The 72,089-nt window shown below is 43.2% G+C and overlaps 3 protein-coding genes, 5 non-coding genes and 1 pseudogene across 8 annotated transcripts; 6 read left to right on the top strand and 3 right to left on the bottom strand.

The window, feature by feature from the left end:
- Nucleotides 1–34,070: 34,070 nt before the first annotated feature.
- On the bottom strand, nt 34,071–35,384 carry LOC139830812 (uncharacterized). The gene has a single exon (XM_071819628.1). It carries the CDS (start codon nt 35,269–35,271, stop codon nt 34,429–34,431), a length of 843 nt encoding a protein of 280 aa, XP_071675729.1. The 5' UTR covers nt 35,272–35,384; the 3' UTR covers nt 34,071–34,428.
- Nucleotides 35,385–36,702: 1,318 nt separating this feature from the next.
- Nucleotides 36,703–47,791, bottom strand: LOC127291842 (PTI1-like tyrosine-protein kinase 1). The gene is made up of 8 exons (XM_051321163.2): nt 47,606–47,791; nt 46,673–46,778; nt 41,361–41,605; nt 41,084–41,210; nt 40,706–40,979; nt 37,979–38,111; nt 37,299–37,385; nt 36,703–37,183 (listed from the first exon to the last, which is right to left on the bottom strand). Exons 2-8 carry the CDS (start codon nt 46,761–46,763, stop codon nt 37,034–37,036), a joined length of 1,107 nt encoding a protein of 368 aa, XP_051177123.1. The 5' UTR covers nt 46,764–46,778; nt 47,606–47,791; the 3' UTR covers nt 36,703–37,033.
- TRNAC-GCA (transfer RNA cysteine (anticodon GCA)) lies at nt 41,859–41,930 on the top strand. The gene has a single exon. It is a non-coding gene; the product is annotated as a tRNA-Cys (tRNA).
- Nucleotides 43,601–43,672, top strand: TRNAC-GCA (transfer RNA cysteine (anticodon GCA)). The gene has a single exon. It is a non-coding gene; the product is annotated as a tRNA-Cys (tRNA).
- Nucleotides 44,408–44,479, top strand: TRNAC-GCA (transfer RNA cysteine (anticodon GCA)). Its single transcript has one exon. It is a non-coding gene; the product is annotated as a tRNA-Cys (tRNA).
- On the top strand, nt 45,262–45,333 carry TRNAC-GCA (transfer RNA cysteine (anticodon GCA)). The gene has a single exon. It is a non-coding gene; the product is annotated as a tRNA-Cys (tRNA).
- On the top strand, nt 46,096–46,167 carry TRNAC-GCA (transfer RNA cysteine (anticodon GCA)). Its single transcript has one exon. It is a non-coding gene; the product is annotated as a tRNA-Cys (tRNA).
- A 9,346-nt stretch (nt 47,792–57,137) lies between the features above and the next one.
- On the top strand, nt 57,138–61,096 carry LOC127291840 (serine/threonine protein phosphatase 2A 57 kDa regulatory subunit B' theta isoform). The gene is made up of 4 exons (XM_051321162.2): nt 57,138–57,302; nt 57,743–59,151; nt 60,222–60,596; nt 60,686–61,096. The coding sequence occupies exons 2-3, from the start codon at nt 57,961–57,963 to the stop codon at nt 60,579–60,581; spliced, it is 1,551 nt and encodes a 516-aa protein (XP_051177122.1). The 5' UTR covers nt 57,138–57,302; nt 57,743–57,960; the 3' UTR covers nt 60,582–60,596; nt 60,686–61,096.
- Nucleotides 61,097–61,374: 278 nt separating this feature from the next.
- Nucleotides 61,375–64,933, bottom strand: LOC127291841 (GDSL esterase/lipase At3g48460-like; annotated as a pseudogene).
- Between the last annotated feature and the right edge of the window lie 7,156 nt (nt 64,934–72,089).

Below are 72,089 nucleotides of genomic sequence, written 5' to 3'. Positions count from 1 at the left end.
CACCCCTAACCCTAAACTCTGTCTTATGAAGTCAAGCATGCATGAAGAGAAGTGGTTTTTTTTGTTTCAAACATGGAAATTTCAAAAACCCTCCCAAGAGCTACATTTTGGGGTGACTAATAAGAAGGATAGATGCTTATTTTTTCATATTCATGATTTAAACTTGTTTAAACCATGGTCAAACCTAGGATTTGACCAAGATTCAAATGGGCATCAAAATTGAAAAAAAAATCAGCAAAAAGAAAAACCAAAGCAAATAGTTTTCTTATGTTATATAGTAAGCATTAAAGTTGATAAACAAGGTCTAGACATATTCAAACCAGACAAATCATGTATCTATACCCCCTAACCCCTAAACTCCGTCTTATGAAGTCAAGCATGAAGAGAAGTGGTTTTGGGTTTCAAACATGGAAATTTCAAAACCTCCCAAAAGCCCCTTTTCAAATATTTCAAACTTATTCAAATTTGGTTCAAATTTGAAAGACATACAAGTTATAGCACACATATTGCATACATTTTCACACAAACTGCACTAGATGCTAACCCTATAATTTGAGGCCATTTGGATGAGGTCGAAAAAATTCTTGGATTAGAATCGTGTTGTTCGAACCCCGTAGTTGGATTTTTTTTGAACCCTTGATCTGTAGAACTGGGCAAAACCCGAGTTTAACCTATTTAATTATAGATTCGTATATCGATTTTTCTACTACCTTTTTATTATTACTATGCAGCACATGGGTGTTTGCCCGTCGAGTGAAACTCGGAGGAAGAGGGATCACTCGGAAGGAGAGAAGAAGGGAGAGCATTATGGTGTCTCCCCTTTTTCAGGTGATGATGTTGACTTTTGTGCAGGGTTTGTCAGTGAGCAGGAGGTGCGAGCGAGCGAGCGAGCGAGGCCGAGAATGAGGGAGATTGTTTTTTTTGTGTGAGGGACAACCGAAGGATCCAGAAGGACCCACAGACTTCCAATACGCATCCTGATGCGTCTTCTCTTGACAAAGAAGATGGCTAGGAGTTTGCGTACCTATTGCACGTGACTTGTGCTCACTGAAGTGTGGGACCTCAAGCGTGGGCACCACACGTAAGTGACAGACCTGTTGGTGTAAAAACTCGATTGATTATTATAGTGCATTAGAACAAAGTTTCCTATGGATTCAAGGGTAGGAAATCCAAGTTAACTCATTTACGTGTTAAACTTGTCTAAATCTTGGTCAAACCTAGGATTTGACAAAGATTCAAATGGGCAGAAAAATAAAAACACAGAAAAATGAAAAACCAAATCACATAGTCTTCTTATGTCATATAGTAAGCATTAAAGTTGATAAACAAGGTCTAGACATATCAAACCATACAAATCATGTATCTACCCCCTAACCCCTAAACTCCGTCTTATGAAGTCAAGCATGAAGATAAGTGGCTTTGGGTTTCAAACATGGAAATTTCAAAATCCTCCCAAAAGCCCCTTTTCAAATATTTCAAACTTATTCAAATTTGGTTCAAATTTGAAAGACATACAAGTTATAGCACACATAGTGCATACATTTTCACACAAACTGCACTACATGCTAACCCTATAGCTTGAGGCCATTTGGATGAGGTCGAAAAAATTCTTGGATTAGAATCGTGTTGTTCGAACCCCGTAGTTGGATTTTTTTGAACCCTTGATCTGTAGAACTGGGCAAAACCCGAGTTTAGAGTGACTAAGAAGGATACATGCTTCCCTTTTCATTTTCATGTTTTAAACTTGTTTAAATTATCTTGGTCAAACCTAGGATTAGACAAGATTCAAATGGGCATCAAAATTGAAAAAAAAATCAGCAAAAAGAAAAACCAAAGCAAATAGTTTTCTTATGTCATATAGTAAGCATTAAAGTTGATAAACAAGGTCTAGACATATTCAAACCAGACAAATCATGTAGCTATACCCCCTAACCCCTAAACTCTGTCTTATGAAGTCAAGCATGTGAAGAGAAGTGGTTTTGGGTTTCAAACATGGAAATTTCAAAAACCTCCCAAAAGCTTCATTTTAGAGTGACTAAGAAGGATCCATGCTTCCCTTTTCATTTTCATGTTTTAAACTTGTTTAAATTATCTTGGTCGTCAAACCTAGGATTTGACAAGATTCAAATGGGCATCACAATTGAAAAAAAATCAGAAAAAATAAAAACCAAAGCAAATAGTTTTCGTATGTCATATAGTAAGCATTGAAGTTGATAAACAAGGTCCATACATATTCAAACCACACAAATCATGTATCTATACCCCCTAACCCCTAAATTAATTAACTATGTCTTATGAAGTCAAGCATGTGAAGAGAAGTGGTTTTGGGTTTCAAACATGGAAATTTCAAAAACCTCCCAAAAGCTTCATTTTAGAGTGACTAAGAAGGATCCATGCTTACATTTGCATTTTCATATTTTAAACTTGTTTAAATCATTATCAAACCTAGGATTTGACCAAGATACAAATGGGTGGGCACAAAATTCAAAAAAATCAGAAAAATGAAAAACAAAAGCACATAGTCTTCTTATATATGTCATATCGTAAGCATTCAAGTTGATAAACGAGGTCTAGGTATATCCAAACCCAGACAAATCATGTATCTACCCCCTGTCGATCTTATGAAGTCTAGCATGAAGAGATCGAAGTCGTTTTGGGTTTCAAACATGGAAATTTCAAGAACATCCCAAAAGCTCCATTTTAGAGTGACTAAGAAGGATCCATGCTTCCCTTTTCATTTTCATGGTTTAAACTTGTTTAAATTATCTTGGTCGTCAAACCTAGGATTTGACAAGATTCAAATGGGCATCAAAATTGAAAAAAAACAGAAAAAATAAAAACCAAAGCAAATAGTTTTCGTATGTCATATAGTAAGCATTGAAGTTGATAAACAAGGTCCATACATATTCAAACCACACAAATCATGTATCTATACCCCCTAACCCCTAAATTAATGAACTATGTCTTATGAAGTCAAGCATGTGAAGAGAAGTGGTTTTGGGTTTCAAACATGGAAATTTCAAAAACCTCCCAAAAGCTTCATTTTAGGGTGACTAAGAAGGGTCCATGCTTACATTTGCATTTTCATATTTTAAACTTGTTTAAATCATTATCAAACCTAGGATTTGACCAAGAAACAAATGGGTGGGCACAAAATTCAAAAAAATCAGAAAAATGAAAAACAAAATCACATAGTCTTCTTATATATGTCATATCGTAAGCATTCGAGTTGATAAACGAGGTCTAGGTATATCCAAACCAGACAAATCATGTATCTACCCCCCGTCGATCTTATGAAGTCTAGCATGAAGAGAAGTCGTTTTGGGTTTCAAACATGGAAATTTCAAGAACATCCCAAAAGCTTCATTTTAGAGTGACTAAGAAGGATACATGCTTAACTTTTAATTTCCATGTTTTAAACTTGTTTAAATCTTGGTTGAACCTAGGATTTGACCAAGATTCAAATATATGGGCATAAAATTCAAAAAAAACAGAAAAATGAAAAACCAAAGCACATAGTCTTCTTATGTCTATAGTTAGCATTAAAGTTGATAAACAGGTCCAGACATATTCAAACTAGAAAATCATGTATATATCTACACCCCTAACCCTAAACTCTGTCTTATGAAGTCAAGCATGCATGAAGAGAAGTGGTTTTTTTTGTTTCAAACATGGAAATTTCAAAAACCCTCCCAAGAGCTACATTTTGGGGTGACTAATAAGAAGGATAGATGCTTATTTTTTCATATTCATGATTTAAACTTGTTTAAACCATGGTCAAACCTAGGATTTGACCAAGATTCAAATGGGCATCAAAATTGAAAAAAAATCAGCAAAAAGAAAAACCAAAGCAAATAGTTTTCTTATGTTATATAGTAAGCATTAAAGTTGATAAACAAGGTCTAGACATATTCAAACCAGACAAATCATGTATATATCTACACCCCTAACCCCTAAACTCCGTCTTATGAAGTCAAGCATGAAGAGAAGTGGTTTTGGGTTTCAAACATGGAAATTTCAAAAACCTCCCAAAAGCCCCTTTTCAAATATTTCAAACTTATTCAAATTTGGTTCAAATTTGAAAGACATACAAGTTATAGCACACATATTGCATACATTTTCACACAAACTGCACTAGATGCTAACCCTATAATTTGAGGCCATTTGGATGAGGTCGAAAAAATTCTTGGATTAGAATCGTGTTGTTCGAACCCCGTAGTTGGATTTTTTTGAACCCTTGATCTGTAGAACTGGGCAAAACCCGAGTTTAACCTATTTAATTATAGATTCGTATATCGATTTTTCTACTACCTTTTTATTATTACTATGCAGCACATGGGTGTTTGCCCGTCGAGTGAAACTCGGAGGAAGAGGGATCACTCGGAAGGAGAGAAGAAGGGAGAGCATTATGGTGTCTCCCCTTTTTCGGGTGATGATGTTGACTTCTGTGCAGGGTTTGTCAGTGAGCAGGAGGTGCGAGCGAGCGAGCGAGCGAGGCCGAGAATGAGGGAGATTTGTTTTTTTTGTGAGAGGGACAACCGAAGGATCCAGAAGGACCCACAGACTTCCAATACGCATCCTGATGCGTCTTCTCTTGACAAAGAAGATGGCTGGGAGTTTGCGTACCTATTGCATCGTGACTTGTGCTCAACGAAGTGTGGGACCTCAAGCGTGGGCACCACACGTAAGTGACAGACTGTTGGTGTAAAAACTCGATTGATTATTATAGTGCATTAGAACAAAGTTTCCTATGGATTCAAGGGTAGGAAATCCAAGTTAACTCATTTACGTGTTAAACTTGTCTAAATCTTGGTCAAACCTAGGATTTGACAAAGATTCAAATGGGCAGAAAAATAAAAACACAGAAAAATGAAAAACCAAATCACATAGTCTTCTTATGTCATATAGTAAGCATTAAAGTTGATAAACAAGGTCTAGACATATCAAACCATACAAATCATGTATCTACCCCCTAACCCCTAAACTCCGTCTTATGAAGTCAAGCATGAAGATAAGTGGCTTTGGGTTTCAAACATGGAAATTTCAAAATCCTCCCAAAAGCCCCTTTTCAAATATTTCAAACTTATTCAAATTTGGTTCAAATTTGAAAGACATACAAGTTATAGCACACATAGTGCATACATTTTCACACAAACTGCACTACATGCTAACCCTATAGCTTGAGGCCATTTGGATGAGGTCGAAAAAATTCTTGGATTAGAATCGTGTTGTTCGAACCCCGTAGTTGGATTTTTTTGAACCCTTGATCCATAGAACCTGGGCAAAACCCGAGTTTAGAGTGACTAAGAAGGATACATGCTTCCCTTTTCATTTTCATGTTTTAAACTTGTTTAAATTATCTTGGTCAAACCTAGGATTAGACAAGATTCAAATGGGCATCAAAATTGAAAAAAAAATCAGCAAAAAGAAAAACCAAAGCAAATAGTTTTCTTATGTCATATAGTAAGCATTAAAGTTGATAAACAAGGTCTAGACATATTCAAACCAGACAAATCATGTATCTATACCCCTAACCCCTAAACTCTGTCTTATGAAGTCAAGCATGTGAAGAGAAGTGGTTTTGGGTTTCAAACATGGAAATTTCAAAAACCTCCCAAAAGCTTCATTTTAGAGTGACTAAGAAGGATCCATGCTTCCCTTTTCATTTTCATGTTTTAAACTTGTTTAAATTATCTTGGTCGTCAAACCTAGGATTTGACAAGATTCAAATGGGCATCAAAATTGAAAAAAAAAAGAAAAAATAAAAACCAAAGCAAATAGTTTTCGTATGTCATATAGTAAGCATTGAAGTTGATAAACAAGGTCCATACATATTCAAACCACACAAATCATGTATCTATACCCCCTAACCCCTAAATTAATTAACTATGTCTTATGAAGTCAAGCATGTGAAGAGAAGTGGTTTTGGGTTTCAAACATGGAAATTTCAAAAACCTCCCAAAAGCTTCATTTTAGAGTGACTAAGAAGGATCCATGCTTACATTTGCATTTTCATATTTTAAACTTGTTTAAATCATTATCAAACCTAGGATTTGACCAAGATACAAATGGGTGGGCACAAAATTCAAAAAAATCAGAAAAATGAAAAACAAAAGCACATAGTCTTCTTATATATGTCATATCGTAAGCATTCGAGTTGATAAACGAGGTCTAGGTATATCCAAACCAGACAAATCATGTATCTACCCCCCGTCGATCTTATGAAGTCTAGCATGAAGAGAAGTCGTTTTGGGTTTCAAACATGGAAATTTCAAGAACATCCCAAAAGCTTCATTTTAGAGTGACTAAGAAGGATACATGCTTAACTTTTAATTTCCATGTTTTAAACTTGTTTAAATCTTGGTTGAACCTAGGATTTGACCAAGATTCAAATATATGGGCATAAAATTCAAAAAAAAATAGAAAAATGAAAAACCAAAGCACATAGTCTTCTTATGTCTATAGTTAGCATTAAAGTTGATAAACAGGTCTAGACATATTCAAACTAGAAAATCATGTATATATCTACACCTCTAACCCTAAACTCTGTCTTATGAAGTCAAGCATGCATGAAGAGAAGTGGTTTTTTTGTTTCAAACATGGAAATTTCAAAAACCCTCCCAAGAGCTACATTTTGGGGTGACTAAGAAGGATAGATGCTTATATTTTCATATTCATGATTTAAACTTGTTTAAACCATGGTCAAACCTAGGATTTGACCAAGATTCAAATGGGCATCAAAATTGAAAAAAAAATCAGCAAAAAGAAAAACCAAAGCAAATAGTTTTCTTATGTCATATCGTAAGCATGCATTCGAGTTGATAAATGAGGTCTAGGTATATCCAAACCAGAAAAATCTTGTATCTACCCCCTGTCGATCTTATGAAGTCTAGCATGAAGAGATCGAAGTCGTTTTGGGTTTCAAACATGGAAATTTCAAGAACATCCCAAAAGCTTCATTTTAGAGTGACTAAGAAGGATACATGCTTACCTTTTAATTTTCATGTTTTAAACTTGTTTAAATCTTGGTTAAACCTAGGATTTGACCAAGATTCAAATATATGGGCATAAAATTCAAAAAAAAAAACAGAAAAATGAAAACCAAAGCACATAGTCTTCTTATGTCTATAGTTAGCATTAAAGTTGATAAACAGGGTCTAGACATATTCAAACTAGAAAATCATGTATATATCTACACCCCTAACCCTAAACTCTGTCTTATGAAGTCAAGCATGCATGAAGAGAAGTGATTTTTTTTGTTTCAAACATGGAAATTTCAAAAACCCTCCCAAGAGCTACATTTCGGGGTGACTAAGAAGGATAGATGCTTATTTTTTCATATCCATGATTTAAACTTGTTTAAACCATGGTCAAACCTAGGATTTTACCAAGATTCAAATGGGCATAATTTTTTAAAAAAATCAGAAAATGAAAAACCAAGGCACATAGTCTTCTTATGTCATATAGTAAGCATTCAATTAAGTTGATAAACAAGGTCTAGACATATATTCAAACCAGGAAAATCATGTATCTACCCCCGAACCCTAGCTAAACTCTGTCTTATGAAGTCAAGCATGCATGAAGAGAAGTGGTTTTGGTTTCAAACGTTTAAGCCAAAAGCCCCTTTTCAAATATTTCAAACTTAATCAAATTTGGTTCAAATTTGAAAGACATACAATTTATAGCATACATAGTGCATACATTTTCACACATACTGCACTAGATACTAACCCTATAGTTTGAGGCCATTTGGATGAGGTCGAAAAAATTCTTGGATTAGAATCATGTTGTTCGAACCCCGTAGTTGGATTTTTTTGAACCCTTGATCTGTAGAACTGGGCAAAACCCGAGTTTAACCTATTTAATTATAGATTCGTATATCGATTTTTCTACTACCTTTTTATTATTACTATGCAGCACATGGGTGTTTGCCCGTCGAGTGAAACTCGGAGGAAGAGGGATCACTCGGAAGGAGAGAAGAAGGGAGAGCATTATGGTGTCTCCCCTTTTTCAGGTGATGATGTTGACTTTTGTGCAGGGTTTGTCAGTGAGCAGGAGGTGCGAGCGAGCGAGCGAGCGAGTCGAGCGAGGCCGAGAATGAGGGAGATTTGTTTTTTGTGAGAGGGACAACCGAAGGATCCAGAAGGACCCACAGACTTCCAATACGCATCCTGATGCGTCTTCTCTTGACAAAGAAGATGGCTGGGAGTCTGCGTACCTATTGCACGTGACTTGTGCTCACTGAAGTGTGGGACCTCAAGTGTGGGCACCACACGTAAGTGACAGACCTGTTGGTGTAAAAACTCGATTGATTATTATAGTGCATTAGAACAAAGTTTCCTATGGATTCAAGGGTAGGAAATCCAAGTTAACTCATTTACGTGTTAAACTTGTCTAAATCTTGGTGAAACCTAGGATTTGACCAAGATTCAACTGCGAAAAATAAAAACACGAGAAAAATGAAAAACCAAATCACATAGTCTTCTTATGTCATATAGTAAGCATTAAAGTTGATAAACAAGGTCTAGACATATCAAACCATACAAATCATGTATCTACCCCCTAACCCCTAAACTCCGTCTTATGAAGTCAAGCATGAAGAGAATTGGTTTTGGGTTTCAAACATGAAAATTTCAAAATCCTCCCAAAAGCCCCTTTTCAAATATTTCAAACTTATTCAAATTTGGTTCAAATTTGAAAGACATACAAGTTATAGCACACACATAGTGCATACATTTTCACACAAACTGCACTACATGCTAACCCTATAGCTTGAGGCCATTTGGATGAGGTCGAAAAAATTCTTGGATTAGAATCGTGTTGTTCGAACCCCGTAGTTGGATTTTTTTGAACCCTTGATCTGTAGAACTGGGCAAAACCCGAGTTTAGAGTGACTAAGAAGGATACATGCTTCCCTTTTCATTTTCATGTTTTAAACTTGTTTAAATTATCTTGGTCAAACCTAGGATTAGACAAGATTCAAATGGGCATCAAAATTGAAAAAAAAATCAGCAAAAAGAAAAACCAAAGCAAATAGTTTTCTTATGTCATATAGTAAGGATTAAAGTTGATAAACAAGGTCTAGACATATTCAAACCAGACAAATCATGTAGCTATACCCCCTAACCCCTAAACTCCGTCTTATGAAGTCAAGAATGTGAAGAGAAGTGGTTTTGGGTTTCAAACATGGAAATTTCAAAAACCTCCCAAAAGCTTCATTTTAGAGTGACTAAGAAGGATCCATGCTTCCCTTTTCATTTTCATGTTTTAAACTTGTTTAAATTATCTTGGTCAAACCTTGGATTTGACAAGATTCAAATGGGCATCAAAATTGAAAAAAAAATCATAAAAAAGAAAAACCAAAGCAAATAGTTTTCTTATGTCATATAGTAAGCATTGAAGTTGATAAACAAGGTCCATACATATTCAAACCACACAAATCATGTATCTATACCCCCTAACCCCTAAATTAATTAACTATGTCTTAATTATGAAGTCAAGCACGTGAAGAGAAGTGGTTTTGGGTTTCAAACATGGAAATTTCAAAAACCTCCCAAAAGCTTCATTTTAGAGTGACTAAGAAGGATCCATGCTTACATTTGCATTTTCATATTTTAAACTTGTTTAAATCATTATCAAACCTAGGATTTGACCAAGATACAAATGGGTGGGCACAAAATTCAAAAAAATCAGAAAAATGAAAAACAAAAGCACATAGTCTTCTTATATATGTCATATCGTAAGCATTCAAGTTGATAAATGAGGTCTAGGTATATCCAAACCAGACAAATCATGTATCTACCCCCCGTCGATCTTATGAAGTCTAGCATGAAGAGAAGTCGTTTTGGGTTTCAAACATGGAAATTTCAAGAACATCCCAAAAGCTTCATTTTAGAGTGACTAAGAAGGATACATGCTTAACTTTTAATTTCCATGTTTTAAACTTGTTTAAATCTGGGTTGAACCTAGGATTTGACCAAGATTCAAATATATGGGCATAAAATTCAAAAAAAACAGAAAAATGAAAAACCAAAGCACATAGTCTTCTTATGTCTATAGTTAGCATTAAAGTTGATAAACAGGTCTAGACATATTCAAACTAGAAAATCATGTATATATCTACACCCCTAACCCTAAACTTTGTCTTATGAAGTCAAGCATGCATGAAGAGAAGTGGTTTTTTTGTTTCAAACATGGAAATTTCAAAAACCCTCCAAAGGGCTACATTTTGGGGTGACTAAGAAGGATAGATGCTTATTTTTTCATATTCATGATTTAAACTTGTTTAAACCATGGTCAAACCTAGGATTTGACGAAGATTCAAATGGGCATCAAAATTGAAAAAAAAATCAGCAAAAAGAAAAACCAAAGCAAATAGTTTTCTTATGTCATATCGTAAGCATTCGAGTTGATAAACGAGGTCTAGGTATATCCAAACCAGACAAATCATGTATCTACCCCCTGTCGATCTTATGAAGTCTAGCATGAAGAGATCGAAGTCGTTTTGGGTTTCAAACATGGAAATTTCAAGAACATCCCAAAAGCTTCATTTTAGAGTGACTAAGAAGGATACAGGCTTACCTTTTAATTTTCATGTTTTAAACTTGTTTAAATCTTGGTTAAACCTAGGATTTGACCAAGATTCAAATATATGGGCATAAAATAAAAAAAAACAGAAAAATGAAAACCAAAGCACATGGTCTTCTTATGTCTATAGTTAGCATTAAGTTGATAAACAGGATCTAGACATATTCAAACTAGAAAATCATGTATATATCTACACCCCTAACCCTAAACTCTGTCTTATGAAGTCAAGCATGCATGAAGAGAAGTGATTTTTTTTGTTTCAAACATGGAAATTTCAAAAACTCTCCCAAGAGCTACATTTCGGGGTGACTAAGAAGGATAGATGCTTATTTTTTCATATCCATGATTTAAACTTGTTTAAACCATGGTCAAACCTAGGATTTTACCAAGATTCAAATGGGCATAATTTTTTAAAAAAATATCAGAAAATGAAAAACCAAGGCACATAGTCTTCTTATGTCATATAGTAAGCATTCAATTAAGTTGATAAACAAGGTCTAGACATATATTCAAACCAGGAAAATCATGTATCTACCCCCGAACCCTAGCTAAACTCCGTCTTATGAAGTCAAGCATGCATGAAGAGAAGTGGTTTTGGTTTCAAACGTTTAAGCCAAAAGCCCCTTTTCAAATATTTCAAACTTATTCAAATTTGGTTCAAATTTGAAAGACATACAATTTATAGCACACATAGTGCATACATTTTCACACATACTGCACTAGATACTAACCCTATAGTTTGAGGCCATTTGGATGAGGTCGAAAAAATTCTTGGATTAGAATCGTGTTGTTCGAACCCCGTAGTTGGATTTTTTTTGAACCCTTGATCTGTAGAACTGGGCAAAACCCGAGTTTAACCTATTTAATTATAGATTCGTATATCGATTTTTCTACTACCTTTTTATTATTAATATGCAGCACATGGGTGTTTGCCCGTCGAGTGAAACTCGGAGGAAGAGGGATCACTCGGAAGGAGAGAAGAAGGGAGAGCATTATGGTGTCTCCCCTTTTTCGGGTGATGATGTTGACTTTTGTGCAGGGTTTGTCAGTGAGCAGGAGGTGCGAGCGAGCGAGCGAGCGAGTCGAGCGAGGCCGAGAATGAGGGAGATTTGTTTTTTTTGTGAGAGGGACAACCGAAGGATCCAGAAGGACCCACAAACTTCCAATACGCATCCTGATGCGTCTTCTCTTGACAAAGAAGATGGCTGGGAGTTTGCGTACCTATTGCACGTGACTTGTGCTCACTGAAGTGTGGGACCTCAAGCGTGGGCACCACACGTAAGTGACAGACCTGTTGGTGTAAAAACTCGATTGATTATTATAGTGCATTAGAACAAAGTTTCCTATGGATTCAAGGGTAGGAAATCCAAGTTAACTCATTTACGTGTTAAACTTGTCTAAATCTTGGTGAAACCTAGGATTTGACCAAGATTCAAATGGGCAGAAAAATAAAAACACAGAAAAATGAAAAACCAAATCACATAGTCTTCTTATGTCATATAGTAACCATTAAAGTTGATAAACAAGGTCTAGACATATCAAACCATACAAATCATGTATCTACCCCCTAACCCCTAAACTCCGTCTTATGAAGTCAAGCATGAAGATAAGTGTCTTCATGTTTCAAACATGGAAATTTCAAAATCCTCCCAAAAGCCCCTTTTCAAATATTTCAAACTTATTCAAATTTGGTTCAAATTTGAAAGACATACAAGTTATAGCACACATACTGCATACATTTTCACACAAACTGCACTACATGCTAACCCTATAGCTTGAGGCCATTTGGATGAGGTCGAAAAAATTCTTGGATTAGAATCGTGTTGTTCGAACCCTTGATCTGTAGAACTGGGCAAAACCCGAGTTTAGAGTGACTAAGAAGGATACATGCTTCCCTTTTCATTTTCATGTTTTAAACTTGTTTAAATTATCTTGGTCAAACCTAGGATTAGACAAGATTCAAATGGGCATCAAAATTGAAAAAAAAATCTGAAAAAAAAACCAAAGCAAATAGTTTTCTTATGTCATATAGTAAGCATTAAAGTTGATAAACATGGTCCATACATATTCAAACCACAAAAATCATGTATCTATACCCCCTAACCCCTAAAATAATTAACTCTCTCTTATGAAGTTAAGCATGTGAAGAGAAGTGGTTTTGGGTTTCAAACATGGAAATTTCAAAAACCTCCCGGCCAAAAGCTTCATTTTAGAGTGACTAAGAAGGATCCATGCTTACATTTGCATTTTCATATTTTAAACATGTTTAAATCATTATCAAACCTAGGATTTCACCAAGATACAAATGGGTGGGCACAAAATTCAAAAAAATCAGAAAAATGAAAAACAAAAGCACATAGTCTTCTTATATATGTCATATCGTAAGCATTCAAGTTGATAAACGAGGTCTAGGTATATCCAAACCAGACAAATCATGTATCTACCCCCTGTCGATCTTATGAAGTCTACATGAAGAGAAGTCGTTTTGGGTTTCAAACATGGAAATTTCAAGAACATCCCAAAAGCATCATTTTAGAGTGACTAAGAAGGATACATGCTTACCTTTTAATTTTCATGTTTTAAACTTGTTTAAATCTTGGTTAAACCTAGGATTTGAGCAAGATTCAAATATATGGGCATAAAATTCAAAAAAAAAACAGAAAAATGAAAACCAAAACACATGGTCTTCTTATGTCTATATTTAGCATTAAAGTTGATAAACAGGGTCTAGACATATTCAAACTAGAAAATCATGTATATATCTACACTCCTAACCCTAAACTCTGTCTTATGAAGTCAAGCATGCATGAAGAGAAGTGATTTTTTTGTTTCAAACATGGAAATTTCAAAAACCCTCCCAAGAGCTACATTTCGGGGTGACTAAGAAGGATAGATGCTTATTTTTTCATATCCATGATTTAAACCTGTTTAAACCATGGTCAAACCTAGGATTTTACCAAGATTCAAATGGGCATAATTTTTTAAAAAAATCAGAAAATGAAAAACCAAGGCACATAGCTAGTCTTCTTATGTCATATAGTAAGCATTCAATTAAGTTGATAAACAAGGTCTAGACATATATTCAAACCAGGAAAATCATGTATCTACCCCCGAACCCTAGCTAAACTCTGTCTTATGAAGTCAAGCATGCATGAAGAGAAGTGGTTTTGGTTTCAAACGTTTAAGCCAAAAGCGCCTTTTTAAATATTTCAAACTTATTCAAATTTGGTTCAAATTTGAAAGACATACAATTTATAGCACACATAGTGCATACATCTTCACACATACTGCACTAGATACTAACCCTATAGTTTGAGGCCATTTGGATGAGGTCGAAAAAATTCTTGTATTAGAATCGTGTTGTTCGAACCCCGTAGTTGGATTTTTTTGAACCCTTGATTTGTAGAACTGGGCAAAACCCTAGTTTAACATATTTAATTATGGATTCGTATATCAATTTTTCTACTACCTGTTTATTATTACTATGCAAAGACATGGGTGTTTGCCCGTCGAGTGAAACTCGGAGGAAGAGGGATCACTCGGAAGGAGAGAAGAAGGGAGAGCATTATGGTGTCTCCACTTTTTCGGGTAATGATGATGACTTTTGTGCAGGGTTTGTCAGTGAGCAGGAGGTGCGAGCGAGCGAGTCGAGCGAGGCCGAGAATGAGAGAGATTTGTTTTTTTTTGTGAGAGGGACAACCGAAGGATCCAGAAGGACCCACATACTTCCAATACGCATCCTGATGCGTCTACTATTGACAAAGAAGATGGCTGGGAGTTTGCTTACCTATTGCACGTGACTTGTAATCACTGAAGTGTGGGACCTCAAGCGTGGGCACCACACGTAAGTGACAGACATGTTGGTGTAAAAACTCGATTGATTATTATAGTGCATACAGAAAAATGAAAAACAAAATCACATAGTCTTCTTATGTCATATAGTAAGCATTAAAATTGATAAACAAGGTCTAGACATATCAAACCATACAAATCATGTATCTACCCCCTAACCCCTAAACTCCGTCTTATGAAGTCAAGCATGAAGAGAAGTGGTTTTGGGTTTCAAACATGGAAATTTCAAAAACCTCCCACAAACTTCATTTTAGAGTGACTAAGAAGGATACATGCTTCCCTTTTCATTTTCATGTTTTAAACTTGTTTAAATTATCTTGGTCAAACCTAGGATTTGACAAGATTCAAAGATACATGCTTCCCTTTTCATTTGACATGAATCCTTGTGGCACGACCATGTTGGGGTCACTCCTGGCTGTCTACCCAGCCGAGCATGCGTGCTCTTTTTCCTTGTACGAATCCTCGTTTTAAACCAAGAAGAAGTGAACAAACTCTCTCCCCCCCCGCCACGGACACACACACTCTCTCTCTCTCTCTCTCTCTCTCTCTCTCTCTCTCTCTCTCTCTCTCTAACCGGCTTTAGATATCGCATCATTTGTCTGTCAGACTCCATTGATTTGCCCCAAGTTCAACAAGGTTGCCCCCTTTTCCTCTGAGAGTCCATTGATTTTTATTTGCTGGTGTCACTTGTGCTAAACTGTCATTCCTTGTACTCCCTCCGATTCATATTATTTGATGGTAATATAGATGCATCTACACACATTATAGTTGTAGATACATCCATTTTACCATCAATTAATATTGATCGGAGTTGCAGCGTGGTATGAGGCCTGCCGCCTGCCACCTTCGGCGAGGTTCCAAGTAAACGGCGCTAGAAGAAGAGTAGCGCGGCTCCGGATTCAACCAACTGGGGCGATGGACGGCACTATGGAAATAAACGCTACGAATTTGGAGGCCATCGCGTACAACATCGCTGGAACGGCGCAGGTCATGTGCTCCCACGACGGCTGCGGGGTCATCGTCAGCTACCACGAGTCCCTAAGCCACCAGATCGCGTGCCCGCACGGACGGTGCAACTGCACGGAGCAGGGCTGCGACTTCGCCGCCCCACCGTCAGCGCTCCTCGTTCACCTCGCAGAGGCCCACTCGATTCAGGTGCACAGGTTAGAGTATGGCAAGTCCATAGAGTTCCGGGTGACCATGACGCACCCGTGCTCGCCGTGCAGGCTGCTCGTCGTCGAAGGGGATGACGGCTCTGTGTTCGTCCTGTACATCGACGCGCTCGGCCCGGCCATTGTCTTGTCTTTGGTATGCGTCAGTTCGGCCACATCCGTGTGGCCGCTCTACAGGGTGAAGATCTGGGCGCACGGCCCGCCGCCGTCCTCGAAATCGGACTGCAGGCGGGATGTCGTGAAGATGTCTGCCGATGCTTCTGGCAGCGCGTCGCCGGGCGCTGTCGTGTTTGAGGAGCTCACGTCATTCCTCGTTGTGCCGGGGCCATACCTCGTTGGTGCTGGATCGTCCAAGGAGCTGCGTTTCTACATTCGCATATGCAAGCAGATGTAGCTACTGCTACTTTGCGTAGTTGAAAAAACTGTCAATTTGTCATGAGGAATGATAAATTTCGCTGAAAAGTACTTGATTGTTCGTACGGCTGCTATTTTTTTATGGATTCCTCGTTTCATATTTGTGCTGAACTGTTTGTAGTAGTACTTATACTTAATAATAATGCAGCGTGGAAGTGAATACTCTTTTTTTTGTGAATCGGAAGTGAATACTCCAACTATATGTAATTGTAACCCCTCCATCTGATTTATATAAAACTATGTGCACTTCCAGATCATTTCTCCTGTTTTTTAGATGTCCTTTCACTTACTATAAAAAACAAAGAAGCACTGCTGCTTTGATTCAAAGGAATGTGGAGAGTGTAGAAATAGGAAAGGTGTAGGATTGAAATTTTCCCATAGGAATCAAATCCAACATAATTCCTATGTCAATCCTATGAATCAAAGAAGCCCTAAGTGGTTACCGGTGCTTAATGCACAGTTCCAAAAAGTTCATCCCGCAGTCCAAATAACTAATAATCAGATGATGTCAATTTTTGTGTATGTAGTTGTGCCTATTACCATCACAAATATAGTCTCAAATAGTATGATGGTGGAGATACACATTTTTTAACTACCATGATTTTCGGTAAATGCTTAGTCAATTTTGACATAATTTGACTTTCTAAAAATAATATAAGCCTTAAGCTTTGAGATGGAGGTACTATATTGGGTTTTCCTCGTCTTAAGCAAAATCCCTTCCCATCCCCTTAAATAGAGTACTCCAGCCTCGAGGCTAGGAGATAAGAGAGGCCATCGATAGGCCATACTCCTCGCGCGCTCGCAATGTTGGAAACTGTCACCGTTACCCTGAAGATGGACCCCACCGTGCTTCACTGCATTTTCTGCTCCCAGCCCCTCCAGCCCCCCGTCTTCAAGGTCGATCCCTTTCCCTCCCACACTCCATTGATGTTTCTTTTGTGGGTTCACTACTGCAAAAATGGGAATCCACGAACTTTGATTTGTGCAGTGCAAGGGTAATCATTTGGCCTGCGGCCGCTGCCTCAGCGAGCATCCCGGGAACATGTGCCATAGGTGCGTGGAACCCCGCGGCGGATTCGAGCAGGACCCGGCAATGGACGCCGTCGTATCAGCGGCGACGGTTGAGTGCCCCCACAGCAGCTGCGAGAGCTTGGTGGCCTACCACCAGGTCCACGACCACAAGATTGCATGCCCGCACGCCCCTTGCGCTTGCACGGAGCCCGGCTGCGACTTCGCCGCCCCGCCAACAGCGCTCGTCGCCCACTTCGCAGCGGCCCACTCGATCCAAGTGCACAAGCTCCCGCCGTACAACACGACCAAAGTGTTCCAGGTGCCGGTGCCGGTGCCGGGTTCACCGTGCCTGCGGATCATCGCCGAAGGGGAGGACGGCGCCGTGTTCGTCCTGATCATCGGCGTGCTCGGTTCGACTTCGACCACCATCGTGTCTACCGTGTGCGTTAGGGCGGCCGCGTGCGTGTGGCCTCTGTACACGGCAAAGATGTGGGCGAATGGGCCGGCGTCGTGCTCGTTGGCGCACGCGAGGAGCAGGGCGGACACCGTGAGTGTGTCTTTGGAGGCGTCGAGCTGCGCCTTGCCAGGCCACGTCACGTTTGATGAACTCACGTCGTTCCTCTCGGTGCCGCCGCTGTACCTGGTGCTTGGTGGACCTTCCAAGCTGCTGCGTTTCTACATTCGCATCGAGAAGGAGAACAATTAATCCTCAAAATAAGTACTCCTACTCCATATGATGATACGTACTAGTATAGTGCTAATGCGGATGTAACCTCTAGTAAAGTACTAGTACTAACACTGTCTGAGTTGTACTATTATTTCAGTTTCGCTTCTATTGTTGGGTAACATCATCAGGAACATAACTTGAACTTATTGGTTTCAAATATGTGACAACAAAAGAAAAAGAACAAGAAAGGGAGTAACTGTTTTTCGTCCTGCTAATGCAACCTTGAGGTGACCGGGACAAATTTGTTCAAAGCATCGTGCTCATATAAATATACGTACTCTACAAAATCATCAGCAGTGGAGTACCTCGATAGGTGCCATGTCCATGGATCGACAAGACAAGACACACACATAGACTGGGTCACTGGGAGATGGATATTACTCTTTGGATAGCTGTCCTGACGTGATAGGATGCCTACATACACCCTACTCGGCAGGTGACGATACCTTCCCAACAAAGGTATCCAGTCCCATCCATTGATTATTTTATTATGGACGGAGAGCATTCTACTAGAAGAGATGTCATGTCTTGGGGCAGAGGTTCGGCTTAATCATGGTTTAGATATGGCCATGACTTTTGTCACTTAAGGCACCACCTATGGGAATCACAAGATTACTGAAACAGCAACTACATTACTTGACTCTAATGTAGATGTATCTAGACATATTGTAGCTATAGATACTTCCATTTTAGCATCAAGTAATGTGGATCGGAGGGAGTAATACTATACAATATACTCAGTATAAGGTTAAGTTTGGCACACGCTGGGACGCACATATTTGTTAGAAGTACACACATGCAAGACAGAGCACAGAGTAAAATAATTACTATTTACTTATGGGCAACCAAAAGCTTGTACGTGTCCACTATATATATGGGCATGGACTACACTTATTGCTTGTGGACGAGGATAGCTGTTGTGGACAACACAGTGGATGCTGTTAGAGTGAAACGGCACACTTATTATGGATCGTAGGGAGTATGCAAGATAAAAAAAAGATCTACCATACATATTAGTATTATTATCATCAGTTATGTACTCATGACACTGGGAGCATACACACGATCGTACATACTACAGTAGTACTGTACTACTTTTAAAACTACTTGCAAGATAAAATATAGCTGGATGTACAGAACTACTTATCACTGGGTGCATACACACATGATCGTATACATACTAGTACTGTACTACTTTTAACACTACGATAAAATATAGCTGGATGTACAGAACTACTTATCAGTGGTCTTCCTCTTAAGCTTCCACAGCCTGTACCATGTTGCTCTTCTTCTTCTTCTTCTTCTTCTTCTTCTTACTCCCGCTGTCCTGGAATTCCGCCAATTTTTGTTGACCCTTCTCAAAGTTTACTATTCGCCTGTATACCTCATATGTCGCGTATGCGTCGATACTTGCATACAGGATATGCTTCATGGACAAGGGCACCTGCTTCCACAGCTTGTGTTCCTCTTTCGTAAGTTTTTTCATGATAGATTTGTACTGGCTGTCTATAATGGCCGCAACATAGTCAGCCAACGAATCCTTATTGTTACTAGTGGAATCGGCAGGCTTCCAACTTTTCTGGATGTCCACGAAGTTCGCCACTGAGAGGTTGCAACGCCCAAGCCTGGTAATGTCGTTGCCGATGTCAACACCTGCAAATGTTATGTCAGGCATGCCAAGAAAGTCAGCGAGTTTGGGGCAGGGCTGGTCGGCCGAGGAAATCTGCAGTGAGGCAGTCTGTGCCCATGCACAACTGTATGAGGGCAGCCTTCTGTTCAGGCCCATAGGTGTACTCTACGTCTAGGCCAACAATTTTGTACGAGTCTTCTTTCTCCAGTATCAACTCGATTTTGTTGATGTGTTCCTCCACCTTAGACGCCATATTGGTATAGTTCGCCGTAATGGTGGTTGTTCCATGAGCGAGGAAAGTGTGTCCTTGGTAGAACGCTTCCATGGAGGGTAGCGAGAGAGGGGCACAGGCGAGAGTGTCAGGGAGAAGACGAAATGAGGAAGACGAATGTTAACCGCCACGCCAGGGCCTGCAAACCGCCCGTCGCTAGATGCATGCATTTGGACGGTTTTGAAGATGACGGGCCATAGGGCACGAATGCAGTTTCCCTGTTAAAATAATAATAACCGCCCACGTACTTAATTAATTGTATGCTTATTTGTTTCTCGAGAGGAGCCTAGTTTTTTTCTACGAAACTCTGAAGATCTATTAAAAATCATCAACATTAGTACAAAGAGATTCAAAATTAATATTACCTTCGTCTAAAAGGAGGTGTCTTAGTTTTGTCTAATACGGATGTATATAGACATATCTTAGTTGTAGAAATTACAAATATGTCTTCTTTGCACCACTTAGCTACCACTACAAAGTACAAACACTAACGCAAGGTAGATCAGCATCATGCAATGTAGACATTACAGTATTTTTGTACTCTTTGTACTTGTCTTCCCTGGTCTATGATTCAATATCTAGTATCTTGTCTTGCTTATACACCAGGGAGATTCAAAATACGAGTTGAGCGCCAAAACTCCCGCCTCCATACACATATTTCGAATTCCCTTTCGACCCCTATTACCAATGACGCAAAGGCAGACAAGTGAAGCCGGCGTTGGTTGGGGTCTCGTTCGTAATTTACACATCCCCTCTGATATATATATAGTCTACCGCCTTCCATTCGTCTTCCCCATTTCCGCAAAAAATCTGTCGCAATACTCCAGGCCCATCATCTCTCACCTGCCGGACCACCGCACCGGAATATCCCAGCCGTACTTAGCCGGCATACCACCTCACCTACTCCGAGGCCACCGACTCCCTCGTCCGCAGCACCAGATCCGCCTCACCAACGCCGCCGTGTACCGCATCGGATATGCTTCACCGATCGCTTCATCCGCAGCACTCGCATCCGCTTCACCAACGCCGCCGTGCACTGCACTATCTGAGTTCACCGACTCCCTCATCTGCCGTACCTGATCCGCTTCACCAACGACACCGTGCACTGCACCGGATCTGCTTCACCGACTCCCTCGTTTCAGATCTGCTTCCCCGAACCCATCATCGACCGCCCCAGATCTGCTTCCTCGACGCCGACGCCCACCGCAACCGCAGCACCCCCGCCGTCGTCGACGTGACCCGCAAGGATGCCGAGTATGACTACACGAAGCCGCCGTCGAGGTAACCAGACCCCCTCCCCCCTACATGTTTTGGTCTGTTACCATAGAAGGTTCAAGCATGTCTTGGTCAACTAGAATGTGTCTATATACTGATTCGTCCATCTAAAAAAGCATCGACAGAGAAGTCCCATAGATCCAGCTCCGCCCCGCTCTCAATGCGCGTGGCAGATGGCAGGATCCTGCGCATTTGCCCATGCCACTCCTTGAGCTCTTTGTCTTGATGTGCTTCACACACAGGGCTCATAATACTAGGAAGCTTGTGCCTCACATACACTTACACACAGGGCTACTACTACTAGGAAGCTTTATTGGATATCTCAGTGGTACAAAGCTTACTTACATGGGACGGGTGATACTCTATTTAAACTTTTGTACATGACCCTTTAGATTGTTGCCATGTGCCAGAATCCAAACCCTATACCATACTTCTAGAATACTCTACAAACTCTAGATATTTCATACTACTCGTAAATATCTTACTCTATAACATTCCCCATTCTACAATTCTCTCTACATACCTTGGATACTTCATGACTAAGCTAGCTCCTTTACTAGCCAACCACATTGATAAGATTACTACTAACAATCCCCCCCCATAATCTTGTCATATAAACTATCTTTACTATTAAATTTAAAATAGGCCACGGTGGTTGGTGATGGTACGTCAAACGTGTATACAACTCACCCCGAACATAAAAAGTAAGGTCAGCGTGACCGGCTCCATGAGGAGTTCTTATCAGGATTAGTTAGGTCACGACCAAAATCCAATCCGTAGCACTAGGTAGCAAAATCAGCATCCCTTTCCTAATTCTAATCGGTAAGACAAGCATAGATCGGTTCAGCCACACATCTTTTTCGTTCGCTCCCCTTTTTATTCTCTAAGGAACCCTCTCCTTAACGAGCGTAGATTGATGGAGATGGTTTTTGTACCGGTCAATCTTTATATCCTTTCTGGCATAGTTCTGTAAAAGATCGGCAGGTGATCCGTCCTTTCTCCTCTGCCGTAGTTCATCAACGCGTGTCCGGCAATCCTGGTTAGATCGACACAATCGGCAAAAAAGAAAAAGGCCAAAAGAGACCCATTGATTAGGCTCCTCTTGCCGTGCTACTTTAAATTTTCTAACTTTTCTTTCATTCGCAAACATACAGTGACAACCTATATGACTCTAGGTTTCTTTTCCTAATTTTTGCACGTGCATGCATTTTCCCTTTAAAATTCGTAGGACATACAAATCTCAACACTTATGCAACTAAAAATCCTTAAAAAAAACAAAGCTTTCATACCCTGCAGCTTTTAAGAGGTTAGTGACAAGAATCAACCACATGTTTTGGAGCGCAGTGACATTCTCCCTAAAAAAACCATGTTTCATGCGTGGGTGTTTCATTAATAAAGAGAAATATATGTTCAGTTGGGGCCACGTTTCGACGTGTGTTCTCGACAAATCAGTTTCTCAGACAAAGTATCTCGAAGGTGTTCATAGAGATTGCATGTGCATTTGTGCGTTCGTAGGAGCGAGTATGCATTTAGTGAGCATTTATATTGTACCGTGTTTTGTTAAAAAAGATGGTGTAAAACGGGCACCTTTTACGATATACTCCCTCCGTCCCAAAATGTAAGGCGTCTAAGGATTGGTCAAAAGTCAAACCTTACAAACTTTGACCAAATATTTTAAAACATATTTACATCTACAATATCAAATTGACATATTAAGAAATTATACTTTAGGGTGACTCTATGATAATGATTTAGTATTGTAAATATTTATATTTTTGTGTGTAAACTTGGTCAAACTTTAAAAACATTGACTTTTAACTAATCCTTAGATGCCTTAATTTTGGCACGGAGGGAGTATCATTCAATAAATACTATGAATTATTCGATCGTTTGTTCAAACATGTTAATTAGATCGGTCGATTGATCAACTCGGATCGGTCGATCGAGCATCAGAGTTGTCTCAGTGATGACAAAAAATAGTGCACATTGTATGATACTGACGTACCACAGATTCTAAAGAAAATGAGGACCATGTGGCCACACATCCTGGACATAGACATTGCGATTATATTCCATTTATTCTATATTTGGAGGGAGCCATCTTTCGTTATTAACCCGTTGCAACACACGGGTATTATGCTAGTATCCCCTAATCCAGATCACATGGACCATGCACTTCATCTTGTGATGGCATCACACCGACTCACGTCAAGCAACGACGCCGCACCCTGCTTGTTAGCCTGACACCGACTTCATTTTAGATATCATGTAGTACATGTCAAGTACCAAATCACTGAGAACCAACTTTGTGTTTGGATGGTTAGGAGGGCAGTTGGCACCCCCAGATTTAACGCTTTGGTGTCTCAAAAATGGAGGAATATTCTTCTGTGGGATGCGGCGTTCCCGATGACATTGTGGTGCTAGTGGTGACTTCGTCAATCTCAATACCCGTCGGAACAGTTTCTTGGATGCAGTTTCCTGAAGGTGCTCGAAGGGGTAGTGTGTGTGCTTGAGTGATGAGTGTATGTATGTACGTGTGAGCGTCTATGATTGTACTGTGTGTTGCAAAAATAGTATTAATTTTGTCTTGTTCATACTAAGACTAGCAAAGCATTCCCTGCTCTATAAACTCTCAAGAAACACCCCTATAATATCTATCTAGTTCGTCCTAATGTTAGAACAGTAATTGCATGCTATGTAATTCATCTATTTTTGTTAGGAAACCTACATGTTTGTTTGCTTTTCTTATTCTCAGGTGACAGGTTGTGTCTTTGGGACCATAGCCGCCGTCTGTTTTGTTCGTTGCAAAATGTTGTTTTATATTCCGCCATTCTGTGCTCTTCTGTGTTCACAAGGTTTTACATTATAATTTCCATCTGTTTTGTTGTAAACAATGACGGTAAATGCCAATTACTATTTCCTTTCTGCTATCCTTTTGCCATCCTGTAGTACATGTGTGAACTCATTGCTCTGGTACATTTAAATTCTTCATTGTTTTTGTTCTTCAAGAGCTGCAACCCTAACTCTTTGCTGTAATTTCATGTTGCACTATCACATGGAACACAGCAAATCGTGGAGTGAATCACCCCTATAATCCAGTAAGTACCTTTCATTTTTGTATTGATATGCTTATCGATCTGGAACCAGTTTGTGTTTAACACATTTACTCTCCATATAGATAGGATAAGCTGGTTTGAAATAAATCATGCTATTTGTATGACTGCACGTCTTCGTTCATTTTCTGCTAGCTTCTCAAACTTGTTCTATTGCTGTCTAATCTTTTTTGTTTGATCGTGATTAAACCAATTTAATTGTTCCTTAACTTAAATGATCTGGCATTTTATTCCAGCCACATAATGTTTGATTGCTCATGCACTTCCTCATACCGTTATGTCTTACGGATTTCTTCCATAATGATAAGAATGTTTTGCTTGGTGAATATGAGTCAGATGATGATTCAATTGGTTATTAGTCCTTGATTCATTGAGTTGGTGATGATTAAAACATATAAACCTTGTGACTATACGGCATGCTTGTTGTGGGATATAATGAGCATATTTGTTTTTTGTAAGACTTTTTCGGATTTCACTTGTTGATTAATCCAATGCCACCTTCTGTAGTAGGAAATCCACCTTCAGTAGGTATCATAAATAAGATTTGTTGTTACTTTTTGGCTGACTCATCTTTTATTTTTAGGCACAAAATGGTTCATGTGTTTGTTTCTCCTTCCCTTATATTGCGCTCATGGGTTAAACATTGAAATAATATGTCAGTTTATATGAATCCCAGAATGGTTCTTTGTCTAATCTGTCTTAATTGGTCCTGCTTTCGTTTATATTTGGCACCAAATGGATATATTTCTCTTTTATACGAGGCATTCCCATGGCTGGCCGATGATTAAAATAATGAAATTTAGGGGTTGGAGATTCTCCAAGCGCACAATGTCTGGCTAGTTTTGTCCACATGACCACTTTTGTGGAACTTAAGGGATCTGAAGCACCCCTTCCAAGTGTCAATTTTAATAGACAGTGTTATGCGGTTTCTGGCTTATTTTATTAGGCGGTTGTCTAGTTACTTGATTTATTTTGTTCATATTTGCCATCCGGTTGCTCTGCTGTTGCATTGGGGTTGATAGCTTGCTTTGTTATATTATGCCTTGTGCTTTGTGAAAATCTGCCATCTGTTTTGATGCTTTGCAAAAATCTGTGACAACTAATAATATGGTTGTTTTCTCAAATTGTATGGTTACTGTAACACCTTTGTCTTGTTTTCAGCCCCGAATAGAGCAAGGAAGGCGGATGGCAGGGCATGTACATCAAGTGTCCAGGTCTTTCCACCACGGCCGTGACAATGCCAATTCATCGATTGTCGGATGATAGCTCTTTGTCCCAGCCATTCCAGCGCAAACAATCGCTGCCTTTGCACATGAATCAATTGATATAATTCAGCGACAAAGAGATGAAAGAGATTCAAATATCATCATAACGATCAATGAGATACATGAATTGAAAAATAGGCAAGCTTGGATTGAGCGAGATCCTTAATAATCTACTCTGAGATCTAATGGAAAGCCATTTGTTACTTGCACTCCGATGAATTCTACCTAACGAAATGCCGTTTTGCCGATGATGCCATTTGTATGGCTTGTATCATTTGAGTTATTTCGACTTGTTGTTGTATTTGAGAATTTTTGCTGTTATTGTAATCCTTGAGCATTTTTTCCTGTTATTGCTATAGTTTGCAATCATTGTAACAAATTTTCAATGTAATGATTATTTTATCTTGCACTCGGCCTTAAACAGAACTACTAGTATGGTCTCACAATTTTTATCATTATACTATGCAAGATTTAGCGGTCGCCCCAAATTCAGAGCACCCATAGCGATTTGGGGGCCGGCGTCGTTTTAGGGCTCGCACCGGTGCGCTCCAAACGGCGCCGGCTATTTGTCGAGCCGAGTAGAATCGCCGGCATCCCCGAGCCGGCCCCTTCGCCGAGGCGCGAATCGAGCGCTCGGGTGCCTCGCGGAATGACGGTTTTCGCTGGTGGAGGCGCCTTGTCGGCGAGAGGACGCGACGGTTCGCATCGGCGGCCATGACGCGGGAAGGTTGGTCGTCGGCGTTTAAATGGCCTCCCGCGCGGAAACCGAGGCAGCGGCGGCCACGAGGGCAGCGGCCCGGCCACGCGGCGTCCAGTCGCCGTAAATGTGGGTAGTTGCCACCGCTAGATATATAGGACGTACGCCGTCCACCACCGCTGCTCCATTCTCTACTCTCCACATCAAGATGCCGCGCCGTCTGAAGACCACCTACTCGATGCTTGGCCTCAACGGCCGCGCGCTGCCTCCACCACCACGGCAGCCGCAGCCGGAGCCGGAGCCGGAGCTGCAGGCCGGCAGCGAGCACAGCTCCGACGAGGACGAGGACCCACGGTTCGAGTCCTGGCACGATGTCTACGTAGCGAAGCGGAAGCGAGGCGGCGGATCGAGGAGTCGGCGCGATCGGGCGAGCCGCCGCGAGCCCCGCCGACCCGGAGCGGCGGCGATCCTCGCGTCGCTGAACGCACAACGATACCAGTGGTTGAGGGAGGAGGAGCGCGAGTTCGTCAACGACGCGAACCTCGAGCACGTCCTCGAGATATCGCGCCAGCGAGCGATCACGGAGGAGGCGGGACGCCGCCTCAAGGAGGCGGAGCGACGAGCTCGCGAGCTCAATGCTCATCGCCACCGGGACGCGTTCGCTCGCCAGCGGGCGAGGCGCGCCGAGATCGAAGCTTCTCGGGAAAGGCTGGAAGCGCGGGGACAGCGCCGCCGGCAAGCCCCTGCGACGCCGGCCGCCATGCTCCACCGCCAGATGCGCGAAGCAACGGAGGAGAAGCGAGCACGGAAGCAGGCGGCAATGGCGAAGAACAACGACGAGGCAGGGCCGTCGAGCGCCCCTACCGATGGCCAGTAGACCAGGATTAAGTTTATGTTTAGTTATGTTTAAATTCGAGCTACTTTGGTATAAATTTCGTATGAATTTGGGTTTTTAGATGTCAATTTAAATTTTAAAATCTATCGGGGCTGCCGTTTTGGGGCCGCCGGTGTGGGAGCAGCGTCCCCAAATAGAGGATCTTTGTCTTAGGTGGAGATGCTCTTATAGATAGATAATGATCATGGTAACAGAAAAAATCGTCAACGTGATGATGATTTGATGTTGCACTCGACCTTGAACATAAGTACTAGTACGGTCTCACAATTTTTTTAATCATTATACTTTGCAACATTTAGCAGATGCGCCAAATTCAGACATAGATCATGATCATGGTAACAAATTTTCAGCATGATGATGATTTGATGTTGTACTCGGGCTTGAACATAAGTACTAGTACGGTCACTCAAAATTTTAGCATTATACTTTGCAATGGATGCACCAATTTCAGATATAGATCATGATCAGGGTAACAAATTTTCAACGTGATGATGTTTTGATGTTGCACTCGGCCTTGAACTGAAATACTAGTACGGTCTCACAATTTTTTATCACTATAATTTGCAAGATCTAGCGGATGAGCCAATTTCAGAGATAGATGATGATCATGGTAGCTTAGGTATTTAATGTGATGATGATTTGATTTTGCACTCGGCCTTGAACAGAGGTACTAGTACGGTCTCACATTTTTTAATCATTATAGTTGGACCTTAGCCAAATTCAAAATCTCATAGCGGCAAAACTTCCCGCCCACAAAATACAAAAATTTGACACGCTTCCAAATTCCCATTCTACCCCTGCGGAGATGACAGAATGGTGGGTTGGGGGGGGGGGGGGGGGTATGCCCGTCATTTTTTGGATCACCACCTCCCTAGCCCGGAAACCCTCCCAGAAAAAAATTCATTTCCCTCAGACCACCCACCGGAACTTCCCAAGTCCCTCTCTCCCACCTCCACGACCACCGCACCGGAACATCCCCGCCGGACTTCCCTGGCCTACCCGAGCCCTCGCGATCCTCGTCATCCGGCTGCCTGCCGGAGCCGCTTCATCGACGCCGTCATCAACCGGACCGGATCATCCCCGCCGTACCTCGAAACCATATGCTCATCCAGCAGGCTACCGCAGTCGCGTCAGCTTAGCCGCTTCGCCGGATCCGTCTTCCACCGCATCGGATCTTGCTCAACGACACCGCCGTGCATGAACCGGATCTGCTTCACCGGCGCCGTGCATGATCTAAACTCTTCTCTGTCGCTTTTCTATTGCTTGCCTGCAAGTTCTTGTTTAATCTTGGGGAACCTGTTTGTGCTAACGACGCGCCGTTACTTTTTTGCGAGATGAGATGAGTAACCATGAAGTGTAATGGCCGTCTCTCCAACCCCAAGTAGCACATGTAGCGTACTTCATCACCGGATCTATCAACCCCGGGAAGATCTGTTGTGACTCCCACAGTGCTTCTCCTAATGTAAGTCCCTTGTTTTAGCGCCATGTTACGGGTTCAGATGCTTGTTTGTCTGAAGCTCTTTTAGTTCATTCCTAGCTATGACCGTAACACGTTGCTATTTTCTACTTCATTGCTAACTTTAAGCGATTGAACATTTTGGTTTGCATTCCCTGCTCTGTAGATGTAGCCATCATAACTTCTATCTTGCGCAGTCGTTGTTACAAAAATTATAGGTATTATAGTAACATCCTGCTATTATTTAGTTCATGGCCAATTTTAAGTAATTGCACATGTTGGTTCGCATTCCCTGCTCTATAGCTTTTGGCATCGTAACTTCTATATTTTGTTTACATTCCCTGCTCTGTAGATCTAGCCATCATAACTTTATCTTGCTCAGTCGTTGTTACAAAAATTATGGCCTGCTACTATGTTGTTTGTGCCAATTTTTTACTCCATGAACATGTTGGCTTGCATTCCTGTACTACGGGTGATGCCATTGTTTTGTATCTAGTTCATTGTAAGCTAACAAAGTAAGGACTTAGTTTGGCATGCTATCACTCTGCTATCTAGCTTTGTAGTACAAATAAACTTGTCATACTACTAGATAATAATTTTGCGTGCCATCTTGTTCTTCAAAAGCTGCATTATTGACTTGTTTCTACGACTTGGCATGACGCTCACATATGGAAAGCTGAACATATTGGTTTGCATTCCCTCTTATACAAGTTCACGGGTGATCCCACTATATTACGTATCTGGTCCATCCTAAGCTCCAGCATTAACTATCCTCTATGTGTTGCTCATTACAAGTTTATATCCCGAAACATCTTGATTTGCATCCCCTTCACTATCAGTTCAGGAGTATTATTTAGTTCACGGCCAAAATGAAGTAATTGCACTTGGCACATGTTGGTTCACATTCCCTCCTCTTTAGCTTTTGCCATCGTAACTTCTATTTTTGGTTTACATTCCACCTTTCTGTAGATGTAGCCATCATAACTTCATCTTGCTCGATCGTTGTTACAAAATTTATAGCTTTGCTACTATGTTGTTCATGCCAATTTTGTACTCCTTTGAACATGTTGGTTTGCATGGGACTCGGCGATGTAGTAAGTCTCATTATTTCATTCTAACATGCTCTGTTATATTGGATGTTGGTATGCGGCATGCACTCTTTGTTTGCTTATTGTGCGCATTACAATGATCTTGTTATAACGACGAAATGATGAGTTCCAAATTCTTTGGCAAACAATATTGTAGTGTCTTTGCCTTTCCATTGTTCTTTGTCTTAACTTGTAATGTCTTTGTTTCGAGATATAGGTCTTTGCATGGACAACTTAAAAAATTGCCGGATCCCTTCATTGTATTGCTAGGTTTAATTACCATTCAATTTCTCTGGGTTACTGTAATATTTTTTCAATGCCTTGCAACTGATGTAATACTTAGTTAGTTTTTATAGTTCTTTCGCGCATTTTTCTTTGGTGCTTGTGGTAAGTGAGGCTATCCGACGAGAAATCAATCTTTGCGTAAATATTCTCGATATCTAAATCACGAATTCCCATCCCTTAAACGGCCCAATTAAGCGAAATCACATATGTGCCGCCCGCAAAATCCTAAAGCGCCTATTACGCCGGCATATAAACGGCAACTAAACGAGTGGCCCACTTACTTATTGGGCCGGCCCACTTGATTCTTGTGGACCCCACACATTTATTGGGCCGGCCCACTTGCTTTAAGGTGGACCCACCCACTCTTTGGGCCGGCCCACTAACTAGTTGGGCCAGCCAATTGCTTTTGTGGTGGACCCCACATACTAAATGGGCCGGCCCTTTAAGGCGAAAGTGGGACCCACGTGTTTTGGCCGGCCCACTAGCGTGTTGGGCGGCCCACTTGCTATATGGTGGACCCCACATACTAAATGGGCGGCCCTTTAACGGAAAGTGGGACCCACTGTGTTTTTGGCCGACCCACTAGCATGTTGAGCGGCCCACTTGCTATATGGTGGACCCCACATACTAAATGGGCGGCCCTTTAGCGGAAAGTGGGACCCACCGGTGTTTTGGCCGACCCACTATCTTGTTGGGCGACCCACTTGCTATATGGTGGACCCCACATACTAAATGGGCGACCCTTTAGCGGAAAGTGGGACCCACTGTGTTTTTGGCCGCCCACTATCTTGTTGGGCGGCCCACTTGCTATATGGTGGACCCCACATACTAAATGGGCTGGCCCTTTAACGACAAAGTGGGACCCACCGGTGCTTTTGGCCGACCCATTGGCTTGTTGGGCGGCCCATTTTATCAAATGTGGACCCCACGTACTAAATGGGCCGGCAGATAGCGAGGAAAGTGGGACCCACATGCTAATTGGGCGGCCCAATAACTTCTTGGGCCGGCCCGGTTGCTTTAATGTGGACCCCACTTTGTAAATGGGCGGCCGATACCGAGAAAGTGGGTCCCACATGTCTTGTGGGCCGGCCCTTTTGCTGTTGACCGGTCAAACGAGTGCATTCGGCCGGCCCACATACTTAGTGGGCGGCCCATTAAAGTTTTGACCGATCAACCTTAGAGGTTAGGCCGGCCCACGTAACTAATGGACCAGCCCAGCCATATAGTTGACCAGGTCAAACTAAGTCAGTGGCCCGACCATAAACTTAATGGGCCGGCCCGCTTAAGACGTGGCGAGCCTCGTGTGGGTCTACCATCTACCACGGGGTTTCGGCGAGTTAACGCCGTTCGCGCGATTAACGGCGTACGCCACGTGTCGGTTGCATGACGTCGGCGATCAACGGGCTCCCGGAAACACTTGGGCAACGGTCCGATTTTCCGTGGCGGAAGGGCGCCCAAGCGCGACGGACCGAAAAAATCGTCGTAGGACTTTGCCTGACGCAGTTTCCACAACAGAACCCATATCGTCGGGTTAGGCCCATAGGCGACGAAAAATACCCCTTAGCGGACGATTTTGAGACGTTGTCTATCAGAACTTTTCTTGTAGTGTAGGGAGAAAACAGCGGTGTTCTATTCAAGGGTAGTTTCATCGTTTACTTTACACACATTGCTTAAAGTGATAGTCCGTTGCTTGCAACTTAATACTGGAGGGTGTCGCGGATGCAATCCTGAAGGTGGATTATTAGTCATAGATGCAGTTGGATTACGGTCTATGTATATTGTTGTAATGCCCGCATACTTTCATAGCATGTATTCTGCACCAACCATTAGCGTAGAATCTCTGTTTGTCAATTGCCCATCTGTAATTTGTTTACCCAGCATATTTATTTTATTGGGAAGGCGCCTCTAGTGAACTGTGGACCCCGGTCCTTCTTCTTTTAATTGCAATCTTCTACAACATTTTTTTGTTCTGTTCTCTGCAAACAATTCTTCTTCCACACGATTCGTTTAACCCTTTGTTTTCAGCAAAACTAGTGAGCTTGACAACGTCGCTGAAAGTTGGGGACAAAGTTGTTGGTTGTTTGTGTGCAGGTCTCCATGTTGCTGCTGACACCGGAAGTGCGCCCTGTCACGAGTTGGTTCGCAACACCTCGGGAGAGAACATTTTTCTCCTACTGGTCGATAAACCTTGGTTTCTTACTGGGGGAAAACTTCATGTTGTGCTCATCATACCATCCTCTTGGGGTTCCACTCAACGTTGCGCATAAATTCTCCTTCATCAACTCCGCGCTCAACAAACCTCTCCTCCTCAAACCCATGGGAACCATCATCATCACCTCCGTCCTTCCAGAAAAAAAGGACGGAACCGAGGGTCAGGCTTATACCTAACCGCCTCTCTCCGAAACCGAAATCTGTAGCCATTGAGGTGCAGCAAAGCAACCACCTCCAAACAATCACCTTTATCCTTCTCGAGCGCTGCAAGGTCTCGCATAGCCACCAAAACTCGAACAATCCATTGGCTTCGAAGGGTATATAAATCTACATCAAGAGTAGAACCAATGAGAGTACCCACAGCTCATAGACCTAAAAAGTATCACACAAAGTCAGGTACACTCAAAAGTTGACTCTTTCGAACGTGCATCCACACGCAATATAGTATATGTGTATGAGTTTTTGGCTTTCCCCTGCTCGATGATATTACATTTTATTGGAAACAAAATTCAAAGTTTTATGCAACCCAAGAGTCTCCTTGCACGTATCATGTTAAACTGCAATATAAATTGGGCCCCTCTCAGGCAGCTGATTGAGAATTAGGCTAATTTTTAGTCGACTGCATCACTAACTCTTTTGCCGATGGCATTTTTCTTTGTCTCCGGTGAATCTACTTCTCCCATTCCAGGGAGCTGTTCACCAGCAACCACCACCGGTCTAACCGCCGTCCTCCCCCGCCCGCGGCCGGCGCACTTCCGCGCCGCCTCGCCTTGCTAAGCCCCACCACCTTCTTCTCCGGCCTTCAGCTCCAGCGACCTGCCGGTATCAAATAGAGTTGTTTCATAAGAGGTGCATACAAGTAAATAGAACTTTCATGCAAGTTAGGCATCACCATTTCAAAACAATACATTTTATTGAGGTTCGCACGAATCTTGAAGCATACATACGTACGTACATACGTACATACGTACGTACGTATACGTACGTACGTACATACATACGTACATACGTACGTGCGTACATACATACGTACGTACATACATACATACATTGATCAATGGACTGACCTATACTATATTCTCCGTGGGGTGCAATGTAAAATGCACAAGTATAATAGTAGTAGTAGCTAGTAGGATTAGGACACACCACGAAAAACTTATTCTTTTGGTATTTGTTCCCTCAATTCCGCTTTGCTTTCTCTCCTCTCCGCTGTCTAGAGAGAGAGAGACTGAACTCCATAGAGTGAAAGAGATCTGGAGGTATTTTGTGCTTCAGATCATCATCAGTCCAATCATGCTGAGCTGCCAGCCAGGTGAAGTGATTTGTCTCTTCTAGCTTGCAGGATCGATCTGTTGAGCCATGTGTTGTGAAGTGTATATGTGGATTGCCTAGCCCTTTCTATCAGTTCGAACTTTTGGTTCAAGTGGTTAGTGCATGAAGCTTAACATGGTATCAGAGCCCCAGGTCTCAAGTTCAAATTCTGGCTTTCACATGGTTTTCGCAATTAAGCCTAAAAATTGTTGTTGCCCCCCTCTTTAGCCACCGCTGTTTCGGTGTGCTCTTCTTCTTTCACGTGTTGACTTTCTCTTCTCCCGTCACACGCGAGTGGGGGTGTTGTGAAGTGTATATGTGGATTGCCTAGCCCTTTCCATCAGTTCGGACTTTTGGTTCAAGTGGTTAGTGCATGAAGCTTAACACCATGGACGACTTCATGCAGTGGGCGATGAACTCGCTGGACCAGCACCACACCACGCCGTCGCTCCTCCCGCGTACGGCGGTGCTGTGGCCTCCTCTGGCGACGGCGTCGGCAGCAGTGCTGGTGCTGGTCCTGCTCCAGCTCCAGCAGCCTTCCCCTCGCTGCGGCGCCAGTCGACCGCGGCAGGCGGTGGCGGCCTCCGAGACTTGACCTGTGTGCTGTTACTGCTGTACTGTCTCTTAATGTCATACCCGGTATCTTGGGAGATATAGGCCTGGACGTCATGGGCCACGGGCCTGGTGTTCTTGGGCTGGCAGAGTGGCAGTACTCGTGGATGTTGGTGCTAGCTCTGGCTAGCTCCCTCGCTCTCGCAGCTCACGGACGGAGGTAGACGAAGACAATGGCGCACGAACATCTTTTCTGTATTTCAACCCGAGCTCAACCTCGTGGTGACGACAATGGAGATTACAGGGAGAGTTTTATAGCCGCAGCTCGCACCCACATCGCTACGGCCGCGCACACACGCACCCATGATCAGCACCCCCAGCTCACGCACGACGCGCTCCGACGCGATCGCCACGGCCGGCTCGCTGCTGGACCAAGTCCTCCGCTGCACTCGCTAACTGAACCTGGCTAAACACACGCACGCACGCGCTACACTCACACTGCCATGCGCGCGCACCATGCCGTGCATGGACTCGACCTTGACGCGCTCACGCCGGTCCACCATGCACGCCACGGACACCATGGCTTATTGCTAACATTCACCCCCTAAGCCATGAACTAGAGCAGGCAGGGGTGGTCACCGGTGTCGCAGAGCAGCGCCTCCTCCTGGTTCTCTTCCTCCTCCTTCTTATTGGGCTTCTTGCAGTCGCGGCCGAAGTGACCACGGATGCCGCAGTTGTGGCACTTGCCGCGCCTGCCGTTGCTGTCGTCGTAGTCGTCGCCGCATGTCCGGTGCCTCTGCTCCCATTGCGCCGCCGTGAGCAGCAGCTGGTCCCCATGACGCTCTCCGCCAACGGCTGCCTTGCGCCGTTCCGTCCGCTCCTGGAACGCCTTGAGACGCCCGAGCACCTCGTCGAAGTAGATGGTCTTGACGTCGCAGAACTGCTCGATGCCGGCCACCGCCGCGAACAGCGATTCCGGGACGGTGTCGAGCAGCTTCTTCACCATCTGGGTGTCGCTCAGCGTCCCGCCGAGGCTTGCAAACTTGGCGGCCATGCAGCCGATCTTGCTGGCGTAGACGTCCAGCTCCTCGCCGTCCGCCATGATCAGCCGGTCGAATTCGCCGCGGAGCGTCGACAGCCGAGCTACCTTGACGCGATCCGCGCCGACGAAACGCGCCTTGAGGCACTCCCAGATCGCCGGCGCCGTCTTCTTCGATGACACCTGCAGGAGGATGTCCTCCGAGAGCGCGCCGAGCAGGTACGCCCTCGCCCTCTTGTTCTTCTCCGGATCGACCATCGCCGTCGGGTCCGCCGGAACCACGGCCTCCCAGACGCCCTGCACGTCGAGGTTCGCCTCAACCTTGATCGCCCAGACGGTGTAGTTGTCGCGGGTGAGCATCGGACAGAAGAGCGGCATCGCGCTCCCCCCGGCGCCACCACTGTGCAGAACCAACGCCATCGCCGTGGCTCTGATACCACTTGTTGGTGCTAGCTCCCTCGCTCTCGCAGCTCACGGACGGAGGTAGACGAAGACAATGGCGCACGAACATCTTTTCTGTATTTCAACCCGAGCTCAACATCGTGGTGACGACAATGGAGATTACAGGGAGAGTTTTATAGCCGCAGCTCGCACCCACGTCGCTACGGCCGCGCACACACGCACCCATGATCAGCTCGCGCACGACGTGCTCCGACGCGATCGCCACGGCTGGCCCGCTGCTGGACCAAGTCCTCCGCTGCACTCGCTAACTGAACCTGGCTAAACACACGCACGCACGCGCTACACTCACACTGCCATGCGCGAGCACCATGCCGTGCATGGACTCGACCTTGACGCGCTCACGCCGGTCCACCATGCACGCCACGGACACCATGGCTTATTGCTAACAGTGGATGCCAACAAAAGGAGAAGCGCACCTGTAGAAAGACATCGAAGGAAAGAACTGAAGTCAGGTTGCTCCCTTTTCCTCTCTCTCGTCCCCTACCACTTCGGTGGCCGCTCTCCACAAGCGGCATTATTCTCCTCCTCACGCTCCGGCGACCTCCGGCAGCAACGGGGCATTACATCTTAGTTGGTCGCGACCTGTGTGCTATCAAAGCAAGGCTCTTCTATGCTTTGTTCTGTTACCGGGGCGATGCCTGAATGTGCTGTATGGATTGGTCCTTTTGTTTTGTGTCCCAGTTCATATTATCTTTTCTTCCGTGATCTTGATGCGGTAAAGTCGTCTTGATGAGTTTAATGGGTCAAGACTTATAATCTGCACTTGTTAGTACCAGGCACATGCCGAGTTGGAATCTTTTGCTGCAAGTCATGTTCAGGACTTCAGATAAATCACCTAATTCTTCAGTCCATGCTTCGTTAACTATTACAGAGTACTACTTGGCACTTTCTTTTGTTTTTCGGCAAGTAATGGCGCATCTGATCCCTTTGCAATGTCGCATTATGGAGCATATCAAGAAGGGGAAGTGCTAAATCCTGAGGAGGGAAGGCAGAAATCAGCAGATACATGAGCATTATCGATTTCTCTGCTCAAGAAATGGAGCTTGACCTCATGGAGACAGTTTTCGATCATCTCTACAAGAATGTGGTCCATGATCCACCTGCCAGATCCAACGGGGATTGTCCAACACCCTGCGAGGTACATCCCACGGCCAAGATGCTGAATTGGTTTGATGCACATGTGCAGATTTAGGTGTGATTCTTGTTCTTGAATTCTATTTTTCAGATTTTTAATCGAAGTTGTCTCAGCAGCAAGGGATGTTTAGAGACACTGCGTCAGGCTTTCAGATCTCTCAAAATGGCATCTGACTAATCTGAGATAGAGTAGCACCAGAGGCCATTTAAGCTCAACCCCTCAACAGTTTTAAGATTTCAGATAGACAGCAACGGTAATAGCACCACACCATTCTTTAAGATTTCTACTGAATCACATCGAGCACTGGATGACAGTTTTCAGAGCATGTTGCACTGCGATGTCGAAGTTTCCAACACCTCTGGTCTGGTGTGCACTTGCGGAAAAAAAAAAGGAGTAAACAACCTTGAACCTACAACAGACCAATGTACAGCGCCTCAAGCAAGCAAAAAACCTAGGGTGGCAACCGACTGGCAGGGAGCTCATGTACCGAGAATCCTGCAAAATAAATCTCCAGACCACTCCCAATTACACCCGATATGCTATCGCGAGCTAGTCCGCGCCGAGAGGTTCCCATGGTCTAACGCCTCAGGCCTCGGTCACCGGGGCCACAGGCTCTGAGGCTGCTGGCGTCGCTGCTCTTTGTGTTAGCAGAGGAGTGAGTGCCTTGACGACGATGCTCATGTTGGGCCTGAACTCTGCCTCGTATTGCACGCACAGAGCCGCCACCGCGGCAAGCTGCAGGTAAGAGAATGCAAGGAGTAAAGATCAGTGACACCATTGTTGGTCATCAAGTAACTATCAGACGGTCTAAAATATCAACGCGCAGAGTTGATGAGAGGGAGACATATACCTTAGCAACTCCCTTCGGAGGGTATTCTCCCTTCAACCTAGGATCTATGCACTGTTTGACCTTATCTTCACTCAATCTTGGAGTGGCCTGAAGAGAAATTGGCACTACCAGATTAGTGATGGGAGTTAACTTTGGTTCAGATTTTGCTACCAGACAGGTCCTGGGAATAGATCAGTACCAGCAGCGTTCTCTCAAAAACAAAATCAATTGCCAGCTGGAACTGGCCAAAATTTGAGCCAACAAATGAATCCAAAATTCTTAACAGAAAATGTGTGGATGGTTAGAACCCAATTTTCTGCTAGGTTTGGTCTTCACACACTAACTGGTTTAAGTACTCAAAAGCAGAACTGACCTGTTATTGTTCAAGTCCACTAGTTTAATGGGAATAAATTCAAAACCAAAATGACCTATAACTAAGCAACTTTCAGGAAACATATCAGTGTGCAAATTCGGGCATCCAGTCAGCTAGTTCTTGTCAGGGTTTCCAATTCTGAACTTGCAACAAGATGCTTGATTCAGCTACATATAATTAAACCTCTCGTTTCCCAGTATTTTGTTCATAATTTTACAGTTTCATTTCTACCAAATGATACATATAATAATAGACAAGAGGAAAATCACTACAGTGCCAGAGAAATAAGCAGACGCAGTAAATAGTATGCCAATAAAATAACACATACCCAAGTGACTAAACTTTGCTGCCCTCGAGGCATTGTATGATCCACAGGTTTCCTTCCAGTCAGAAGTTCAAGAAGAACCACGCCAAAGCTGTAGACATCACTTTTCTGTGTCAGCTGGCCAGTCATAGCATATCTGCGACAAGTAGGAGCGTCAAAGTTAGAGAGGAAATGCATGAAAAGCAGGACTACAGATATCTCCAGAACTCATGCCAAAAATGCAAGTAAGCTTTTTGTTACGAGGCTCGTCTGGCTAGATAAAGATACACTGGCTGCCAGAGAAGTTGTTAATCTTACTAGAATATCAACTTAGGCCAGTCTTTAATAACTTTACAACTAGTTTACATATGTAAGCATCATGAACAGATGAACCAGCACAGTCCAGGCAAAACACAAGATTGCAGTTTCCAAAGGCAGAAAACAATATCAACCATGGGGAGATAAAAACAAACTAACTTCTTAGTGTTTGAACCCTATCAGTAAACAGATTTTTTCTTTGCAGGCATAGGAAAGCAAATCAAAGAAATATCTAAGTTCTGCCCGAAATGATGCGCAGATTGGGAAAAATATCCTGGAAATTTAGGCTTAACTAGGCCTTTCCTAAAAGGTTACTGCTTAACTAGGCTTAAGTTGACCCAAACAAGGTTGCTGAACGCTCAGATGACAAACTCCTATTTGGCAAATTAATGATGTTCCGCATAAAGTTCAGAAATGCATACTATACGCCGGTAGCATTAATTTGTCTTGTCGGCATTGGGATATCTAGAAGATGCACAACAACATGCTATCTTGTCGGCATTGGGATATCTAGCAGATGCACAACAACATGCTATCTTGTCGGCATTGGGATAACACTTATCCTTAAATAATAATACAATCTCCAAACATATTTGCCTACGTCAGCTGCCTTTCTAAAAATGTCATATTTACCTTAAAATAAGCATTTTGTCGTTTGTAGCCCAAATATCTGATACCAGTGTGGTCAGTATATAGGAAAATTAGTTAACAAAGAAAGGCTGAGTGTCTGCCTACATACCAGTAGAAGCCAACCACCGTATAGTTGGAAATTCATATAAGTTGGTATATAAACAAACATATACTGGCGAATAAATTTTATAGGGTATCAATACCAAACACGATATTAGTACCACATGGAAATATGATGGCTGCTGCTAGTAGAGAGAATTAGGGAAGAGGCGGCACTTTGGGCAAAAGCTGGGGCTGCCATCCTAAGAATGATCATCCCCACAACTTGGGGCATCCACTGAACTCTGTAACAAATGATGCAACTCACCTCCTAGGAGGCTTGTACCCTTCTTCTATTCAACGAAAAGAAACGCAAATTCTTTGCGTTTTCTCGGAAAAAAAATGATGGCTGAGACGAACCAATATCGATGTACACGATTATCAGTCTATATATGTAGCCTACTTGGTTCATACATTAATGCTAGACATACTAGTGTTCCTTTTGGATATGTAGTTAGCACTGATTACTGTCCAATTGTGTAGAGCAACTAAAGTCGGTATCATAATCATGAAAACCAGAGTGGCTGTCCACCTTGCTTTGTCCAGATTCACTAGTACAACTGTTGGCTCTAAAGAACAAGCGATAGTATGGATTGGATTAAGAAGTCATAGAAGTAGTTTTATGTATCCTCGTGAAGACAAACTTACGTTGGATGCCCAACCTGTAAAACGTGCGTGAGTGAACACTGGACAAAAATAGCGAACCTTGAATAAGGTACAACCCATTTGACCCAAAATCAGTTTGCAGCACAATGACAGGTTTAAGATTGATTTTAGAGAACAGGTTGTGTCGTGATTCGTGAACCAAATTCCCGGTGTGACTATGGCATGCACTACTATCTCCAACTCCTATATTTGCCACAAAGAATGGTCGGATATAGTGGTTGGGCATCCACTATCTACTGACACAGGTGTACCGCATCAGGTTTAAATTGGGAGTTTCTTTAAAGGACTACATTAGGTCCAATCTTATTTGTCAGCAAGTTTCCAGAACTGTGATGCGGTATTTATTTCTTCGATGCATGAAACATGCATGTGTCCTGCCTTGATGCGCCTCCATAGCCCATGCAGGACACTTTAGCAATGATACTATGCAGGTTAGGGCACCTAGTCTTGTTCTGGTGATGTCTACTAGATGTGAACCTAGAGCCTATGTGCACCCCTTGCTTCCATATAACATAAAAACGTAACTCCATTTTCGCACCAGGAGACCCACAATTGTTGTTTATGCTGGCTACTTCAATAGGTACGAGAACCGTCAATCTGAGATGCGTACTAAAAAAGTGGGTTCAATTCGGTACGAATCAAGCAGCTGAACATAAACACATACAATAGCAAGACAAGATGTGAAGAGGATAATCTAGAAGTTAGTTCATCCAAAAAAGCAACCCCCAAGGCAGATGTCATTTAAAGAGGGCCTACCATACAGACATGATTTTTTTTTTTGACACCTTCAGACATGAATTGTGAACTAAAACAACGGCAATACTTACTTTTGCATTACAATGATATTATATTTAGGAGGTTGTAAACCTTTTCTACCTTTTCAATGAAATGAAGCGCAAAGGTCCTTTGCGTTTTCTCGAAAAAAAAAATATTTTAGTTTGTTCACATGAGCTGGAAATCTATAGTTGAGCTACGTTAATGCAAAATACTGAATGGCATGCAAAATGATTAGTATTAAACTATGAATCAGACAATTACTCTGGTGCATGGTATCCAAATGTCCCTAATACACGAGTTGAATGAAGACGTGCTGCCATATCTGGAGCTTGATTTAAGAGGTTGAAGTCCGCAATTTTCGCCTTGAAGTCCTCAAACAGAAGAACATTGCTTGATCTGATGTCTCGATGGATGATTGAAGGCTGAACCTTCTCATGCAGGTACTCTATACCTTTTGCCGCCTCAATAGCAATTTTGACCCTCTGCGTCCAGTCAAGCACAGGGCCAGGCTGGGCACCTTGAACTCCTTTTCTTCCTGTTTATCAAGAAATAGATGACTGAACTTGGTATCCTAAAGAATAGTTTCATGATTATGCTACATGGTAAGTACACTAGGTTCCTAATGTCCTAATGTCTTACCGTGCAGAACATCATGAAGAGAACCCATTGTTGCAAATTCATATGCCAGTATACGATAGTTGCCCTCCACATAGTAACCCAACATCTCAACAAGATTGTCATGTTTCAGCCTTGATACAAGTGAGACCTGGGGATTCATACATAATGAAATGGATCTTAAGTCCTTTAGAATCTGGAACTATCATCAATGCATGAGAAGTAACAAACATAAATGTTTACCTAAAAACATCAGAAAAGGTAAGATTAAGGAAACTAAAAAGGAAGCAAAAATGTTCACCTGTTTCAAGAATTCATCGTTAGGCTCATTTTCAGATGCATCAAATTTCTTAATAGCCGCTTGCCTGCCATCATCCATAGTAGCATGATATACTCGTCCATACGAACCTTCACCAATCAGAGAACTCGATCCAAAATTGTCAGTCTTTTGTTTTAGGTCCTCAAATGACAATTCTGGGACGTCAATTGTAGGAGGGGAAATATCTGGCTCAGGTTGATCAGCAGGTCTGGAAGATTTGTGCTTGCCTGATGAACAACATAAAAATGCAATCACTAAGGACTCGGAATAAAAAACATGTCAGCAAGAAGAAAAGATGCAACGAGCAGTAACATAAATCTGAAGCCAAGTTTCCAAATAGAATGCAACAAAGTGTCGAGGCCTATGACTGAAACTACACGGCAGAGAGAGTCGAATGTGACACGAGACCATTAGCACACAATATTGACAATATTGCTACTCACAGCCCATATAGTTAGGGCCAAACAGAAAACCAACAATGTGTCCATAGCTCAGTGGTAGAGCAATTGACTGCAGATCAATAGGTCACCGGTTCGAACCTGGTTGGGCCCTACTGTTTTCTTTTCTGTATTTTTTTTCCTTTTTCAACTACTGTTTTGGCCTTCAACTCTTTCTTCATAAGTAATCCGTCTTTCATTTTATTCCTTTCTCATCATGTTTGGGGCATGTTGATTCTTTTTGTGAGAACCGTTGTTCTTACACTAGATGGTTACCACTATTCAAACAGTTATCAATGACTCCAAAATCAAGTTAATTATTTACTATATTCTGCAGAGGGTGGTTCATCAATCTAGGCATTGTTAGACACTTAGGAAGAACACTTCACCAGTTAGGCCCCTTGAAATTAATATAAGAATGGTTTGCATAACCTAAAAGTAGCATGTTAAATAAAAGCTGGACCTGATAAGTCCATGAAAATGCATTGGAAGTATTTTTCTACCTAATTTACAATGACACCATTTGGTAATTGCTATGAATGTGTGCTTGCAAACTAGCATTCAAATCCATATCTAAAACCAGAGGGATACAAACAATATTCATTTGCATTCAGAAGTCTAGAGTGAACCAAATGATTTAACACAACCATATGAAACATATCGTCTATCTTATTTAACACAGTCACTAGCTAATGACTAAGAATAAAATCATGCAAGCAAAAAAGACGACAAGATGAACGAGCAGCAAGACCTAAATGTGAAAGCATTTGCCAAAATAGATTGCAAAAGAATACATTAAGGCGTATGGACAGAGAGAGTCGAATATGACACGAGAGCATTAAAACCCAATACTGTTGCTCACAGCTCACAGCTCATTGATGGTTTTACATATATTTAGGGCCAAAGACAAGAACAAAAATAGGTCCATACCGGTAGAGCAATTGACTGCAGATCAATAGGTCACCGATTCTAACCCGGTTGGGCCCTGTTGTTTTCTTTCTGTTATTTTTTATTTCCTTTTTTAACTACCGTTTTGGCCTTGTACACTTTCTTAGTAAGTATCACTCTGTCCCATAATATAAGATGTTATTACAACCATTATGAGTTAATTGGATGTAATAATATCATATATTATGGGATGGAGTATTTATTTCCAACCATCTCTAGCTTAATTCCTTTTTCATCAATTATAGTACATTTTTGGGCCGACAATTATTCTTTGCGACAACCTTTGTTATTACATGACACTTTTACCACTATTCAAACACTTATTAATTACTTCAAAGTCAAGTTAATTATTAGCCAATTAGGAACATTCGAAAGAATCTAAGAATGGTTCATAACCCAAAAGTGGCACTTTACATAAAAGCTGGAACTGGCAATCCATGAAAACAGCCAGAAGTATTTTTCTCCTACCTGATAATGAAACTTGCTAACTAGCACTCAAATCCATATCTAATCAACAGGGGTATAATTGATATTCATTTGCGTTCACAGTCCAGAGTGAACCAATCAATATTTAACACAACCACATGAAACATACTGTTTATCTTATTTAACACAATCACTAAGGACTCAGACAACAATCGTGTAAGCAAAAAAAGACAAGATGACGAACACATAAATGTGAAAGTATTTTCCAAAATAGATTGCAAAATAGACATTAAGGCGTATGAGTCAAAATACATGACAGAGAGAGTCAAATATGAGTATATGACATGGGAACATTAAAACCCTATACTGTTTGTTTTACATATATTTAGGGCCAAAGACAAGAACAAAAATGGGTCCATAGCTCAGTGGTAGAGCAATTGACTGCAGATCAATAGGTCACCGGTTCGAACCCGGTTGGGCCCTCTTGTTTTCTCTCTGTTATTTTTTACTACCTTTTTAAACTACCGTTGGCCTTATACACTTTCTTAATATAATGGTTGTAATAACATCTTATATTATGGGACGGATGGAGTATTTATTTACAACCATCTCTAGCTTTATTCCTTTTTCATCAATTATAGTACTTTTTTGGGCATGAAGATTCTTCTTTGCACAACCTTTGTTATTACACGAGATTTTTACCACTATTCAAACACTAATTAATTACTTCAAAATCAAGTTAATTATTAGCCAATCAGGGTCATTCGAAAGAATCTAAGAATGGTTCATAACCCAAAAGTAGCATTTTACATAAAAGCTAGAACTGGCAATCCATGAACAGAGCCTGACGTATTTTTCTACTACCTAATAATGAAACTTACAAACTAGCACTCAAAACCATATCTAATCACAGTTGATATTCATTTGCGTTGACGGTCTAGAGTAAACCAAGCAATATTTAACACAACCACATGACCCGTCTATCATATTTAACACAATCAGTAAGGACTCAGACAACAATCGTGTAAGCAAAAAAAAGACAAGATGAAACAAGCAGGAACATATAAATGTGAAAGTTTCCATAATAGATTGCAAAATAAGGCATTAAGGCGTATGAGTCAAAATACATGACAGAGAGAGTCAAATATGACATGGGAACATTAAAACCCTATACTGTTCGTTTTACATATATTTAGGGCCAACGACAAAAACAAAAATGGGTCCATAGCTCAGTGGTAGAGCAATTGACTGCAGATCAATAGGTCACCGGTTCGAACCCGGTTGGGCCCTCTTGTTTTCTCTCCGTTATTTTTTACTACGTACCTCTTTTAACTACCGTTTTGGCCTTATACACTTTCTTAGTAAGTATCACTCTGGCCCATAATATATGACATTAATGGTTGTAATAACATCTTATATTATGAGACGGATGGAGTATTTATTTGCAACCATATCTAGCTTTATTCCTTTTTCATCAATTATAGTACATTTTTGGGCATGAAGATTCTTCTTTGCACAACCTTTATTATTCCACGAGATTTTTACCACTATTCAAACGCTAATTAATTACTTCAAAATCAAGTTAATTATTAGCCAATCAGGGTCATTCGAAAGAATCTAAGAATGGTTCATAACCCAAAAGTAGCACTTTACATAAAAGCTGGAACTGGCAATCCATGAACACAGCCTGAAGTATTTTTCTACTACCTAACAATGAAACTTGCTAACTAGCACTCAAATCCATATCTAAATCAACAGGGATACAGTTGATATTCATTTGCGTTCACGGTCTAGAGTGAACAAACCAATATTTAACACAGCCACATGAAACATACCGTCTATCTTATTTAACACAATCACTAAGGACTCAGAATAACAACCATGCAAGCAAAAAAGATATGAAACAAGCAGGAACACATAAATGTGAAAGTATTTTCCAAAATAGATTGCAAAATAATACATTAAGGTGTATGAGTCAAAATACATGACAGAGAGTCAAGTATGACACAGGAACATTAAAACCCAATATTGCTGGTTCTATATATATTTAGGGGGAAGAGAAAAACAAAAATGGGTCCATAGCTCATCGGTAGAGCAATTGACTGCAGATCAATAGGTCACTGGTTTGAACCCGGTTGGGCTCTCTTGTTTTCTCTCTGTTATATTTTACTACCTTTTTTAACTACCGTTTTGGCCTTATACACTTTCTTAGTAAGTATCACTCTGTCCCATAACATCTTCTATTATGGTAAGGATGGATTAGTTATTTCCAACCATCTCTAGCTTTATTCCTTTTTCATCAATTATAATACATTTTTGGGTATGACGATTCTTCTCTGTGACAACCTTTGTTATTACACGAGATTTTTACCACTATTCAAACGCTAATTAAATAATTCAAAATCAAGTCAATTATTAGCCAATTAGGGCCATACAAAAGAATCTAAGAATGGCTCATAACCCAAAAGTAGCACTTTACATAAAAGCTGGAACTGGCGGCAATCCATGAACACAGCCTGAAGTATTTTTCTACTGCCTAATGATGAAACTTGCTAACTAGCACTCAAATCCATATCTAAATCAACAGGGATACAATTGATAATCATTTACGTTCACGGTCTAGAGTGAACAAAGCAGTATTTAACACAGCCACATGAAACATACCGTCTATCTTATTTAACACGAACACTAAGGACTCAGAATAACAATCATGTAAGCATAAAAAAGATGAAAAAAGCAGGAACACATAAATGTGAAAAGTATTTTGTAAAATAGATTGCAAAATAATACATTAAGGCGTATGAGTCAAAATACATGACAAGAGAGAGTCAAATATGACATGGGAACATTAAAACCCAATACTGTTGGTTTTAGATATATTTAGGGCCAAAGACAAGAACAAAAATGGGTCCATAGCTCAGTGGTAGAGCAATTGACTGCAGATCAATAGGTCACCGGTTCGAACCCGGTTGGGCCCTGTTGTTTTCTTTCTGTTTATGTTTTGTTTCCTTTTTTAAATACAGCTTTGGACTTCTACACCTTCTTAGTAAGTATTTATTTCCAGCCATCACTAGCTTTATTCCTTTTTCATCAATTATACATTTTGGGCATTATGATTCTTCTTTTCAACAACCTTTGTTATGACACAGGATTTTTACCGCTATTCAGACACTTATTAATTACTTTAAAGTAAAGCTAAATATTGGCCAATTAGTTCCATTGAAAAGAATCTAAGAATGGTATGCACAACCCAAAAGTAGAATGGTACATAAAAGGCGGAACTAACTGGCAGTCCATGAGAACAGCTTGAAGTATTTTTCTACTAAACTAATGATGGCGCAGATACAGCTTATATGAGTACGTGCTAAGTTCCTAACTAGCACTCAAATCCATATGTAAAGCTGCAGGGATACAATTGATACTCACTCTCATTCGGAGTCCAGAATGAACCAAACAGTATTTAACACGACCATACGAGCGTACCGTCATTCTTATTGCCCTGAGCTTTGGAGTGTTCCACCTCATCGATGTCCTCGTCCCGGAACCGGCAATTGCAGCAGAACCAGTGCCCCATGTTGTCTCCTCGCCACTTCAAATCCATGCACCAATACGCACAAAACAGTTAGCACATGAGTATCATAAGTTGAGAGCACGCACTGACAATGTCATTCATAAAGCAGAAACTAAATTTATATACTGTGGAATCATTCAGCGCATCTCTAGAGTCTGTAGTTGATCGATTACATCCTGTGCAGAAAGCATTGCATTTCCGAATACAGCAGCACAGCTTCACAGAACAAGTGAAGTTTATTTTTGTCCCAAAACAAACGAGGGAAAACGGTTGGAACAAGGTGTAGCCAGCTATGAGACAAGCGCAACATTCAGGCAGGTGGATGAATCCGGCGAGCCTCTGCAATCCCACAAACCCAATTTCTCATTTCCCCACATGAACCTACTCTCATGGCATCGAAAACGGGGGGAATCAGCAGCACATGAATGGAAACCTCGCCACATCGGACCCTTTCCTTGCTGAATCACTGGGTTTAATTCGCCGAACACGCCGGCTGGGCAATGAATGCGCGGCACCTACTTGACACACACTTCAAATCGGGTACTACTAACACACGCGCGCGGAGGCGCTAATTCAGGAAGGGAACCAGCCGACGGGAATGGAAACAACCCGCCAGAAATTCCCCCTGAAACAGCACGGATTGAACCGAGCCGAACCACCCCGCCCGCGAATCCCAAAATCACCCCGGAATTAATTTATTTATTTTCAAAACTAAAACTCCCCCCGAGAGTCCGAGACCGGCTTGGGCGAATCCACGCTCCCCGTCGACTCCGCGGACCGCGGCCCAAACCACGCACCAGAAAACTAGTAGAGCTCCAGCGATCTCGAGGGGCCGAGCTGTTTACCTGCGCGCGCGCCGGCGGCTGCCGCGAGCTCTCACTCCCCTCCCGCCTCCGCCTCCAGCAGCAGCTCCGCCGCGCGGTAGGGTTGGCCCGCCCGCCGAAGGGCCGAGGCGTAGCTTGGAAGGCAAGGGAGAGCGGGGCGCAGCAGAGGAACAGCGGCTTGGCTTCCCCTATGCTAATGCTGCTGCCGCCCGCCCGCTTAAGTTAAAGCCGTCTTTACGGGAGGGAGCGTGCTAACGTCGCTAATTGCACACACGATTAGCCCTAAACGGCGCACGAGGTCGGCGAGGCCGGAGACGCGACGCTCTCGATGACACGTGGGGCCGGGTTCTGGGGACCACGCGAGGCGGAGCTGGGTGCTGGCCAGGTGGGCTGGGTTTGGCGGTTACCGGGCGCCTGCGGCGGGAGGCGGTGCTCTGCGTGACAGGTGGGGACAGGGTAACGTGGGGCCCGCGTGCTCGTTGGGTACACAGCTCAGGTGTGGTGCGTGTGGGCGGAAGTATCCGGCCGTTGAAGCGTGCACCGGGTCTAGGAGCTGGGCGCGCGCGGCACCGGAACCGCGTGGGCCGGTGGGGACCTGGGGTGACGGGCACGTGCTGCGACGGGTCGCTGACCCGGTGGGGCCCCACGGGAGGGAGCGTGGCTCCGCCAGCATGACGACAATGGTAGTGACGTTGCGTTGTGCTGCACTGCTGTATGGCATTTTCTTTCGACATTTGAAAAAAATTGCGAACATTCTTTCGCTCTACTGATAATCATCAACACTATAACATTTTATAGTAATAAATATAATATTAGCAAAATGTTTTTTATAAGTGTACACTTGCACACGAATTGGTAGTGTAACCTAGGATCACAAGGGCATTGCTAGTGTACACGCACCTAGGACACGCTCAAAATTCCGACATACCACGACTTGCTTTTTTTGTGTGACCGGAACGAACGGGAGGTAGCTAGAGGAGGCTCCTATTGGATAGGTGGAAGGAGAGCATCGTCGCCACACCACCGGAGAGGGGGAATAAGGGAGAATCGTGGCCACCACTCGTCCATCTCCATCGCTGCCAACACCGGCCAAAAAACGGTGGCGACCTTACCCTGCAACGATCTCCTCCCTCCGCCAACCCGCCCCTACCCACCCATCCCTCTAGCCCCACCCCTTCTCCAACGCCGTTGACCCACACCCAAAACCCTAAGTCCACGACCTACGATCCCTTCTCTGGTGGGTACAAGGATGGGTGTCTGTGGGCCCCACATGGAACCACAAGACAAGTCAAGACGCACCGTGCCCATGGTAACCTATATAGAAGGCAGTTCGGGATCACAATTTGTAAAACGATGACACTTACAGTAAAATCGGTAATCCGAGTGCAAGAAACGGTTGTACAACATGACTAATCTAGGCTAGCAACGACCTAGGCTAGTGTTCTTATATGGCTATCAACTATGCAGGCGAGAAGTTGAGCATATTCATTGATCCGCCCGTGTAAATGTGAAAACCTTGCTTCATTTACAATACAAACTTATTCTATGTCGTCTCTTTCTTACTGATACTTTTATCAGCTATATGATATATTGCGAAGACTTGAATGCATATGGTCTTGTATTCGGCAATTGTATATTATTTTTATGTTATATTAATTAGCTTATGCATTTACAAAAAAAAATCCCTGCCGACAAGCTAATATTGGAAGCAAATCAGTCACGTCCATTATGAACCCGCGTGTCATGTTTGTCGGTTTGCTCTTTAGTTTTCAAGTGTGTGACACAATGCTTACGTCCTTCGATCAGCAGACGTCATAGGCGCCTCGTCTTCTTCGCAAGTGATCTCAGTCATCTCCAAGCCCATTCTTACCTTTGTTCCGTCGCTCCTATGGTACCGAAGATCCACATTTATGTCTTTAAATCCTTTTCCCCTTCATCTATAGCAAAATACCAACCTTTAAGGAGAACACTATTCACATAACTACTCCCACCTCTCGTAGTTTTTACAACTCCATGTTCTTAGAACAATGCCGTGGAAAAAAAGATCTACAAGCTCTCATACAAGGGTAGGATCTCTCAAATGGTCGGAGGATGCTCTGAGTCAATAGTCTCTATACCTATTTGTCGGTTGATATCTTATTTAATGGTTTTTTCTCATCCATCTTGATATGCCCGATATTTTTTCTTCATCTGTTTCATTTCTTATGGATTCTTACTACCAACATATGAAAACCATGTCTGATTTCTTGTACCTTTAACACAACTTAAATGCGTCTAACATACGCTCCGGCGTAGCTACTCCTATCAACCCACCCCCGCACATGGGCAAATCCATTTGGTAGGCTTCGATATATAGGCTAGAGCCTACCCTCCAATTTTACAAAATATTATCGAGTATACATGCTCCAATCTATGGTTGATTAAGAAAGAAGAAGAAAATGGTCGTTCGAGCATGAATCAGTGTTGTATTACGGTACATGAGGAAGAAAACATCGATTTGGTAGCTAGCCAGTTGTCTTGTCGAATTTGGGATTTGGGAGGGAATAGGAATAAGCCAAACAAACACAGAAGGTTGTGTTGTCTTACGTTTCGCGTCGCAAAGTGCATCGTGTAACACACCCTAGCGTTGGCATGGCTGTGACGAGTCAAGTCGCCACTCGCCAGTAAGAAGGCCTAAGAAGGCGAAGTGAGAGGCGTCTGACGGGATGACTGAGGCTGGTGATAAAGACGTGCGAAGTGGCCGGAGAGACATGAGTAGGAACAACATCTGACATCGACCCATTAGTGGACGCATCCTGTAGCTAGTTCATAGGAGCCTAGGAAAGAACAAAAATAAAGTTGCTTTTTTTGCTATGGAAATCACAGGTACTTTATTTTTTTTTGTATTTGATGATAGCTTTCATGCTTTCTATGTTGCCCATTCTTCAAGAATTAGTGAGAAAATAATTTCTGACTTGGAATTTTGAACTGATAATATACATTTTTCTAAATTTGTTCATAGATTTAAAAGTGGGAAGTATTGATGATGAAAAACAATCGTAAAATACTTCCAATCTATGAAACAATGCAATGAACATTTACTTGAACATAGAGCTGAGTAATTCCACCTCAGTAGCACAGATCATTTGTTCTGAATTATATCATGTTGATGTTTAGTGAGCCTTATATTCATCATGTTTTTCGCTGTCTAGCCCATTATTGTCCGAGCCTACTCTTCAATTTTCTCCTAAATTCGCCACTGCCATGTATACCATACTCCTACAAGATCCTCCTCCTAGAGGATGAATTGGCAAATCTTGTGATTGACAAGTACTAACAGTGGTTAGTAGGGAAAGTTATTTTTACAACTTGGTTAGTAGGAAAAGCTAGGAGTTGTAAATCAGTCACGTCCATTATGAATCCACGTGTCATGTTTGTCGGTTTGCTCTTTAGTTTTCAAGCGTATGACATAATGCTTACGTCTTCCGCTCAGCGGACCTCATAGGTGCCTCGCCTTCTCCGCAAGTGATCTCAATCATCTCCAAGCCCGTTCTTACCATCAATCCGTCGCTCCTACGGTCACGAAGATCCACATGTATGTTTTCATATCCTTTCTGGAAGATCGAAATGTCGCCTAGAGGGGGGGGGGGGGGGTGAATAGGCAATTACAAACTCTTGCGGATTTGTCTTGTATGAATGCGGAATTAAACTATCGTTTAGTTTACAAGCACAAACCCTAAATATGCTAAGCTCAACTAAGTGTAACAATAGCAACTAGAGCTAAGCAAGATAGGCACAAGATATATGTAGCACAAGTGATAGCAAGATATATGTACTTCAAGCACGATGGCTATCACAAGGAAAGAGAGCTCGAGTATAGAAATAACCGAGGCACGCGGAGACGAGGATGTATTCCCGTGTTCCCTTGCTTTGCAACAAGGTACGTCACGTTTGGAGGAGTGGAGGTCCCACGAAGGATTCCCCGCGCCACGAAGGCTCACCCTATTCTCCGAACCACACCCACGAAGGATAATGGCCCTTTCCTTATGGTTAGCTTTTCCTCCGCTCCGGAGATGGCAAGCTCCACAACCACTTCACAAGCTCCACGAAGGAGAAGCCCGGGCCTCTTCACAATCTTCTTGAAGAGATCACCGGAGCACCAATCACCAAGCCAACTAGGAGGTCACCCTCCAAGAGTAACAAGCTCACGGTCTCTCACTCGAACAAATCGTGGTGGAGAGCTCAACACTATGCAATGATGCAAAGCAAGAACACCGGAGGTGTTCAAGTCCTTCACACTCAAATCCCACCAAAGCAACGAATGCTAGGATGGGATTGGAGAGGAAGAACAAGGGGGAAAGTCAACCAAAGACTCCAAGATCTAGATCCCAAGAGATTCCCTCACTTAGAGAAGAAATGGTTTGGTGGAAGTGTAGATCTAGATCTCCTCTCTCAAATCCTCAAATATGAGCAAGAATGGTTGGAGGAATCAAGGGGGAGAGCAAGTTCTTCAAATAGCAACAATGGAGGTGAGAGAATGGGAAGAACTAACTTGGCTCAAGGTGGAAGAAGCCTATTTATAGCTAAAGGGGAAAAATAGCTGTTGGGGGAAAAAGATAGAAAATCGGGCAGAAAAACGGGCCAGAAAACGCCCCAGCCGGCCGACCGGAGCAGCAACCGGACAGGCCGGCGTGCAGCCCGGCCGGACCGGTTCCCAGGCCGGATGGGGCGAGTGGGCCGCATGGGGGAGAGAAGCCCAGCCGGGGCAGCAGCGCGCGGCGGATAGCCACGAGCCGCGCGGAGTCTTGCGCCGCGCCGGGTGGGCCGCGCAAGGCGGAGCGGCCGGAGGAGCGCGGCAGGCGGGTGGAGGCGATGCGAGGTGGGCTGCGCGGGAAGGCGGCCCGATAGGGAGGCGGCGGTCGAGAACCCGGCCGGGCGGGAGGCGCGCCGGGCAGGCCGGTCGTGGACCGGGCCTGCAACCGGTCAAAGGCCAGAGGCCCCTGGACACGGGCCGGATGGCACCGGTGCCAAGTCCGGTCGCGGACCGGGTGGGCCGGTTGCCGGTCCGGTCAGACCGGCCGGTCGGCTGGCCCCCTTCTTTTTCTTTTTCCTTTTTATTCTTTTCTCCTTTTCCTTTTTCTTTAATAACTATTGCTCCCGAACTCCGAATCGCATGAAACCAATTTTGTTTGGAAGATAACAACAAATGCTATCTTATAGAAAGTGAAAACCCAAGAATCTGTAGGAGGGGATTTTATCATGAATATAAAAGGTAGAACCTTATATCATGAATAACCGGTAAAATCACCCAACCTCGAAAACGCAATAGAAGATGCATGTGAACTCCGTTTTCGATGAACTTGGGCTTGTTGTAAAGCTAGCAACAAGCTCAAGAACCTCACACCGAGAAATACCAAGAAGCAATAAGAATATGCAACGCATGCAAGGATTGAGCTCCCTAAGACGATGTGATCAAGTAAACCAACCGAAAGCCCCTCTTAATAGTGCGGCTATCTATCCTATAATCCGGTCTCCCATCAACCACCTCGAGACCGGTAAAAGGAAAACCTATCAAGGTCATACCTTTGCCTTGCGCATCCCGCTTGATCTTGATGATAACTTCAAGCTTCACTCAAGCCGGAATGCCTTACTTGATCAATGTTGCTTCGTGAAGACTCACAAGTACTCCCCCATACACTATGATGGGAAAGCCCCATTGATGCACATCTTCACATGTCCATTATCACCAAATGGACGGCAAGCTTCAAGCATGTGATTCACTCAAGATGCTCATCTTGAACTTGCCCAACTCAACCTTGTATCTTCTCATACTCACATAAGATAGAGCATGGCTAATATTGAGTTCCACATAAGAACTCCATCTTCATTTCTTCTTCTTGATCATATCACATATATATCTTCATACCGATGATCTTGATGCCAATACACAAGGTATACCTTTATCTTCATGGCATCCATACTTGAATCCAACACATGGAGAGCAAGTAGTACCTATGGAATATTCCTTCATATAAACTCAATGAAAACATTAGTCCATAGGGGTTGTCATTAATTACCAAAACCACACATAGGGGCAATGTACCCTTACAATCTCCCCCATTTTGGTAATTGATGACAACCACAATAAGAGGGTTTATATAATGAATATTAGTGACAAGTACACAACTTATCTGAGAATAAGTTGTATACAAGAGGTTGTATTTGATATGGACAAGTAACACAAAGCAACTAGTCCATATCAAAACCGGCTCTACTCACACAACTACAACAAATGCAATGGATGTGAGTAGAACCAATATATATAGAGAAAACTCCCCCACAATGTATGCACGTGTGATGAACATGAATTCATTGCATACATTGTCAAGATTAACCTTTGGGATAGTTTCCACTATATATATACAACCATGCAAGACATATAAATATGGAATGCATGAGAGGCAAAACACTTAAGCACAAACCAAGCTTAAGTATAAAACCATTCCCTTAAACCCTCTAAACTTCTCCCCCATTGGCATCGATTGTCAAAATGGGTGAAAAATTTAGAAGGCCAATATAATGTGAGTTCCTCCCCAAAGTGTGCACTTCTCATAATTTGAGTGGAATCAAGTGCACATATCCAATGATGAATACTTGAAGGAAATCAAACTATATTGAGGATCAAAGATTGCATAAAGATAACATGGTGAAGTGAGCTTCAACAAATAAAGCAAGCAATCAAAGATCCAATTGGACAAACAAAGATATCATGATAAGAAAGATAATCCTCGAGGGAGTAGCCGTCCCAGGAGAACGAGTCGTCCTCACTCGTCGCTTCCAGTTCCCCATCGGCAAGGAACTGGAGGTCATCGTCGCCGCTGGTCAAGGACTTGTCGTCCTCGGACCAGACGAAGGGCTCGTGGTCCTCGTTGTCCCACTCCGTTGGGGCGAGGATGTCGTGCGCCGCCAGCGAGCCCCACTCCGGCGTCGGCTCACGAGATGAAGAAGATTGGGAGGAAAGATCCGATGAGGTGGAGGAGGACGAAGAGGAGAAGGACTGGAAAGAAAGATCCGACGAGGCGGAGGAGGAAGAAGAGGAAGACATTGCTACAGGAGATGGGGAATTTTTGGGTGCCGATGGCTAGAACAGAGCAAGGGGATGGAGAGGCGAACTGTTCGGCGCGGTTAAATAAAAGGGGGTATAGTGGATTTAATGCCACAGCAGTTTCCGAGGAAGTGGTGCCAAAAAGGAAAAAAAAACAACGGTCAAATCACGCGGAGAAGTTGAGAAGGCAAGGCATCATGATGAAGGATACTGCGGCGGTTTTGCCCTGCCACGACATGACCCAACGAAGAAAAGGCAGAGTGGTTTTGGAATTATCATTTCCAAAACCAGGGGGGCATGTGTTATCACCAGAATTCGACCGGATCAGAGGTGGGCCGTGATTAAAGATGGGCTTGAAGAATATACATGGAAGATATACATAAATCGGCCTTATACATGAAGTTTGGGCTAGTTTGCCCGTGTATCTGTAAATATGATAGGATACGTGTCGGTTAGGTAGAATTTGGCTCGTACACGGTTGGGATTATTCCCACGTTAGAAAGTCTACGGACTATAAATATGTATCTAGGGTTATTGAGAAAGACAACAATCACGTTCACAACAAACCAATCTAGGCGCATCGCCAACCCCTTGTTTCGAGGGTTTCTTCCGGGTAAGCATCATGCTGCCTAGATCGCATCTTGCGATCTAGGCAGTATACGTTTATTCGTTGTTCATGCGTTGCTCGTGCTGAAGCCTTATTGATGGCGAGCAACGTAGTTATCATAGATGTGTTAGGGTTAGCATTGTTTTACCGTGTCATATGCTTTTATCCATGCAACCCTTAGACGTCTAGCCGCCTTTACACCCACCTTAGGTGTAAGGGCGGCACCTTGCTTGATCCGTGTTTAGTAGATCCGATCCGTTATGATTGCTCCTTGTTCTTCAAGGATTAGTTTAATATCTGCATAGTTAGGCCTTGCAAACGGGTTGAAGGATCCAGTAGCACGTAGGGTGTAGTTTGCTAGCCCTAGATAAGATGTTCCGGGAATCAACTCCATGTTGGTTTTTAGGCCTTATCTAGGGCTGGTTTATTATCATCTTGCGTGGCTGCCAGGCTCAATCACGTGTAGGATGTTCCGATTATGCGGTGAAAACCCTAAATCGTCGTAGATCGTTTTAGCTTTATATTGATCAAGCAGGACCACCATGTGATCGTAGACCTCATACGAATCATGGGTGGATCGGCTCCTTGAGCCGATTCACGGGACAACCTGAGAGCCGATCGAGGCTCGTATTTAATGTTTACGTGTATGCCATGCAGGAAACTAAGCGAAGCAAATCCATCACCTTCCTGACCAGGTATAGGTCAGGTGGCACGCCCTTGCACCAGCATCGGGACGTGCGTGCCGGAGCTTTGCGGGCCGTCGCTCGAGGGACCAGGGCCAGCCGCAGTTCTGGGAGCCTCCCGGCTCTACGTGTTGCCCGTCGCTACTCGCCGGTGGGTTTCGGACACCAACAGTTGTCTTGACGTTTCGCGTCGCAGAGTGCACCTTGTAATGCACCCTAGCATTGGCATGACCGCCGTGAGTCAAGTCGCCACTCCCCAGGAAGTAGGCGAAGTGAGAGGCTGCTAACGTGATGACCGAGGCTGGCAATAAAGACGTGGGAGGTGAGTAGCACCCGACATCGACCCATGAGTGGACGCATCCTGCAGCCTATAGCTAGGTCATAGGAGCCTACGAAATAAGGACAAAAATAATAAATAAAAGTTGCTTTTCGCGCTATGGAAATCAAAGGTACTTTTTTTGTAATTGATGATTGCTTTCGTGCTTTCTATATTGCCCATTCTTCAAGAGTTATTGAGACAATAATTTCTGACTTGGAAGTTTGAACTGGTGATATATTTTTTTTTTGCTAAATTTGTTCATAGATTCAAAAGTGCAAAGTATTTATGAAAAACAATCGTAAAATGCTTCCAATCTATGAAACAATGTAATGAACATTTACCTGAACATAGAGATGTAGTAATTCCACCTCACTAGGACAGACCATTTGTTCTGAATTATATTATGTTGATGTTTAGTGAGCCTTATATCCGTCATGTTTTTATTCTAGATTCGCCACTACCCACGCATATCATACCCCTACAAGATCATCTGAGAGAATGAATTGCCAAATCTTGTGATTGACAATGTCACCGCAGGCGCACCGCGATTGAGTACTAACAGTGGTTAGTAGAGAAAAAGTAATTTTTACAACATGGTTAGTAGGAAAAGCTAGTAGGAGTTGTAGTGTGGAGCACGTGAAATGGGCTCATGATTTTGCTAGCCCTAGCTGCTAATCTCAGCGCGGCCAGCCTAGCATCGCAACCACCACCAAAAGCGACCGAGCCCAGCAGAGACCAGAGAGCAGCCCGAACTGCCCTCCGCTCCGCCCCACGGAATTTTCAAAAAAGGCGAGCGACGGTGCCACGTCACCGCCAATTTCCTTTCCTTTTCTTTCTCTAGGCGACGGCGGAAAAAAAAAAGAGGAAAAGCGAACGAGGCAGGAGGAGAAGGTCCAAGTCCTCCCTCTCCCTCTCTCTTCCAGCTCAAGCGAAGCGACCCTTTCCACCGGACGCGCCGCCCGACGCCAACCACCGCCGACCGGGATCCGCCGCCGCCGCCGCTCCTCGGAGGCGCAGCCGTGCAGGTAACGTCCTGCCCCGGTCCACTCTGCCGCCGCCTCGGGTGGCTGCTGCTGCGGGCTGCGGGCCGTGTGCTGCCTCGGATTGCCCGCGCGCCGCCTCGATTTGGCCGCCCCGGACCGCGTGCTCGGCGCCGGGGCGGCGGCTCGCGCCCGTGCGGTTCCGCTCCGATCGGCCGCGCCGCCTTTTTTATTTCCGCCGCGGCCGGGGATGGTGGGGATTTGTTACTACTCCCATTTCTGGGGATATTTTCGGCTATACCCGTAGGATTCGCGCTCGACGCCGTCGGACTGTTCCCCGTTGCTGCGGCGCGGGGTTGTAGCGGGGCCTGCTGCCTGGTCCCGACCCCCCCGTCGATCGACTTCCGCGGGCGCGATCCTGCCGAGGGCTTGACGCGATCTTACCGTGATTTCATGGGATTAACCGTCAATTTTTGTTGCCGCAGGTCGGAGGGGCTGCTCGATTCGGAGGCGGAGGGCAAGCTTAGCTGTCTCGAAAAGTCAGGTCTGGGGTGGGAGCTCAGCTCCCCGTCGCCGTGACGTGGCCACGGGCTTAGGGTTTACTGTTCAGCAGCAGGGCCGGTGGCAGCTCTGAAAGCCGGAAGTTGGGGGAAGAGCTCTTCAGAGTTGGTGCTGGGGGGTTCGGGCTAATCCGGGCGGTAGCATGATCAAGCAGATCCTGGGGCGGTTCCCGAAGAAGCCGTCCAAGTCGGGGGACAAGGACCCCACCGCCCGGCCGGGCGCCTCGGTGTCGTCGAACCCGCCGTTCGGGCCGAGGGGTGCCTCCAACTTGAGCGGCCAGACGCCGGTCATCTCCAGCTACGGGCTCAGCTACGGGAGCGGCGGCCCGCACCCGGGGAACGGGAACGCGAGGGCGAACGGGAACTCGGCGCCGGCGGCCTTCGAGCTGCTGCCGAGCTTCAAGGATGTGGCCAACGCCGAGAAGAACAACCTGTTTGTCAGGAAGCTGAACCTGTGCTGCGTCACGTTCGACTTCGGCGACCCGACCAGGAGCGTGAAGGAGAAGGAGGTGAAGCGGCAGACCTTGCTGGAGCTCGTTGACTATGTCGCTGCGGCCAGTGGGAAGTTTCCGGAGATTGTTATGCAGGAGACCACGAGGATGGTTTCTGTCAACTTGTTCAGGACGCTGACTACCCCTCCCAGGGAGAACAATATTTCAGCCTATGATTTGGACGAGGATGAGCCTGTGATGGACCCTGCGTGGTCGCACTTGCAGATTGTCTATGAGCTGTTCTTGAGGTTCATCCAGTCTCCGGAGACTGATGCCAAGCTCGCGAAAAGGTACATCGACCATTCGTTTGTGCTCAGGCTTCTTGATCTCTTTGACTCCGAAGATCCGAGGGAGAGGGAGTACCTCAAGATGATACTTCACCGTGTGTATGGGAAGTTCATGGTTCATCGCCCGGTCATTAGGAAAGCCATCAACAACACCTTCTACCAGTTCATCTATGAAACCGAGAAGCACAATGGGATTGCGGAGCTGTTGGAGATCTTGGGGAGCATCATCAATGGGTTCGCGTTGCCGCTTAAGGAAGAGCATAAGCTGTTCCTTGTCCGGGCCTTGATTCCGCTTCACAAGCCAAAGTGCATTCAACTGTATCACCAACAGCTGTCTTACTGCATTACCCAGTTTGTCGAGAAGGATTGCAAACTTTCAGACACAGTTATCAGGGGCCTACTGAAATATTGGCCCATCACAAACAGCACCAAGGAGGTGATGTTTCTGGGGGAGCTGGAAGAGATATTAGAAGCTACACAGCCTGCAGAGTTTCAGAAATGCATGGTTCCCCTTTTCCGACAGATTGCACGTTGTCTGAGCAGTTCTCACTTTCAGGTAGTGTTAACCTTATGTGTTACCCTTTCCATTTAAAATATCCATTTGTATTCCTTCATTTTCCATTTCTTCTATTGTGTATGCTCTGTTCCTCCTTTTGTCTCTGAATAGTTAATGAATTCTGACCATCCCATTTTGCTTATTAGGGTTTTATTCAAGGCATGGTAGTGCAGGTTTAGTGTGATTGTGTTAATTCATTGCATGCCAGCCTTAGAGTTAGACAGCTTGCTGCTTACTCCTTCTATCCCTATTTACGTGTCGCACACGCATTTCAATGTCCAATTTTGACCATTAATCTAACTACCAAAATATATGTTAATATGGATTACTATGAAAATTATATCATTGAACTTGTATTGGAAAAAAAGATTTGAATGACATAATATTTATGAAAATTATATCATGTAATAATAGTTATTTATTTGGTCAAACAAAAAACACAAAAACAATGGCGCCACCTAAATAAGGACCGGCGGAGTAGTATTCTTAGTGGCACACAGAATTTTGTGCACAGGATGTAATGTTTTATATCTATAGATTTGCAATCACTTCTCATGATAATTTTTCTATTCTATACCTTTTCATTTATTTTAGGGCTTGTATTTTTAGAGTTTTTTGATATTTTGTGCTAGCAACACATTAGCAGAATACACACTAAACTCAATTTTGCGCCGTTCTAGTAATGGTTGAGCAGTTCTCTGGTTGCTGACAACACCAAAAAAAACAAATTTTATCAGCTGTGTGTGGATTTTGTCCAAAATGGGTTGCTTACCAGATTCCTGTGATGAGGAGATGGTTGTTTAGCATGGGCATTGACCCAACTTGGTGGCTTCACTTGTATTTTATTCCATTAGAAGCCCTTGTGGGTTGTGGCACATCCCAAATCTATCAGAATTTCAAGCTTATGCCTCTGGTTCCTTATTCTTACTCTCCGCAGTTACTTAGATATAATCTTTGCTTTATTGTTGGAAGGTAGTCATAATTATAAATGCTAGTCTGGTTGAAGTTGCAGAACCAGAGTATAGTATTAACATATGAATAGTAGCTAATGGTGATTATGCTGCTTCTAGGTTGCTGAGAGATCGTTGTTTTTGTGGAACAACGACCATATCGAGGGTTTGATCAAACAAAATAGCAAGGTGATACTACCTATCATCTTGCCTGCACTGGAGAGGAATTCCAGTGGGCACTGGAACCAAGTTGTGCAAAGCCTAACTATTAATGTGCGCAAACTGTTCTCTGATCATGACGCTGGGCTGTACACCGAGTGTTTGCGGAAATATGAGGAAGCCAAGGCCAAAGAGAAGGAGATCAAATCGAAGCAAGAGGCCACATGGAGACGCCTAGAAGAGATTGCATCAGCAAAAGCAACAAGTGGAGAGGCTGTGCTCGTCTCTCGATCCTTACCTCGTCAATCTTCAGGGGTGTAGCTAATTATTCAAGTGGTAAAGAAGTTTTCCATTTTTTCTGCTGGGTAGTTTGAAGCTTGGGCTCTTGTTTCTAAATGTGATGCAAGTATTTCTTGAATTTGTAGGTCTCCAGAGATTCATGAAACATTGTACAGGATTGAATTGTATATACAAGGTATATTAGGCGGGCAAATCAACGGAAGATCTTAGAAGCCAGTCGGGTTAGGCGCAGTGCATTATCATCACCATTTCTCAATCCCGAGCCTTGGCTTCTTTTGGCATGCTGAGATCTGCAGTTTATTGCTGTATCCTTTATCCTTGTCCGAGTTGGGTTACGATTTGTTCCTCCAGTGGAAAAGTTTGTTTCGGAAGGTTGGTTGTTGTGGTCGGTGGGTAGATCTCTAGTTAGAGAGAGGTTTCATTTAAGAATGAGTCATGGTTCTTGAGTCGGCATGGTTGTAAATGGAAGCAAAATTTTCTTTCTGAATACACAGACCAAATATTTCTCACAGAATGTGTTAGGTGCATTCATTTCATTATTGTCATTATGCCGTGGTCAGTGAGTGTTCATGCAATTTGTTTTAATTTTTGGTTGTGGAAATCTGAATCTGAATGCTCAAAGCTGAAAAAATTTAAGAGCTGGGAGATGAAAAATTTAAACCTAGGACACTCCATATTTTGTCATCTGTTCATCATCACAATATCAAATTTATACTAGTACATCTGTCTGACAAATCATACTGGATTCAGACAAGGTGGCCACTGATCAAATGCAATCAATAGCTACCGGGCTGCTGCTGATGATGGTGATGATCGTGTTGGCGCTCAGTTCAGTTGCCTTGGGCTTTCCTGGCCAGCAAGGAGCTGAACGTCGGCCGGAAGTACTTCCCGGAGCCATCCTGGAAGAACATGCCGGCGACGACCTTGTACATGGCCTCGGTCATGTGCACCCCGTCCCAATTGACATACCTGGCCGGCTGCGCGCACGCGGTGCCAACCTCCGGCGAGCCGCAGGTGGAGAGGATCTTGAAGTTGTAGTCGCCCCCGCCCGCGCCGCAGCAGGCCTTGAAGCGCTCCGCGAAGCCGTACGTCGCAGGGCTCTTGACGACGGCGAGGTGGGCGGCGTGGTAGTCGGCGAAGGCGATGACGGCGCCGGGGTGCTTCTGCCGGAGCTGGCGGAGCCTGGCCTGGAGGAGGCGGTTGTGGGCCAGGCTCACCGCGTTGACGGAGGCGACACAGCCGAGGTCGTCCCGGTCGTCCGGCCGCGCCGCCGCCAGCGCCATGGCCATCGTCAGGCAGCCCGTGAGCGGCAGGCGGCAGCCCCTGCACGGCTATGTACTTGGCACCTCTCTTCAGCAGCCCCTGCAGTTTTTTTTACGGGATCAGATGCAGGGTTTTAGCAGCTAGGTTCTTGCTGCAAAATTCACTTTATGTTTTGCAGGTGAGATCAGGGCCCTGGCCCCTGGGTGAGATTGTTACGAGAGTGCTAGTAGTTGATACTCCTGCATGAACAACAATGATCTTCACGGGTTTCCTTATTATTCAGAACAATAGCGATTCTTCCTGTGAGTAGGCAGGCAACGACATAGACAGTGCAGTAAGTGGCCATCAAATTAGGTTGGGCGACACTCGTGTACGGAAACTGACAGTGAACATTGAAGAGCGAGTGTTGGCAGGGGCAGCCGTAGATCTATCTACTTTTGGGCAGTGCCAGGAAGAACACCTAACTCAATTCGGTCACAGCTTGTACGCCAGGTCAGTAGCCAAGGAATTAACACACCGAAATCAAAGTAAGGAAAATGCACCGACCTGTCAAAACAAATGTTCTGACTTCCGACGGAGGCACATCACAAGATGCATCTATGGGTTTGAAGTTCTTAACACCGATGTGCTAAGCCTCACCCAATGCTCGTTTCTTAGCGTGTTAGTACTAGAAAATTTGCTGATGTGGCACTGTATTTAATGTGGAAAAATGCATCTTAGTTCCTCCATATGGTTTATGAGGTCAATATACATTAAAAAAAAACTTTGACCATAAAATTTATATAAATAAATAAATATATATAATATGATAAATACTTCCTACTCCTGGGTGTCGACAAAATATGCATAAAAAATATACCATTAAATTCATATTTAAAAGAAGTTTTTAGTGGTATAATTTTTGTGACTTGGAACATATATGTATTATATACAATTGATGGTGAAAGTTTTGCATGTCAACAATTTACATGTTAACTATGATTTGAATTTATAATATGTTCATATTTTTTTTGTAAATATATATGATATGAAAAATAGAATTGTAAGATAAATGAAACGATACCATTTATACGTTCTCAATCCATATATTTTAGTACTTCCTTCTTGCCATAATACAGTTCGAATAAATTTCCATGAAAATTAAACTTCATTAACTTTTACCAAGTTTATTGAGAAAATCATCTATATTTACAATACCTAATATATACAATATTAAAATATACCTCATGGCAATCTAGTGTTACTGATTTTATATTCTAGATGTTGATACTTTTTGTACAAACTTGATCAAAGTTTTCACGTTTTGAATTTGCAAAAACCTAATACTATCTTCGATTCAAAGAATGTGGCTTATATCTTTTTTACGGAAAAGTCAAACTACATAAAGTTTGACCAATTTTTTAGAAAAAAATATTAATATGTACAATCCAAACTCAAAACCGTTAGATTCATCATGAAATATATTTTTATATGATATCTACATAATATCGTGGTTCTTGATATTTTTTCTAAAATTTTGGTCAAACTTACTTAGCTTCACTTTTCCAAAAAAAACATAGGGCTTATTCTGTGAAAACGGGGTAGTACACAATATATTTCGGCACAGAGGGAGTATATATTAGTGGTCAAAGTTGCACACCAAAGATCGTGTGAAAAAATTTGTGTCTTTTATTTTGGGACGGATATTGTTTTTTGAAAAGATGTTTAGATCCCCGGCATCTGGATCAAAGAGATGTATACAACCTTTATTTAAATTTTATTCAACAAAGACCTGCCAAAAATATATATAAGAAAACCTAAAGCGACCACGTAATGCCTACAAACCTGTCAATTGACGAAGAACGTGTCATCAACGCCTTATGCCCTAAAAACACGAACTACGACCTATCAGCTAGGAACCGTGGCCATCACTAAGTCACCCTATAGCAAAACAAGAGCATGCCTTAAATCTAGGAGAGACGGAGAAAGTATATATATAATGCAACAATAAACATCTGTTTAATCATAATTACATGCCCATCAATTTTTGTTGATGCATGCATGCATGCATGCATGTGTTAATTACAAGTGTTGTCATGTTTCAAAATAAGTGTCGAAATTCGGAGTAGTAACTAGTAAGAGCATCTTCAGTCGCGTCCCCCAAACGATGTCCGGGCAAAGCGCCGGATTAGTCGTTTGGGGGACGACCTCCAAACAAAAAGTAAGTGTAAAAGTCGTGTCCGGCGTCCCGGGTAGAGACTCTATACACAGGGGATGGGCTAGGGACGCCGGACAACATTTGGAGCACGTCCGGACCGAAGCGGCCTTTGGGGCACGCGACTGGGACGTTTTTTTGGCCGGCGTCCCCCAAATCTCTTTGGGGGACGCTTTGGGGGACGCGACTGGAGATGCTCTAAGGTACCTCGAGGAAGGTGGTGACCCGGTCGATGGCCAGGGTCCGGATGACCTTGCGCGGGATTTTGTCTGCCGCCATGATCAAGCTGTAGGCGTAGTCGTTGGCCCCGATCTCCCCCACCCAGAAGAGCGCCTCGCCGACGTCTTCCTTGCTCCTCCTTGTCTTGAGGTGCTCGTCGAACCAGCCGAGCTCCGTCATGATGGAATGCGGCGTGACGTCGAAGCTGAGGTTGTTCTTGACAAACCACTCGTGCTCGATCGCCGTCGCGCCGGCCACCGCGAAGTTCAGTGAGTTGCCGCTGGAGGCGTTGGCGGCGGCGGAGCTGGAGGAGAGGTAGGGCGGGAGGAAGGAGGGGAGGCGGAGGGCGTCGGCGGCGAGGAAGTCGACGACGAGGCGGCCGTCGGAGTAGCGGTTGGTGGAGCGGTGGAAGAAGGTGGTGCCGTAGGGCGGGTGGGAGACGTAGCCGAAGGAGAAGGGGCCGGTCGTGGAGTGCGTGTTGCCCGTGTCCGTGAACGAGTCGCCGAACGCGTACACCGTCCGGAACGACGCCGGCGAGGATGGTGGTGATTGCCCCGCGGCGACGTCGGAGAATGAGAAGAGCGCGAGGAGGGCCGGGAGCAGGAGGAGGGCGGCGGACACGTCCATGGCGACTGGCGAGCACGGTCGAGTGAGATAGTAAGGTGGCTGCTGGATGCTGGTACCTAACTTCCCTGCGTCTGTTGCTGGCTTGCTGCCGTGTCCGTGTGGTAGTTTTTATAGCTGGATTTTCGTGGATTGATTGCATTGCAAGGGATTTTCGTTCCGATTTTCTGGCTTAATTTTCTTCAGTTCTGCATGAATGGAGTCCATGTCCAGCACCCGGCCCGAAGCTGCTGTTTGTTTCGCTTGCATGGCAGCTGCAGCTGGCTAGCCCGCAAGTCAATCTGCGCTGGCACGCAATTTCCTTGCCTTTTTGACAAATAAAAAAAATAAAGGAATGGAAGTGAGTAATTAGGAGTGGCCGGTGGTTAAGGATCCATAATAACGTGTCTCTGAGATACTAGGCAGCTCAAACGTGTAAATTCATGGCTGCACCAACCCCCTGATCGGATCGGAGCAGGCAGGCCAAGCTATCATTGTAGTTTTTGTTGTATCTTGTGCATATCCAAATTTTCATCCAAAAAATATATGACGATCTGTAGCGTGCATAATGAAAGAACAAACGATGCACAACCGGATTTCAACGGTTTCGAGTGAGTCGGACACAAAAAAAGCTCCAAGCACGCTCGTCAAAGCCGTTGGCAAGTGTCGCCCCTCGGCAAATGGCCTCGGCAGAGACATATAATATTTAGGATACATCAGTAGAATCTATTTAATTTTTGTTCATAGGTGAATACTATTGCCACCCTGTGTTTTTGGTCCCAGGTGCGTATGCTTTATTTCTTCAAAATACATTTAAACATATTTGAAAATGTCAAAAAAATCTAAAACAAAATATGGCGTGTATTTCTCCGCACCATACGTGCTTACAAAGGTGTTTCAGAAAAATTGAATTTTGTGCAGCTGGGTAAAAATACAAAATTTGATGTTAAAATAAGACATTTCTTGAGACATTTTTCTAAAATAAGAATTTCTTGAGACGTTTTTTCTAAAATAAGAATTTCTTGAGACATTATTTTTTTTCCTTTTTTACAAATGACATAAAAATTTAGGTTTTTAGCGAACCATTGCATGCACACATAGAATGTGGACATATATATACAGTCCAAATACATCCTATTTTTAAACATTTTGAAATTTGTTTTTTAATAAAGGAAGCATGTACACCCGAGATCAAAAGTGAATTTACGCTATTGGCAGTTCTATTTGAATACAAATTAGTACATAGCATCCACAGCTGGTCAACTCATTACTCCCTCTTTGTCAAAATACAGTGCCTATAAGTTTATTTAAAATCAAACCGTGTGAACATTTATCAAGTTTTTTTTTAAATTACCATATATAATATCAAATAAATACTATTTGCTTCACCGTGAAGTATAATTTAATATGGTATGCATTCGATATTGCAGATATAGTTAATTTTCCCAATAAATTTGATCAAAGTTAGTGGAGTATGACTTTCGCGAAAATCAGTGCGCACTATATTATGGCAAGGAGGGAGTACTTAATCCAATGTTACTTGCAAGATATATTTAACAACAAAATGAGGTTGAAAAAATTATGACCACGCTATTTAAAATCTGGAAGTTTCTGTACCCAATCATACACTAAAACCCTCTCTTAAGATATTGTTTATAACATATATGTTAGATATCTGTACCATAAATATGTCATTCTACGTTTTCTGCACTTACTAGAAATATATACATGAAGGACATTATGTTATGAAATATAGTTTAATTATAGCATGATGCAAATATATTTCAACTATATGCAAGAATATATAAAACTGATTCGACAACCAGGATTTAACAATATTATTTTGTGATTAACTACGTCAAATATGAAATAGAAAATGTATACTCGTTTGAACCCCAACATGCTAAAATTAAGTATATAAGTTTAATATAAAAAAATTCCACGCACTATTAGCAGTAAGCATCGTGGCTAGTACCCCAACATTCTTTTATTGGTAGCACTGAAAATTTCGATCACACCTTCAAATCAAAGATCTTCTATATTGTTAGCATGGAAGATATGTCACTCATTCCAATTGTTGGTTAGGTAAATGGAAAACTAATAAATATCAACTCAATACTAGTACATATATAGGGAGCAGTGAAATGTAGGACGGGCTACAGGTAGTTCATCTATAATATCTAAATTGGAGCAACCCACTAAAGGTATTTATCTCAACATGCAAGCCATCCATCTCATCAAGCTTCTCTAACCAATCCTAGCCTTCCACATCTTACAAAATCTGCCACATCACCACATTGCCCAGTCTAGCACGTCAATTCAATGACATTCACAACACCATCTCAAATAATTAGCCTTCAGTAATACTTCATATTCCACCGAAGTGTGGTCCCATTTTTATGCCTTCTCGACTCCTCCATGTTGAGCTGAAACGTTCCACTTCATCATGATTTATATTCCCATCCACTCCACCACCTTGATCCATTCAGTCTTTGTTGAGTGACCAAAGAACGGGAAACGCCCCATTAGGTGAATCCTCTTTCTCGTAGCTTTGGTTCAAGCTTGGCACATATAGGTAGGAGCTTAGATCCAAGACATGCTGCTACGGAATTCCTCTTTCCGCTCATTCCCACGAATCTGAATTAATATAAGATCTTAGCTTTTGGCCGTTTGCCTTCCAATGTTTTACCAGAGAAATTCAGGCATGAGACTGCAGTTCACAGACGATAGACTGCAACCGCGATGTGTTCGTCTTTTGTAGCTCCAATAGATTTGGGGGACTATTCGTTTGTTGTGTATTTCCTCTCCTCGGTTCAACTACTTGCCTTCTTCCTTTCCTTCTTTTATCATTGTGCCGTGTTGTGCCTGTTACTTGCGTATTGCAACTAAATGTCTTGGAAAATCTGCACGGTAGAAGGTAGAACACATGTATTGTGAGACTATAACGATCATTTTGAACTAGTCTTGAACAACGACCGGCTGGTTGTTTGTCCCTGCAGATCCAACTACCAATGAAGCGATGTTTTCAATATTGTGTATCTCTTCAGAATATGATAAAGTATTTATTCCGTCTTTGCGTGTGTTCTCAGTAGATCAATGACAACTAGAAAACAGTGATTCTCACTCATTGTTCGTACTACAGCAGAATAGTGCAAGGTAAGATTCTTATCCATTTTATTTTACTACTTGTCTAAACTTTTGATGTACAACTTTCTTAACCTTTGTATTTCATATACGTTCAATTGTGTATATGTAGTATTTTTGTGAGAGAAAACGTTTCAGTTTTACCATATGACCTATAGAGTGTCACTTTTTTACTTTTTGAAAGATTGCTCTCATCCTTTTTGAAGAACAAACAAAAAATGCTATTTTGAGTGATATTGCAAATCAGGATGATGCTAATTAGAGAGTCTTGCCATAAGGATTTTTGTTTCCTGCGGTACATTTTTTTCCTAAATTAGTCTTGGCCCTACCTACAATGGTAGATTACTACAGAAAACTAGATTGCTAATGTATATGGATGAATGCACAATTTACTTTATTTCCGCTGAATTTCAGGTGAGACGAGGCCCCTGATTCCTACTATAATATGGGGGAATCTGAAAGGACGAGATGTCGTCTGAAAGGACGAAATGTCGTCTAGAGGGGGGGGGGGGGGGTGTGAATAGGCGTTTTAAAAACTCTAACGGATTTGGCTTGTAAGAATACGGAATTAAACTAACGTTTATTTCACAAGCACAAATCCTAAATAAGCTAGGCTCAACTAAGTGCAACAACAACAACTAGAGCTAAGCAAGATAGGCACATGTGATAGCAAGATATATGTACTTCAAGTACGATGGCTATCACAAGGAAAGTAAGCTCGGGTATAGAAATAACCGATGCACGCGGAAACGAAGATGTATTCCCGTGTTCCCTTCCTTTGCAAGAAGGTACGTCACGTTTGGAGAGGTGGGGGTCCCACGAAGGATTCCCCAACGCCACGAAGGCTCACCTTCTTCTCCGAGCCAAACTCACGAAGGATAATGGCCATTTCCTTACGGTTAGCTTTTCCTCCACTCCGGAGATGACAAGCTCCACGAAGGAGAAGCCCGGGCCCCTTCACAATCTTCCACGAAGAGGTCACCGGGACACAAACCAAGCCAACTAGGAGGTCACCCTCCAAGAGTAACAAGCTCACGGTCTCTCACTCGAACAAATCGTGGTGGAGAGCTCAACACTATGCAATGATGCAAAGCAAGAACACTAGAGATGTTCAAATCCTTCACACTCAAATCCCACCAAAGCAACAAATGCTAGGATGAGATTAGAGAGGAAGAACAAAGGAGGAAATCAACAAATGACTCCAAGATCTAGATCCCAAGAGTTCCCCTCACTAAGAGGAGAAATGGATTGGTGGACGTTGTAGATCTAGATCTCCTCTATTAGACCCCTCAAGATTGAGAAAGAATCATGGGAGGGAAGGGAGAGGAAGGAAGCTCAAGAGTTTCAACAATGGTGGTAAAAAAAGTGCTTAAGAACACTAGAAAACTGTTGGGGAAGAAGCCTCTTTTATAGCCAAACGAAATATGACCGTTTGGGGCAGATCTGGGAGTTTTTCGTGCAGCCTGGTGATGACCCACAAGTATAGGGGATCGCAATAGTCTTCGAGGGAGGTAAAACCCAAATTTATTGATTCGACACAAGGGGAGGTAAAGAATACTTATAAGCCTTAACAACTGAGTTGTCAATTCAGCTGCACCTGGAAAAGCACTAGTAACAGGGGTGATGTGAAAGTAGCAATAATATGAGAGCAATAATAACAGTAACACAGCAGCAGTAATAGCAATATGAGAGCAATGGCACCAGAAAATAGTTGATACTACTTCCAATGACATGCAGAACAAGTATATGATGATGAGAGATGGACCGGGGTTCCCAGCGATCTACACTAGTGGCAACTCTCCAATAAGTGACAAGTGTTGGGTGAACAAATTACAGTTGGGCAATTGATAGGAATCAAAGCATTAAGATAGAACATCCAGATTATTAATTATGTAGGCATGTTTTCCATATATAGTCGTACGTGCTCGCAATGAGAAACTTGCACAACATCTTTTGTCCTACCAGCCGGTGGCAGCCGGGCCTCAAGGGAATCTACTGGATATTAAGGTACTCCTTTTAATAGAGCACCGGAGCAAAGCATTAACACTCCGTGAAAACATGTGTCCCTCACATCACCGCCATCCCCTCCGGTTGTCCCGATTTCTGTCACTTCGGGGCCTTTGGTTCCGGACAGTGACATGTGCGTACAACTTGTAGATACAATCTAAGCAATAATTATAAAGCTCAAATCTAAGATCATGCCACTCGGGCCATAGTGACAAGCATTAAGAATAACAAGATTGCAGCAACAATAACTTCACAAACTTTATAGATAGACTAATCATAATGTATCATCCATCGGATCCCAACAAACACAACACCGATTACATCAGATGGATCTCAATCATGTAAGGCAGCTCATGAGACCATTGTATTGAAGTACATGGAGGAGAGAATACCGACTAGCTACTGCTAGAACCCGTAGTCCATGGGGGAACTACTCACGGAGCATGATGGAGGCGGTGGCGTCGATGGAGATGGCTTCCGGGGGCACTTCCCCGTCCCGGCAGGGTGCCGGAACAGAGACTTCTGTCCCCCGAATTGGAGTTTCGCGATGGCGGCGGCACCCCTGGAGTCTTTCTGGAGTTTCGTCAATTGGTCTTGCGTTTTTAGGTCGAAAGGGGTTATATAGGCGAAGAGGCGGCACAGGAGGGTGTTATCACCGGAATTTGACCAAGTCAGAGGTGGGCCGCGATCAAGATGGGTTTTAAGATTATATACTGAAGAAGTACGTGAATCGGCCTTATATGCGAAGTTGGGCTAGATTGCCCATGTATCTGTAATATAATAGATCGCATCTTAGATAGAGTTTCACCCGTGCACGGTTAGGTGCACGCCTAAATTAGAAAGTCCCCTGGACTATAAATATGTATCTAGGGTTTATGGAATAAACAACAACCAACGTTCAACCAACCAAATCAATCTCGGCGCATCGCCAACTCCTTCATCTCGAGGGTTTCTACCGGTAAGCAACATGCTGCCTAGATCGCATCTTGCGATCTAGGCAGCACAAGCTCCACGTTGTTCATGCGTTGCTCGTACTGAAGCCTTGTTGATGGCGAGCAACGTAGTTATCATAGATGTGTTAGGGTTAGCATAGTTCTTCGCGTAACATGCTATCGTAGTGCAACCCTCGCATATCTAGCCGCCCTCACACCTATCTCAGGTGTGGGGGCGGCACCCCGCTTGATCTTTATTTAGTAGATCCGATCCGTTACGATCGCTCCTCGTTCATCGAGGATTAGTTTAATATCTGCAATAGTTAGGCCTTACAAAGGGTTGGAGGATCCAGCGGCACGTAGGGTGTCGTTTGCTAGTCCTAGACAGGATGTTCCGGGGATCAACCTCGTGTTGGTTTTTAGGCCCTATCTAGGATCGGCTTACGATCACCGTGCGTGGCCGCGAGGCCCAATCGTGAGTAGGATGATCCGATTATGCGGTGAAAACCCCAGATCATCGTAGATCTCATTAGCTTTATCTTGATCAAGCAGGACCACCATATATTCGTGCACCTCGTACGAATCATGGGTGGATCGGCTCCTTGAGCCGATTCACAGGATAACCTGAGAGCCGATCGAGGCTCATATTTAATGTTTACGTGTATGCCATGCAGGAAACTAAGCGAGGCATCTCCATCACCTTCCTGACCAGGTATAGGTCAGGTGGCACGCCCTTGCATCAGCGTCGGACGTGTGTACCAGAAGGCTTTGCGGGCCGTCGCTCGGAGGGACCTCGGCCAGCCGCAGCCCTAGGTTGTTCCCGGCTCTACTGTGTTGCCCGTCGCTGCCCGCCGGTGGGTTTTGGCAGCAACACATTCTGGCACGCCCGGTGGGACAAGCTTCTACATCAACCACATCGCCATCTACATCTGAGATGGCGGACGGCACTCCAGTTACGCACGAGGGTCGACCATAAAAGGAGAGTATGGCGCCCCAAACGAAGGAAAGCCGGTGATGAGACATCGGCTGACACGGCGAGATGTAAGCCTCTTTTGAGCCGTACAACCAAGATAGGGGCCAATTCAGCAGCCGCCCCGTACTATCCGTGCCATACGTTACGCCGGCATTCAGCATCAATCCAGCGGGTGACTGCAGAGGAAATCGGCA

Source organism: Lolium perenne, chromosome 4 (genome assembly GCF_019359855.2).
Source record: "Lolium perenne isolate Kyuss_39 chromosome 4, Kyuss_2.0, whole genome shotgun sequence".
Lineage (NCBI taxonomy): Eukaryota > Viridiplantae > Streptophyta > Magnoliopsida > Poales > Poaceae > Lolium > Lolium perenne.
The sequence above is the reverse complement of the archived record's forward strand: the minus strand, read 5'-3'. Positions and strand labels throughout refer to the sequence as shown.

Bases quoted from the DNA above. Each gene is read 5' to 3' on its own strand.
- LOC139830812 (XM_071819628.1), bottom strand. From the start codon at position 35,271: ATGGCGTTGGTTCTGCACAGTGGTGGCGCCGGGGGGAGCGCGATGCCG.
- LOC127291842 (XM_051321163.2), bottom strand. From the start codon at position 46,763: ATGGGGCACTGGTTCTGCTGCAATTGCCGGTTCCGGGACGAGGACATC. The intron at 41,606-46,672 runs GTACGCTCGTAT...GTTGTTCATCAG, and splicing joins TCAGGGCAATAAGAATGACG to GCAAGCACAAATCTTCCAGA. The intron at 37,386-37,978 runs GTATGTGTTATT...ATTTCTCTTCAG, and splicing joins AGCAAAGTTTAGTCACTTGG to GCCACTCCAAGATTGAGTGA.
- LOC127291840 (XM_051321162.2), top strand. From the start codon at position 57,961: ATGATCAAGCAGATCCTGGGGCGGTTCCCGAAGAAGCCGTCCAAGTCG. The intron at 59,152-60,221 runs GTAGTGTTAACC...TGCTGCTTCTAG, and splicing joins TGAGCAGTTCTCACTTTCAG to GTTGCTGAGAGATCGTTGTT.